This window comes from Nestor notabilis, unplaced genomic scaffold, assembly GCF_000696875.1.
Source record: "Nestor notabilis isolate BGI_N333 unplaced genomic scaffold, ASM69687v1 scaffold16768, whole genome shotgun sequence".
In the NCBI taxonomy this organism is placed as follows: domain Eukaryota; kingdom Metazoa; phylum Chordata; class Aves; order Psittaciformes; family Psittacidae; genus Nestor; species Nestor notabilis.
In genome coordinates, this window is record NW_009942047.1 from 1 (window position 1) to 62,643 (window position 62,643).

Here is a 62,643-nt window from a genome sequence, read left to right on the forward strand (position 1 = left end):
TTTTTTTTTTTTTTTTTTTTTTTTTTTTTTTTTTTTTTTTTTTTTTTTTTTTTTTTTTTTTTTTTTTTTTTTTTTTTTTTTTTTTTTTTTTTTTTTTTTTTTTTTTTTTTTTTTTTTTTTTTTTTTTTTTTTTTTTTTTTCTTTCAGCACTGTGACGAGGTGGAGAAGGTGGAGTAAAAGCTAAACTCGATGCCACTTAGAGGTTGGGAGGTATTCCTGAGTTTTGCTTTAAAGAAAACTTTTTTCTTTTTCTTTCTTTCTTTCTTTTATTTATTTATTTATTAAATAAAACCCTACAAATCGCAAATAAAAACTTGCAATTTTAGGATCAAAACAGGCCTGTTGTGTAAGATGTGGGCTGAGCTGGTTTCTGTCTGTCAGTGGCTGGGGGTTTTTTTTTCTTCCTGTTTTTCTCCCTTTTGATGATTGCTTTTTTAGTGGCTGTGGTTTTTCTTCACTTCCTGTTTCTCTCCATTTGCCTTTCTTGTTTAAGACTTAAGCAGTTGCAGGCAGGATGAGTCCTGGTGTGTTCTTTGGTTTTCAATTTGTGCTAAAGGCTTTTATTAATTCATAGGGAATCCGTGGGCATTAACAAAAATGTAAAAGCTGTTCTGAAGCTTCCTATGGCTATTACTGTGTCAAAAGACTTGTGCCTTCCTCAGTAAGAATAAGATACCTACTTAATTCTTGGGGATAATCCACAAATGAAATAGGATTCCTAATGAATTTCAGAGGTGTTGATTTTTATAGTGTGCCAAATTATCAAAAAGGCAGACATGTGTCACTCACATGCATAGGTACTTGCTGTTGGTTTGGTGGTGAGGTGATTTGGAGTGACAGATTATTTAGTCCTTTATGAAGCTTACTGTGTTCTTTATCGCATAATTATCTGAGCGATGCTTAGGATTTTCAGGAGAAGCTGAAATACTGTTCAGAAGAAGAAAATGTATTCTTGAGAAGGCATTTTAAAATTAGTAACACCGTAATTCCTCTGTTCCCTATCTCTGAACAAGCTGCATTCTGGATTTTTAAAAAGTTGTCTGAGTGTATCACTTTGTGCGGTATGGCGCTATTATGATGAAATGCTTCTCATTAATTGTGGTCAATCAGTGTGCGTTTATTCATTTTGTCTAAAAAGGTATTTTCTTATTTCTTGGGAAAGAACCTTAGGGCCTCTTCTTCCATAAGTACCATTATTTGTCAGATGTCTTAATCACCAGGAAGTGATACTACAGCAGTACTCAAAAATGTAACACAAAGATAGAATCACAGAATATCCAATTTATGCAAAAAAGTCTTTGTTCACAACCTCCCTCAAGCTCCCTCACTTGGTATTGTAAGAACTGATACTTCAGGTACTTTTTTTTTTTCCTTTGTTTTGGTAGAACTGTTTCAAAGGAGGGACCACAGTATCTAGGAGTTTCAAGTTGTGTTATTTTCCTCCAACTCCTTGAGCACAGATTTTTGTTTTCTGCTTGTCTTTATTTATTTTTTTGCAGGCAGACTTAGATGTCTTGCTATGACTGATGAACAGTATTAATGACGCATACATTTCAAGTCTTGCTGAGACTACCTATTCGCGTAGAGGAGCAGAGGTCTCCAGCATGCCTTCTCTGGGTTGAGCATGAAAACAGGTCCTGCTGAGATAAACAACTGTAAAAATGACAGTTTCCAGAGAATAAAACAGGAGGATAAGGAATAAACCAGTCTGACTTGCCACACAGCAGAAATACTTCCTTCAAAATAAATGTGATTTATATTAATTTCAGAGTTTATTGAGAATGGATGCCAACAAAAATTGATAAGTGGCTATTCATATTTATTCTAAGAGATCAAGTATCTCTAGAGTAACAGCCATTGCACTGGTAAAGATAACACCACTAATAGCACTGTTGATGCAGAATTGTCTGCATATCTCAAGTACACTGTATTCAGCTTCTTCCAATATGTTTTATTAGGGAGAAGCAGAAGAAATAGCCTTTGTGGTACTAAGAGGCTTTTGGAGAGTTTAGACAAATAGACTTCTGATATTCATACGTGTTAGTAGGAAAATCTTTGTTTTGAGCATATTGTAGCCACATAAAATTCTGCTGTTTACAATCATGCACCTTGAAAATTGTTCTTGTCGGATACCTTAGCTAAGTAGGGTCAGGTCTGTTTGATACTTGAGTGATATTACAGTACTTGACGTCTGTGGCACTCTGTTTCCAAGGACTTCAGCATGCTTGCAGGCACTAATAAATTAAGCTTCACAATACCTGTGGGTACAAAATATTTCCATTTGCTGATAGGGAGAGGTAATTGAGAAAAGTTAAAGGTGATTTATTTTTTTGTATGTATGTTTTCGTGAATTTTTAAAGGTGATTTTAGGGAGAAGTAGGTGGCTTTATTCCCGTTGTGCAATATACAGTAGGCAGCTCTACATCATGTTTGCTGGTTCCTAAGTTTCCTGGCAAACCGTGCATGTTTGCTGTATTGTGAGTTGAAAAGCACATAGAATGATAGAATTTGCACTAAAATGTCTTTTTCTTTTTTCTTTCGCCCCTCCCCCCAAGTGCTAGAATACTCACGTAGGAATTTTTGCAGTCTCAGGTAGTTTTGGTTTCAGTCAATAGAAGGACCTTGAATAGATTTGTCCGAATAAATGTGAAAGCATGTGTAGCCATTGCTTAAATATTTCCATGGATGACAGCTTTTTTGCAAGAGAGTGAGTGCTTAGTATTGTGCTTGCTGCCCATTGAAAGCGATCAGTGTTTGGCACCTATGGCCTACTGATAGTTTGACCAACTTGTGAGTAGGCACAGTGCCATTTTAACAGATGGATATGAATATAGACAGCCAAGAAACCATGTATGTGTATCTCGTGTATTTGTTAAGGGCATGGTTCCCAGCTGGGGACGTTCAAACTTATGTCCATTTAAAATTTTTGCTTTTATGGATAAAGGGAAGTTGTCATTAATTTTTGTTTTTTTTGTTTTTTTTTTTTTTTAAACTAAATGCCTTCAGGCATAGACCACGTTAAACAAAAAGGGGGGAAAAAAAGGGGAACACCAGCTTCTCCTTCAATAGTCTTGAGGAGCTATGTTAAGTAAACTTAATTCCCTTTTAAGCGAAGCTGCTATCAAGAGACTCACTGTGAATGTCAAGATGTGAAGCATATCACTAGTTTTATTTCACTGGCTTGCTGGCTTTATTGAAAAAGAGGCTACAAATTTTCCTTTTACTGGGCAGCAACCTGTCCAGCATTCAAGCAGCTGAGTGCGTCTGTCCAAGTCTCACTAGAATTATTTGTAGTAACTCAGAGGTCAAGTGATGCAGTCCTTCAGGCCTTCTTCATGTTTCTTGTATTGTTCATAGCTTGAAGACAGTATGCTTATTTTGTGTATGTATGTACAGATGACAGTGAGTGTGATCTTGTCTTATGTTTGAGTCATTAGGCAACACTGCTGAATTTTGTGCTTTCTTCTGAGTCAGTCTTGGGGATCCAGGCTTCTGGTCTATTTTCCCATTACTGCTTCAACTGTTTTCAGTCTGCCCTTTGTTTTAATCCTTTTCCTGAGCAGGATGTCCTGAGAAGCTGCTTAAAGGTCTGCTGTGATCTTTTTGGCCTGCTCTTGTAAGTGATACCAACACACGTAGCCATTCCTACCACTTGTTGTGTTCTTTCTGGTGCTTTCACACCATTATGTTCTCACTGGTATGGTCTTGGTTGAGCTATCTGGAATTACTCTTAGTGCTTGGAAGTCTTATTTTTTCTTCTGTAGAAAATCTGGAGGAAGAACCTTCCTCTAAGAGATTACAGTATGTATCATCTTGAAAAATTAAAACCCCAAATGAACAAACAAATAAACAAACAAAACCCAAACCAAACAAAAAAAAAAAAAAACCCAAAAAACCAAAAAAACCTCAATGAGCTGAAGAGGTGTAGAGAGAAATTTCTTGAAGCTGCAGGTAAAGTCAGTATTAAAATTTAAGTGTAAAATGTCAAAACTGTACCTTGGTTATAGGGAAGAATGTTACTGTGTAGAAGGGGAAATAGGGGAAAGTAATGCAGAATTAAAACATCCTGTTTTGTGATACTGAGGAAGCTTGTGCAATGTGCGTGTTGATACATAGCAATCTCTTCCTGTGATGTTGTTATTTATTGAACCACAGTAGGTATTTAGATGTGGTTCTATGACACAGAGGTAGTTTTTAGATTAATAAGGACTCTGAGATAGTAGAACTTTTCTTTGGCATGGAATGATATAACTTCTCTTCTGCATTTATTCCTATATTGAATGACTGGTGTCTGCAGACTGCTTGCTGCTGGAGCCTAGTACTCTCCGATCAGGTTCTTTTATATCTGCCACGTATGGAGAGCTGTCGTGGTTTAAGCCCAGCTGGTAACTCAGAACCACACAGCTGCTCGGTCACTCTCCACCCTTCTTCCCTGCTGCTCCGGTTGCGATGGGGAGGAGAATCGAAAGACTATAAATCCCATGGGTTAAAAACAGTGCAATAATTAAAATATAATATAAAACTACTACTGATGTTAAGGAAATTAACAAGGGGAGAGAATATAAAACTAAAAAGGGAAGGAAAAAAAACCTAACCAATAACCAGAAGTGATGCACAGTACAATTGCTTACCACCCACTGACACCCAGCCTCACCCAAGCAGTGATCTGCTGCTTCTGGGTGACTCCCCCCAGTTTATACACTGGGCGTGATGTACTGTGGTGTGGAATACCCCTTTGGCTAGTTTGGGTCAGGTGTCCTGTCTCTGCTTCCTCCCAGCTTCTTGTGCCCCTTCTCACTGGCACAGCAGGAGATTGAAAAGTCCTTGATCAGGGTAAGCGCTACTTAGCAACAACTAAAACATTGGTATGTTATCAGCATTGTTCTCAGACTAAAGCTGAAACACCGTGCTGCGCCAACTACTAGGAAGGAGAAAAATCACAGCTGCAGATGTGAATATTAGTGGAAGCAATATAATTTTCAGGAAACTTGACAGTTCTTCTTGCATTTAGTAAGTAGAGAAATAGATATGGACAGCTCTCTTCAGGTATTGGGTGACAGATATTATTTGGGGAAGAAAATTTCTCAAAAATACTACCCAGTCAGAAAAGAGGCTTGTAGAGGGGGGAGCACTTTTGGAACAGCTGTCATACTTACTTGGTTTTCTATTTGGGAAATTAAAGTCCTAGAGGAACATTAGAACTAAAAGAGGAAAACTGATGTTAAGTAACTGCATTTATCTTAGGGTTATTAAATTGAGTAGCTAAGACTACCATGAGAGATTTTGCTATTCAGAAACTTCCTGAATTGTATATTAATATTCTTTCCTGCTTCCCCAAGCAAAATCAAATAATAATATTAAAATATCACCATTCAGAATGGTATCTTTTAGAAAATAACCGTGGCACTGTTTTTATGACTTTTATCTTTGTAAGTTAGAGGGAAAGATCAGTTCTCTGTAAAACAGATCATGAAGACTTTTCAACATGAAGAGATCTAGTGCACTTTTTGCCATACCATGGCTGCATATTCTATAAGTTCTTTTACTGAATCAAAATCTTACTCTGCTAAAATATCAAAACATTTCTTTGTTCACAGTGAGGCCTGTTCTGCAGAAAGATGTACATGTTTGGGTCCAGCGGGCCATTAAGTTAGTCTGGAAATAACGCTTATCTGAGACCTGAGGTTTGCAGGTGACAATCTCAAAATAGGTAGTTAGGTACTAGTTTGATGATGATCTACTAAATGCTGCCTTGTGAACAATAAGCAGACTTTTGTTTTTGTTGCTTGTAGTTCTGTAGGAGAAAAAATAATTAACTGTTTGAATAGCTTAATGTTTTGGGTACTTTTTAGAGCAAAGAGGAATTCCTCATACTCTTACTGAAGGCTTGGACTATATGACACTTCTTCAATATGCAAGTTTCCCTCCAGGAAAACTGATGAGCTTTATTTCATTAGTTTACTTTTTTCCAAGTTCAGATCTATGATTGGTTGTGATTGATTAAGTATGTTATATTCTGAGATTTTTTTTTTCTAGGATGTATTATATAGGGTCTTCTAATAGGTTTCCCTTGTGAAGAGTTTTGATGACAAATTTTTTTGTAATGCCTCCTGGAAAAATTAGTTGGTTTTCACTTAGAATTCATGCCAATGAAACTACTTTCTATATTTCTTTTAAAGTATCTTTGTAGAAACAAATTCAAACTTAAACTACTCATGCTTTTTTTTCCTTCTAATGGATTTCTACGTAAAATAAGCCTGGTCAGCATGTAACCTATGCTTTCTTTCGTTTTGTATTTCATTCCCTTCCCACTTTTCCCTCCAGGGAAAATGCCATATAAGAAGACAACTGCTGGAAAAAGAGCCCCTGCAAAAAGGAAACTTGCTGAATTATTTGCTCTGGGAGAGGTTCTAACAGATACATCAAGAAAAGAATGGAAATTAGGTGTTCCTATAGGGCAAGGAGGCTTTGGACGCATATACCTTGGTAAGTGTAGTTATCTTTGATAATGCTTTAAAATGGAGAGCGAGATGTTTATCCTTACTCAAAGTGCTGGAAAGTTGACCCTAAGTTAGAAACACGGAGTGTCTCCAAGTGATCTTTTTTACTAGAACCTTAACTTGGTTCACAGAGTTGGAAAAAAAGGACAAGAGTGGACAAATTGTCATTGTAAGCACTGTGGTTGTATGAGATTCCAGTGACAGATCTTTTTTTTTCTTTTTCCTTTTTTAACCCAGCCTCTAATTCATTACTTTTTAGCAGTGAAAGGATAGTTTAGTATTTATTTAAATTTGGGTGTTTTTTTTTTTTTTTTTGTCTGACCAAAAGAAGGTATTTTTGGATAAGTGTCCTTCTATCACAAATTCTGAACCAAAACTGTCTCAGTATATTCTATGAAGGCTACTGATCAGCCAGTATGTTGGCTGGTTTTGACTTTGGTGCTGCTTTTGACTTTTTGATTGCTTTGTGAATTTCCGACATGTCATACGCTATTTTTTTTAATGTAATCAGTATTCAAAGCAAACTGAAATCTTGGACTTTACAGTTTAAAGCAGTAGTGCAGATCCTGTTTTGTAATGCTCTTTCTTTTTTTTTTTTTTTTTTTTTTTGTGAATTTAAGGAAAATTTCTTTTAGTGGATCGTGTTCCATATTTAGTATCTCTGTTATTTTCTTACTTGAATAGATAAGAGATGTCTTGAGGATACCTCAGGGAATTAAAAAAACTTAATTGCCCCTAGTCACTTTCCAAACAATTTTGAAGGGACTAAAGTTAATGTGATCATGATAATAAGGTTTTCTTTTGCTATGCATTTATGGTCTTCCTCCTCTTGGTGAAAAAGTTACACTGAATTCATACTGAATTGAAAAAAAAAAAAAAATTAATGATCTATCCTGCTTTCATAATGAACAGACCCCAGTATAGGTGGATTAAGAAGAAAAACAGGACCAGTGAGTGGCTTCTTGCCAAAGCTCTCTACTACTTACTTAGCCGTGCTCAATGAGCTACTAAATTTACTGATACTGGAGTTCTAGCTCACTCAAATTGTGTAGTTCTTTGTGTTAAGAATTCCTGCTTCGTTGAAGCCAAAGCTTGCTCTCTGTTTGCTTCTCCATCATTTGCACAAAGTTGTGCTCCTGACTGTTCCTGTGCTTTGTGCTTGCCTAAGTTGATGTCCTTCATACCCATATCTTCTGTCACAAATGTCAACAGCTTAGTAGCAACAGAAAGTCTCTTTTGGATATGTGACATTGTAAAATAGGAGAGAGAATGTGTTTTCTGTCTTTATGCCCACAACTATGTATGTTCATCAAAGTCTTAGAAAATGACAGAAATGCTATTGATTAGGAGAAAGTTATTGAATAATAAAAAGAGAACTTTATTTAGTAAACTGCCTGTTCTACTCAAACAGAAGGGAGAATGCAAGACCATATTGCTATAGAGCAGACTTGCTGAATAGAATAGTTATATTACCAAAGTCTAAGGTACTGATATATACTCATGTCAGTACTTAATTGCTTTGTGGGGTTTTTGGCCATGCTGCATAGCAAATAAGTTATGTTTTGTGACAGTTTTCTCTTGTACTACTAATAAATGCTTCCTTTTTAACAGCTGATGCTAATTCTTCAAAGTCGGTTGGCAGTGGTGCACCTTATATTGCAAAAGTGGTAAGACAGCATTTGAATCTTTACTTCACAACTTGGAAATGTTTGTTCTAGGGTAGCATGTATAATTTAAAGCATCTTCTGACTGAAAATAATACAATTGCTTAGTGCTGTAGAAGTAAATGTAGTGATACAGAGGAATGCTGCTGAGAATTGAGACTCCTGTGAATGAGGGGGGATAATGGAACATGAGCAGAGTTGAAAAAGGTTCATGAAATGGATCAGATTCTGTTTCATTTGGTGCTTACTGTAAACAGCCCAAACATCACAAAATTAATGGAATCTAGCTAGTTTTTAGAGAATTTCTGTGATTCAACAGTGAGTCTGTATGTACTGTTGCTCGCCACTGGAAGTTGGTAAGCTAACAGATGGCTTGGGAGTAGAAACAGCAAAACTTTGATTCCCGAGGTCCCCACGGATACTAAGTCCTTTAAATGTTTTATCATATTTTCTAATTTTGATTAAATTAAAATGGCATTGACACAAAATTTTTTTAACCTCATGATTAGAGAGAGGAAAAAGCATTGTTGATGGCCCATTGTAGAAAATCAGCAAAATCTTATTATTAGTTGAAATTTTCTTTTTTTTTTATTGTAAGATTCAAAACATGATTTATTTAACTTGATTTGACCATAATGTTCTCTTCCTAAGGTATAAAGTCTTCTTTGTTAAATTTTGCTAGATTATTTTGTATAGATCTTACTATTATGTATAATTCCCCAGTAAAGTCTTAGTGAAAAACTTAGGAATGTGTGAATACCCATAGTAGATCCAGGCCATTCATTATCTTGGTGGTACTTTTGGTCATGAGACAAAAGCAAATACCAGAAAACTGTACAAGAATTCCACAATGTTAAAAAAAAAAAAATAATCTTCAGCACAGTACAGAACTGCAATGTTTTAATATTTTAGTTATTAAACTATATGGTGATACTGTAAAACTTTACTGCAATAGTTGGCCCTTATGTAAATATGTTAGTACTTTTAACATTGTTCCTGAAACGAAAAGATGAGGTTTATTTAGAATAAAATACCTTTCACTTAGTATGTGCCTTTAATCTTGATACTTATATCTGCTGACTACAGGGAAATTCTAGGGTGTTGGTTTTGATACTGTTCAGACACCCCAAGGTACTGTTGGTGATGACCCTCTCACTTACTCTGGTCACTTAGTGAAAAACACACTGCTTACCATGCAAATGGTAAAAGTGCTGCACTTTCAATAGCAGTGTACTGCTGCCTTGAGGTGTTTGTGGGCAGGAACCACGTAGGCGAGGAGCCCCAGCCTGCAGCTGTGGCATGGTGGCAACCTGCTTTTTTATGTCCAACCTGTAGGGCAGGTGGCTATTACGTAGGACCTGTGGCCTGTTTTGGAATCATCAGCTCTGCTTTATTTTATGCTGTGCATAATTGCTATCCTCCTCTTTCCTGGAGTTTGAAGCCTGTCCATCTGCTTCTCTTCTCCTCCACTGTGGGCTCTGAATATAAGAAAAGTCACAATTACTTTTGGGTTGCATTTATGCTAGATTCACTTTACTGCAGCAATTTGTAAATACCTCCATTGCTGATCTCCTAGATGACTACTTGCTTTTAATTTGTCCTTAACAATTTTGCCTTTATGGTACTAAAAGGTAGCCCTGGTCTTTGTGCTGCCCTCACAAATGACCTATAACATATTATGCCTCTGCAGTCTAGTGTAACACAACTACGCATAAGAGGCTATTTTCTGATGCCTTTGTTATTGTTAGTTGATCCATCAGCTGAAGCGAAGTGGCTAACAGCTTTGAACAATTATTAATGTTTAACAAAATATGTGCTTCTGTAGTAATGTTCTTCAAATTAAGCTATTAAAGCGGGATGGAAATTGGCTTAGTTTTTGACATATCCTCATAGTATTGATATCTGAGCAGTAAAAAATGAATCACAGTTTTTATTAAAAAAAGAAATGCTTTTTAACGTGGACCTTTCAGATGACATTGTTCAGGAGTGGATGCAGAGTTTAATAACACTTCATTAAATTGCTGACTGAAAAGATCAGAATTCTTTAAATACTACATGAAGAAATTCATTGGGTTTCCAATGTGTACTCCATGATCTCTTTCAGTATGGTATCTTTTCTAATTAGACTTTAATTTCAGTTTTGCAAATCATGTGTTTAGAATGACCTTGGGCATAAAGTTGTAGAAATTCGTGTTTGAAAACTTTCTGGTTATAAGATGACTAGTATGGCAAATATTGGATATCATTATGTGAGCCTTTTTAAGATAATGTATGCATTTATTTATCTGTATGTAGAATTAATTAATGGTATTATGTGGAAACAGCTTCATAGTCAACATGAAGATCTGTTTTGTGGCTAAGTCATTTATCCATCCCTCATATGGAAAGATACCAGATTTTCAGCATTTGCAGACTAGAGAAAGAAGTATTTTATTTTTTTTCTGCACTGAAACATATTTTTTTGTGGAATAATTTATTTAAAGGTAAATATTTTAAGAATTCTTAATACCTACAGTTTTTTGCTCTATTTTAGTTAGAAAATAACATTCCTCAAAACTATGTAAATTGAATAAAAAATATATTCAAATTAAGTTAGAGTATTAATGGATTGTGCTACACAGAAACAAATGAATAGGTCAAAGTAAAATTTGTTCAAGGTAACCACAGTATAAGAATTGAGCTATTTAACCCTTCTCCTCTGTATATATAATACCTGTATGGCTAACTTGTTGTCTGTAGTGAGTAAATGAACTAATTGAAAATGAACATGCATAAACCAAAGTTCATGTGCATTTATCAGTTGGTTTAGTTGTTTTGGTTTTAGTCATATTTTTTTTTTTTTTTTCCTTTTTGCTGTACCACAAGGAGTGGCCAAAAACTGTTGTCTTTGCTTCACTGTTTATCAGGGCAGTAATGCTGGAGAAAGTGAGGTGGAGATAGGCGGTAGCTTTGTGATTGAGTATCGAGGCCGAGGAGTGGTGTCTAAGCTTGTATCTGTTCTCATTCGGACTCTGCCTCTGAGGCAATACATCAGGAGTACACTAAGGTCCATGTTCCTCAGTGCGTTTTTATCTCTTTACACAGCTTCATTAATGTCAGACAGCAGTAAACCTCTATGAGCTGAGTGGTACTCTCTGGCCTGTAGCAATTTCCTGGATCAGTAAATCTGCATTTAAAAGTTACAACTAAAACCATTTAAGATTGATATTTATATCTTGGAACTTTTGCTAGTATCATGTGATTGTATTCTTTGTGGATTCCCTTGCCAGGAATCTCATACGTAGTTGGTTTTGTTTTGATTTTTTTGTTAGTTTTTTAAAATGTAAGGTATTCCAGAACAGGTATTTTCACTGAGGTAGAATTAAGTTGGACATACATGAGTAATTAGACTAAAATAAATTGCTTAAGCTTATCTCAAAATCAATCACTTAGAAATTGCAAGAGTTTAAATTAATTAGTTGTGTGGGTTTGTGTTTTGTTTTCAAAGAAATTTCCCTTTCACTTTAGCTGCAATAGATGGTTACCATAGATTTGTCTCTAGAAAACGGAACTGAAATACCTTATGTTAGCTTCACGACAAGGTAGATTCTTAAGTCAAAATAGGTATGGTTATAATTTAGTTTAAGGTAATTGGAAGATCCTCTGTAAATTTTATCATGATAACTAATGTATGAAGGGAACAAAATACCATCTTTTTGGCAAGAATTTAACTTTTGTCAAGATTTTTTCCATCAGATCATTTCAGGTGTTATTTTAGGCTTGGTAATAGCTATTGCAACTGATGCAATCCAGTTTTAATTTGGAAAATCTGAGATAATGAATGTTGTTTGATGTTCTCTGCTAAACTTTTGCTGCCAATTATTGGTAATATTTCTATATATTTCAGTTAATTTGTATTCTTTAATCTTTTGTTATCGGAAAGGATTCTTTGATACCCTTAATTTTAAGCAATTTATAATAATTTTTTTTTTTTTTTGAGGCAACCTTCTTTTATAAAAAGAACATATTTATTGAATTTATCAGTACTGGGTAGAGCATTTGAGAAACAGTATTTCTTTATAGGGTGAATGTTACATTTTGTGAGCTTTTAATAATTGTTAGGCACTACTACAACAGGTTTTAACTAATTTTAAATTGTCTTAAAGGAACCCAGCCAGAATGGACCTCTTTTTACTGAGTTAAAGTTCTACATGCGAGCTGCTAAGCCAGATGAAAGTAAGCAGTCTATTAAAATGTTTTTAATGAACTACAAGCATTTAGGAAAATAGAGCCTACAGAAGTAAGGTCAAACTTTTAAGAGAATTTTTTTAGGTAATTTTAAAAATTATTTTTAAATTACTGAAATCTAGTTCAAACATATGGTAAAATTAGGGTTTTTTTGGTAAGATGTTCTTAATATTTGTGTTGCTGGTGTTGTCTAAATTGAAACTTTAGTTGTGTCCCTGTCCCTATGATGGATGTGTGATTATCTTTCCAGTACACTTTGCATACAAGTTCTCATGAAATAAGCAGCTCACATGTATGCAGAAACTGTAAACGCTGCAAGTACTCCCTTTTTACATAAGTCTCCATGCAATTTCATGAACTTATCTTTATTTGTATTTTCAGTTCGGGAGTGGACAAAGTCCCGTAAACTGCAGTATTTAGGTGTACCAAGATACTGGGGTTCTGGCTTGCATGAAAAAAATGGAAACAGGTGAATACATCTTTTGTTGGCATATACTTGAATTTATTTCATCCACACCTACTATACCTTTTAACCTAATTTACTTTATATGATATTATTTTCCATCTATCTTCATGTTCACTTCTGCTATGAAGTTTTGCATTTATAATGGGATGTTTAAAGAATAGATACGTTTTCTCTGTATTCTGTTCCTTGCTTGTATTTGTGTCTATTACATTCTTTGTTATTTAGTTTTCATTTGTCTTGAACACTGCTGTCATATATTGATACTGTATATATGTAGTTTAGAAGCTTTTCATTTTTGAATTAAAATAAAGTCAACTTCTGGTCTATAAGTCCTTTAATAATATGACTATCTTTAAACTTTTTCTTCTAATATGGTGTACATTTAAAGAGAATTTTCACTCACACATATAAAGGACTTAGTGTTCTCCCAGAATCTGTTGGGTTTTTTTTTGCCTAGTGATAGTCTTTCTGAGTTAATATGTGAGCTAGAATAATTGCTAGTCTCATGTTAAATTTGTTTAAAGTCTAGGTATAGTTTTTAGTACTGTTCTGTGTCATGAAAGGTTTTTGTGGCTAAATGTTGTATATTATGTCTATTTATGTAGCAGTCCTTGTTTCTTAGCAGGCTTTCTCTAAACAATTGTGCTACAAAGGAGTTTGAGCAGTTCTCTGGCAGCTTATAGTAAGCCAGGCTTCCTTGTGCAGACCACTACATAGGGCAGTTTGTATGTATGCCCTTGTATGTCAGAAGTATCGTTTCAGTTGGTTCTCAACTTTAATCTAATGTACAAACATTACTTTTGAGAGGCAAAAGTAAGCATGACAGTGATTTACACCTTCTCCCACCCCAATAAACTTTTCTTTGCAGTGTTAAGTGCAGAAAGTTTCTTTGATATAGCCACTCTGAGCTCTTACAGTAATAGAACCAGTTTGGCAATAGTAACAAGTATCAGAACACGTTTGGCAACTGAGAGATTTTTGGTTTTAATAATAGGTTCAAAACAGGTCGCAACAGATTTCAAGTCACGATGTTAAGTCATTTACTCATTTATAAAGTAAAAAAATGTATTTCTGTAAGTAATTAATGCTTGGATTTACCTATAATAAATTACAATACATATAGGTTCCTCTGCGAGTACTTGTTATTATATTGCATAATTAGTCAGAACGAAAGAACAGTTCTTTTGATAGATGAACTTTTGATGAGCACCTGTAAAAAAGTTGAGAATTGATGCACAACATTAAAAAAACCCAACTCAAACATTTCCCACATGTGTTTCCTGTTTACCTGCAGTTTATCTTTTGAGAGATATGTTTTCAATCAGTAGTTTGTGCAATTGACACATAAATAAAATACTTTGCTGAGTACAATTCAGTAACTTTGCTGGGGTTTTTTTCTTCCTCCTTGAATTTAGTTACCGGTTTATGATAATAGACCGATTTGGCAGAGATCTTCAGAAGATGTATGAGGAGAATGGAAAGCACTTTTCCCATAAAACTGTACTGCAATTGGGCTTGAGAATAGTAAGTTTAAGAAATGTATTTTTATTTTTACAACCCATCTTCCCTGTGTTAAGTCTTTCAGTTAAATCACACTTTTGTGCTGAGTACAGGTCCTCTGCTGGGTGGAGCTGGGTACTGCATTTATATGACTCTTGTTTTGTTAGCTTGATATCCTGGAATACATCCATGAGCATGAATATGTGCATGGAGACATCAAGGCCTCAAACCTTCTCCTGAGTTACAAGAACCCTAATCAGGTATTTCTGATGCATTTTATTCCTCATGTTTTAAACCTTCTATTTGACAACACATGGCAGTGCTTTGAACCTGTGAAATCTAGCAGAAGCTCATTTTTAAGAATGTATATGGTAATATTATTTCTGCTTGACATTTATATCTAGTTAATATTCTATGATTTTTTTATGCCTTTTGCTGGACAGTTATCAAATTGACTGTTTGGCCTAAATAATATTCTAGAGAAATTCTCAAGATAAAAAAAAAATTGACTCACAAATAAGTATTTGCAGGTGGAAGCTTAAAATTATATAGCACACTGGTAAATTATGTTTGCCTGTCTGCATTGTTACCTCATTTCTTTGTTCAAGAAAACCATCAGATAAGTGTTCTGTTACTTGGAAAAATTGGTGTTTAAAGTGTTGATTGTTCCACTTGATTTATGGGAGTCTCATTTTTCTGCATATTTAACTCTCGTTTCTATTCAAACAATGCATGTTAGACTTTCAGAATTATGTATGTTGTCTTGCTTATATGTTTGAGTTTATGAAATAAGTAAAATAATCTCAGTTCTCTTGAAGTAAATGTGGTGTTAGTGAGAAGTAATAGTATGAAGTAGTATTCAAATGGGACAGCTGACTTTAAAGAGAGCAGGGGACAGTGAGTATATTTATGACTCTGATTATTATTATTTTTTTTTTTTTTTTACATCTAATCTTACCAATTATAACTGCCAATTTTACTTTACTTGTCCTCTGCATCAGCATGAAATGACCTCCAGATCAGACTGCTACGTGGAAAACCACAAAACCTATCTGACACGTTTTAAAATCACACATAGTATTATCAGTAAAGCACTGAGGAAGGATCATTTAAAGTTGAAAACCTCACCACTTTTAATATTTTTTTTTAAGAATTTAGAGGAATGGTTGGGACTTACATTTGTTATATGCAATCTTTTTTGTATTTATAGTTTTTTAATCTTGGAGTTCTTTGTGGAAATTGCTAGGTGTACTTGGTGGATTATGGGCTTGCCTACCGATACTGTCCTGAAGGAGTTCACAAAGCCTATAAAGAAGATCCCAAAAGGTGTCATGATGGAACTATTGAATATACCAGTATTGATGCACACAAAGGTGTAGGTAAGGGCCTAAAAATGTTCTCGAAGATAGGCATTTGTGCATCCTTTTTATAAATACAGAAGACTCTATTTGCTTTGAGTTTTGTAAACAACGAGGTTTCTGAATCTATAAAAGTATTTTTTTCTTTTCTATGGGTGATGCTGGCATTTTCTCTTTTTCCATTTACTGGCTTTTACTTTGGTATTAATTTACTGTATTTTTAATGTAACTTTCTTAAATAGGGTTCCTCAATTTCTCAAGACTGTTAAGATGCTTAGTATATTGCTTGTTATTAACTAAGTAGGAGTGGAACAGTGCCTTTGAGATCCAGATAGAAAAACAGGCCTAGTTTTGGGGTTTTTTTGGTAAGGCTTAGGCATCTGATTGCTTATTGTCCTCTATTCAGTTTTCAAGCCACAGAGAATATTTCTGCATTGTGGAATACTTTTTTCAGGAGGTGGCGTTTCAGCACTATTACTTTTTTACAGAAGAAGGGAAGTAAAAACTGTTTTGAACAGAAAGTCAATCACTTCACTAACTTGCTCTATTTTTTCCACCATCTGAGTACTTAAAGAGCTTCCCAAATTGGGATAACTGCAGCATGTCATATCTTGAATAGAAGATAGAGATTGATAAAAGACTTGAAAATGAAGGTATCCTTCCAGATGTTGGAACAATAATTTTTTCCTTTCTTGTTTTCATGCTAAAATGAATAACTAAGTAATGGATGCAGTAGTGTTGCATTGTTAGCATTGGCTTTCTGTTGTCTTAACATATTTACAAATTTTAACTGCTGTTAAACTGTGTATACTTTATTAGGTGTTCTTATGGTTCCTTTTTTTGTGTGTGCATATATATTTAGCACCGTCAAGACGTGGTGATCTGGAGATCTTGGGTTACTGTATGATTCATTGGATTAGTGGCCATTTACCATGGGAGGATAATTTGAAAGATCCAGATTTTGTCAGAGACTCAAAAATTGGGTGAGAAACTACTTGTTTTCTTTCTCTTTTGGAATTAAAAATAGGAATGAAAATGTCTTAGTGTAGAAATGCTTTGTACTTTCAGTATATCCCCTTTTGGTGAGTGGGCTGTTGTTTTGTATACCCCCCCAGTTTCTCTTCATCGTATCTCATGTATCCTTGGCTCATAATTATACTTCATTTGCACTGTTCTACTATCTTCTTTTGCATGCTTATTTATCCACCACGGTATTGTTGCTTTAGAATACTGCTATGGTTAAGCCCAAAGGCATTCTTAGAAATATGCTGGTAACCATTAGTCCCAATTTACTTCTTTCTGGAGAAGCATGGGGTATGAATAGCCTTTGTAACACCATGCTCTGAAGTCAGTGGCAGAGATGAGAGCTAAAGGTGGCTCTTAAATGTCTTTGAGCATCATTTCACCTAAAGGGCTATTAATGTAGGAATTTTAAAAATTGGTTTTCTTTTTTTTTTGTACCTCTCCCTTGCTGTTACATTTCTTCATCTTTCTCCCAACCCCACTCAACCCTCTCTTGTCAGATATTTAATATGAAGAAAGCTGTCCCAGCATAGCAGTATGTGTCTCTAACAAGTATTTGTATCTGGCTTCCTTATCTCTACTTTTAACACTTTGACCTCCATCAATGTTAGTGAAGCTCTGCTCCCTCCCCCTCCCCTTAGTTATTATTTTGGCAGGGGATCTGGTCTGCATAATATAGGCTAGAGGAAGAGTCCTCTAGCAGGAAGAGGTGAGAGCATTGGTATACAAGGTTTTAAAACTGACCAGTTCTAGTCTTCTACTTGCACCCTTTTATAAGAATCAGAAGCTGTTGAGCAAAACTTGACCATATTTCAGATAGCCTGCCTGGCATTTTTAAGCTTCTCAATAATACTGCACTCCTAAAAATGGCTGTACTAAGTCATACCAAACATTTATCTGTTAGTGTTTCCTGTCTGACAGTGGCCCAAGCTAGGTACCTGAGAAGTTTATCAAAACATGGCAAGATCCAAACTTTGAAATAATCCCTAGTTTTGAATAATTTTGTTTTTCAGCTGTAGAGATATTTCAGTTTTGATGGACAAATGCTTTCCTGGCAAAAACAAACCAGGTAAGAAGAACCATTTTTAATTAAAATACTTGGGTTTGTACCATGTGGTAAGCATTCTCTAATAATTTGGTTTAGTGTCCTTTTTCTTTAAAATAATAAAATCCATCAATCGGTTTGGGTCCCATCACTAAATTGTAGGCAACTTTAGACAGTAGCTGGAAGCTCTGAAATTCATATTAAGGTGGGGCATGTTCAATGCATACAAGGGAAAGCTGTGCTACTCCGCATTCAAATAAAACCAGATAGATTCAGTTGCTACATAAGATTAAGAGTTGTCATACTGTCAGCAGTATGTCACCTTCTGAGAGGTGTGTCTTGGGCATTGTGCTCTAATCTGTTGTTTCATTAAGTCCTCCTTGTTTGCTTAAGTTTGTACCTACTTTTCTTCCTACTTTTATCAAAGCAACAATGTGACATGAATTAGATTGTTGATTAAGAGAAGTTTAGACTCTTCCTCTTGGCTGCAGTTATACAAACTGCAGACACTGTTGCTTCTGACAAACTGCAGACACTGTTGCTTCTGACTAAAGACAATATTAAGTATTTGCAAATACGAGATGTTTAAATTTATTTTTCACAATGGGATTTGAGATTTAAAATATGAAGTAAAGCAGATTTGAAAGATAGCATAGATTGTTTCTATTTGGCATTGGTGATTTGCTGAGTAGATTTATTTTTTTAAAAAAGCTTGACTATTAGAAATACACATTCTTGGAATCTTAAGTATTTAGTTACTTGCAGCTACCCCAGCTGATGAGAAGAGAGTTTTCACTGGTCCTTTTTTTTTTTCTTTTTTTTTTTTTTTTTTTTTTTTTTTTTTTTTTTTTTTTTTTTTTTTTTTTTTTTTTTTTTTTTTTTTTTTTTTTTTTTTTTTTTTTTTTTTTTTTTTTTTTTTTTTTTTTTTTTTTTTTTTTTTACTGTAGTCAAATGTTTAATGTATTTTTTTTTAATGTGTGTTTCAGTGTTGAACTGATAAAGTTCTAAGAGAATACTGAGCTTCCTTTTCAACATTTTAAAATACAGACATAAGAAATACCATGCAAAAAATCATTCACTGGTGAAGATTGGCCTATTACATTTTTTACAACTGACTTTTCTTCATTGCAATGAACATGTAAAAAACAGTGATGCTGTCATCACTGGGTAATGAACCTTGGTATAATTTTTTTCTGAAATATGTTGTAGTAAAGCCATAATTATGAGTTTATAAATAACCATTTCAAAAAATAGCATAAGTAGTGCATGCATAATTTCTGACTCTTTGGTGGTAAAAGTGAATGATTAAAATGTTTTCAAATAGAGATTAATTGGAGGTACCATTTCTTTAGATGAAATAGCCAAATACATGGAAAAGGTGAAACTACTCAGCTACGAAGAGAAACCGGTTTATCAGCATTTCCGAGAAATACTTCTGCAAGGTCTTAAGGCCATTGGGCAAAAAGATGATGGAGTACTTGACTTTGGCTTGTCAGAGAACGGAGACTTGCAAACAAATCCCACACAAAAGGTTTTTACTCTAAAAAATTATGTCTGCTTTTAATGCATTGTTGAGCTAAATATTACAGTGGTATTGGAAGTAAGTGCAGTAACTGTATCAGGTAGAAAATAGGCATATATTGAAATGTTTAAGTTCAACTCTTACATTATTTCTCTCTTTAAACTTCAGTAATTGTTATTAAAACTTAATAGAGAATGATATTTATAGGTGTACTTTCATAATATACAATACCTTGGATGGCAGAATGCATAGGTGTAATAACATTTGAACAGATGAACATTCCATTAATTTACTTATTTTCTTTAAACTGTTAAAACTCCAGGTGGATCAAAATACATGTAAGGTAAAATAAGTTCAGGTTTCGTTTCATATTTCCATGACTAGTTCACAGTTTAGTTCTAAGTATACCTCTTTATGCCAAGTGCTTGATTCTGGAATTCACATACTGAATTCACTATGGTCTAATATGTTATTCATGAGTCTTAACTATAGTGGTAGCCTGGGGGTATTTTATTCTTTGTATTTAAGAAGCCTTAAACTATAGATATGGACTCCCGTTTGAGTACAGTGTAAGAACTTTTTTAAGCCTTAAGGAAAGCATGTGTTAAAACAGTTTAATAGTAACGATTAAAAATGGTCAAATAAGGGAACAATAAATATTAGCCTGTACATCAAAGTGCATTTGTTACTTATTTGCATTTGTTAATAACAGGTGGGCAGTTTTGTTGATTCCTTTAGCGTGAACCAGGGAACTAAGAATTATAATATAGGATAATAGTACAAGAATTCTGCCTGCTTACTGACTTGATCAGCAGGGTGCTAAAGATGGGGAAAAAGCATAAGAGAAAAAAAACTGCAGGATTTTAAAGTCTTCTAAGGGTACATGTCCAGCTTTTCTTCTTTTTGCTTAGTAAATGGTACTTTGGCTAAAATTGTACAGCCATTGTCTCTATACTAATATTTTGCTGAACTGGATCTAAAGATCTGTCCAAAAGGAGAGTTCATTATCATAAATTCTTCTGTTCCCCCTGTGGATCGACATGGCTTGAGAACTGTATTCTGGGGAAAAAAAACCAAACCTGTTTTTAATGGTTGACTGGTTTCTTTGCTGAATAAGTTGGCCTGCTGCAGAGCCAACATCTGTGACCTTTAATGTCCTTGTCCAGCAGAGATTGCTGGCGCACATTTCCAATGGAATAAAACTTCAAAAATCTAATTTCTGTAGTCAATATTAGTCAAGACCATTCCCAAAAGGTGAGATAATACTTTTGCGTAGGTTCTAGCCTACTAGCATCAATTAGGACTTAGGTTTTTTTACATGGGGTTTCTTTCTTTTCTTTGAAAAAAACACCTAAAACCAACAATAGCTACAAACCACCAAAAACCCCCCTCACCCTCTGAGGAACCATGCTAAGTACTTCCTATCAGCTACTGCTAAAGCGTGTGGACAGAATAAGTTTTTTCCCTTGAAATCAGTTTGACATAACCTGCTTGCTTTTGACCAAATACCGGGACAGATGACTCTTCAACCCATGATGGATTTTCTAGGCCTTGTTACAGCTGTGGTATTTGCTAGGGTACAAGAATACATGGTGTCAGTCCTCCTTCCAAGGGTGTATGTTGCACTTCAAGAATAAATAGGAAGAGAGTCTTCAGCAGGCTGTCTCTCTTCCCAGAATACATGTTTGGGAAGGTTTTTCTTCCAGAGAGAAGATGATTTGGGCTAGTTGAGAATGGCTGGACACTTAGATATACAGAGGAAGAAAGGAAGAACACAGAATGCTGGTTAAAATTATATGTATTTTCAGCTGCGATGGGAAGCTCAATGTGATGGCCGTTTTAAAGATAAGCTCCAGATTCCAAACTCTGTTAGAAAGTGCTTTCCATAAAGATAATTTACCATTGATCAGTAGCATCTTGCCTCTGAAAGCCAGTATCTTCTAGCACATGCTGAATTTCTTTTTGGCATGCTTAATGTCTAATTTGGAAAAGAAAAATGAAGTCTGGCATCTGCCCTTGAGAAGACTCTGACCTCTTCCATAGAGTATTTATGGCATTTTGGCTGTACTGATCTTTTAATCTCAACATGTCTTAAGACACTTACTCTTCAATTCCTTTGGGGTGAGCCACCATAATGCTTTCTTAAAACAGTGTTATTTGGTGTCCTGGAGTTATACTATTTCATAATTAGGAGACAATATTTCTAGATTCTGCATGAATAAATTCTTAGAATGTAGGAGTCTCCTGTGCTTTCAGCTTGTATATAACTAACTGAATGATGTGCATTATATGTTGCACACAGGCGTGGTTGTTCTGGAATCTCAGTCATTCTTCAGTGTTGGTATCTGGCTAATAGCTATATTAAAAGTTAACATTTTGTTTTCTGTATCATGACTCAAGTTTCCCCAGACATAAGTAAATGAAACACAGTCCATAGTGCTGCTGGAGGTTGTGGGGTTTTTTCTTCCCCTTCTCTCCATCTCCTGTAAATTACATGAATGGTGTATGTGTGTGGTATTTTATAATAATTCTAGCAAAACAAGAAGCTAACAGAACCATGTGTTCAAGGAAGTACATGCAACTCTTGACAAATTATTTAGGACAAGGACCACATCTTACTTTCCTTTAGTGCTGACGAGTTGCTAGGAAATATTAGGAGCAAACTAAACTGGAAAAATATGGATCTTAGTGATTTGTGGCCCTTTCTAATGTTCAGCTTCAGATGTGCAGGTGTTGCTTTTGTCAGATGAATGCTGCCTGATTTCTGCTGCTATGTAATTCACGTGAATCAAGATTAAGAAACCACTTTTTATTACATAAGCTTGGAAACAAGATAAATGTATTTTGCTTTTGTGCAGCACGTATTGGGTATCTGTTTTTGACGAGCATTTAAAATGTTTTCTAGTACAATTGGGAGGAATGCATTATCTCTGATATAAAAGGAGTACAGTGCTAAAATAGTCCTCCTTAATTTTGGTCAGAATGAACAAAAGTGTCTGTGTTTATTCCTGCCTAATGCATCACAAATCTGCTGACATGCTAACCTTGGAGTCTTGGCTGGCGGTAATCAGGCCTGTGCACCGGCAGGAAAGATGTACCTAATGCACTCCATCAGTGCAGTTTGCATATGGAAGTTCTCACAGGGGAGCTGCCCTGTGCCAGCTGAGGGTTACCTGCCCACTGCAGTTATTGTATGTAATTATCGAACCAATCTGTTCAGCCCAGCAGGGTTTAGATGGTAATCATGAAGCAACACTTTGGAAAGGAAGGATGTAATGCACTCTCCCCTTCTCTCACGAGCTATGTGAAGTTGTAGCCACTTTTAAAGCTGTATTAGTAAAGCTCTAGTCTCACACAATTAAAAAAAAAAAAGAAAGAAAATAGTAAAGGTAAGCTTCCAGCGTTCATCTGTGTTGGATACAGATACAGGTCAGCTCATCCTTTGCAAAAATCATGTGGCTTTAAAAAATAATCTTTCCTTAACTACCTTAAGAATATTTTGCAATAGTGAGATTAATTGTAATACACAGATAATAACAATTCTATCCATTTAGAGGTTTGAAGATAATGTACCTTGAACAGAGTTCAGATTTCCCAAGTACCTCTCTTTGGAACAGAACCCATAGCTGCTATCAGAAAAAAATAATAATGTACTGTCAGTGGGTGTTTAGCTACTTTTAAGCTGCGCAAAGCCTTAAGAAGCAAGGATCCAGATAAACTTGAATTTAATGAGGTGTAACATCAACTTTGGGTAAAGTGTTTTTTGTGTTAAGATTTTTCAGACTGCTCCTTTTGTAACAGTTGTTCCGTGTTAATAAAAAAATAGGTTTTGATCATAAAAACTTGTGTTTTCATACATTCAAATTTCAACTCCTAATGTAATCTGCAGATGGGGGAACTGAACTTTTAAATATTCTGTTGCCTAGTACTAGTATTGCATTAATATATGAATACATTTTCTCTACAACTGGAGACATTTTATCATGTGTGGAGAAATAATGCTTAAAATTAGGGAATACCTTGTGAGACTGAGATATTTTCTACGTTGTGTGGTCTTTTCTGCTCCTGAGTTCAGTTGCATTTCTTCTTTTTTTTTTATTTTTTTTTTCTTTTTCTTTCAGAAAAAAAGAAAGGCAGCAGAAAAAAAGGCAGCAACTGCAGCCAATGAGGGCACTGAAACAGAAATGGAAGTTACAGGAAGCCCAGAAAAAAAGAAACGTACTACTTCTAGTAAGTCAAAAGATTGTTTCCAGAGTCACATGCACTGGTGTGACAGGTTAACCCTGGGTAAGGACCAGACTCCCACCCAGCTACTCACTCTCCTTCTCAGTGGGACAGAAGGAGAAAATAGGATGAGAAAATTCATGGTATGTTTTGGGGAAAGAGGGGATCTTATGGGGTTTGTTTACCACTTACTGTTGTGGGCAAAACGGATTCAAGTAATTACAAAGATGTTTTTCCTGAGGAATTTTTAATTTGGACTTTTAAGTAAAAGACCAAGTAAAAGTCTGTGGTCAAGCAGTCTAAAAATAATAAAGCGGTAGCACTGGAATCTACCCCAAAGTAAACCTGCTTGTTTAAAAGAGGTTTGATGGAGGATGGCAGGTTGGGAAAACGTAACATTTCAAAGACAGTAATATTACTGGTAAGTTATAGATTTACACTACTATGTTTACTCAAACAGGGTGGTATGAAGTCCAAGTAATTAAGCTAATGTTATTCCAGGAGGTAACACTGCTATGTTCATTTCCAGTTTTTCACATTATAGAATTCTGATCGTTAAAATCGGTGATTATTTGTCTTACTGGAATGCCTTTTGAATTGTTGACTTAAACTTATGAATTTTCTAGTCTGTAGTTGTCTGAAAAAGGGTTAATTAGACTATACTTTCTTTCAAGGAAATAAAATTTTTGATATGATGCTGATGCTTATTCATAGTTTTATCATTTTAGATTTCATGTAAGACCTTAAAATATTTAGTACAGCTGACTATTTTCTGGTTGTGATTTGATACACTTGAGCAGAATGTACTTTAGTTTTATATTTCATATTACAGTTCTTTTTTCCTGGGATTCTAGATTAAAATTCTCATAGATGGAGATGAAAAGGAATTTGAGGAATTGCAATCCAAGTGTTGGCATCAGTTTTTGTAAATGCTAAGGTTTTTCAGACTAAGTAAAGGTGCTTGGGAGGCTATATGTATATTCAACATCCAGTGGTTAAAATGAGCGAGAGACATAAATTTGAACCTCCTCTTGTAAATTCGATAGAGTTTCAGGCAAAATAGTTCTAATTTCATGTTTTTATACTATCCATTTTAATGAAGACCAAGTGAGGGGAATGCGTCAAGTGATTTCAGGTGAAAAGTGGTACATGTACTTACTAATTTGGTTCTCTCCAAATTTGGAATTAAAAACTTTACCACTTATTACATGATTCATGAATCTGTGTTGAAGGAAAAGGTGACTGTTTCATAATCTCATGATTTTTATGTTTTTGATAAACTGAGAAAAACTGGTTATTATAGAAATACTTAAAACTGCATTTCCAGTTCTGACTAGTTATATTTACCATAAACTTGTTTCTTCATACATGATTAGCCCTGAAGTTTACTGTCCAGTAAAATGGGTATTTTTCTTGATACCTGTTAGTTGTAGAAATCAGAATTTAGACATACAGGAACATTCTAAAAGTTCCTGAAATGCTATTGTATTGGTATCTAAAAGGGAGAAATATAGCCAGATGGGTTACTCCTCAGGTGTTTAAACAACATCTCATGAGTATTTGGACTTAAAGCAATGACATGAAGAATCATATTTAACTCTTGCTGTTCAGTTAAACACCATTAACTGCATCTCACTGTGCAGTTTGTCTAATCTAGTCCAAAAAATTAGTTGTCACAAAAAGATCCTGAGCTGCTGTGCAGCAGTTTGTACTATACCCAAATGAGGGTGCACAGTGACTACAGAAACTCTGCCAGTAATTAAATGTACTACTGCAAAGGCTTGGGAGCCCCCAGGCTTGGTGGAGGAGGAATAAAGAATGATGCTGAGAAAGGATGGGCACCTTGAAATTCTTGCTGCTCCCACTGGTTGTTCTTAGCGTAGAGCGGCCACTTCAAATGAGTTCATTATAGGCCATTTCTTTCAATTATGTCAGCCATCTGACGTGCTTCTGGAGCTGTCAAGCAAGAGCGTTAGACTCTTCTTTTTAGAAACAGAATTTCAGAAAGCCCTCAAGAAATGGGCTGTGTTATACTTTCAATATAAGATGCATAAAATTTTGTGCAATTCTTAAAATGTTTTTTATTTAAATTAGCTTGTTACCAGTTTTGTCTTCCCCCAGCCCCCTGTAATAACTGGAACCCATATGCTTTCCAGAAAGGTGGAATTTTAAGAGGTATCCTTTTTAAGGTAATATGGATGATGGTGAAGTATTGTATTGGTCAATGTCTCTCCACCAAGGAAAATGCTATCAGAAGTGATGATTTCTATTTTAAATGAAAAGTTGTGGTTTTTTGTTTTTTTGTTTTTTTTTTTTTTTTACACTCTATTACAGCTCCATTTTCAGTATTATGTGCCTTCATATGTGATAGTAAAATATACAGGCTTATAAGTGATGATGCTGTTAAAGCAGAATACCAAATTTTGGCATACACTGTACGTATCCACCAACGCTTCTGCAGGGGTGTATTGCATAATATTAATAGGACTAATATGCTTGTTTTTAATCAGTTTGCATGGAGTAGGCAGCCTGTATAGGGAACTTGAAAATGGCATAAATGGTGGAAAAGTAGGTTTTATAGAATTTGTAAATAATCCTATGTTCAAAGCTACCAGTAGAGATAAAACCCATACCACCAGCAATTTTTTTTAATCTTGGGGTTGATGAAGATTGGATTCTAGAAATACAGAATTTTTTTATAACAGGGTTTGTTTTTTTTTTTTTTTTAATTTTTTATTTTTTATTATCCATTGTGAATTTTTTCTGAACAATTTGAGGGATTATTAAGTGGGACAGTATAAAAAGAAGTACTGACGTAGACATGACAATGAAAGTACTATTTCTTTTAATGTCCTTTCTTAATAGACTCTTCTGCTAGGGGTAGGAATTGTGCATGTCTGTATTGCTGGATAGCATCTAGCATGGTAAGGCCTTAACTGGCATCTTCAGATACTCTTGCAGTATAAAAACCTGTGTGAACAGCTCTGATATTAAAACAGTTATACTGATGGATTGGTTAGAAGGCTTTCCAAAATGGAGGTTTAATAGTATTTCTCAATTAATAGGTACTTAGCTTTATGTTTATTTACATTGCATGGCTTTGCATAAATCAGTATCTGGGTTATTGTCTCGGAAATCTTTTTCTCTTTATTCAAGCAAGATTTATTATTTAATGTTGGATTAAATCTACACGTAGGCTCATTTTTATATTTAAAGAATTATTGGCCTTGTCATCAAGCTTTAGGAGAAAGCAAATCATACGTTTTTCTTGAGCTTGTTTATGGCACCACTTGTTACTTTTCTTGCTACTCCACACTGATGCCCATATTATAGGTAGATTTTTACCTGTTAATTTTACACCCCAATAAAAACATATATTTTCAGCAAAACCTGTACTTTACAATAGTTCCAACTGACCATTATTCATGTGGTCCTTCTTGTGAGGGATTTGATATCTACTAGTATCTGTAACAGACTCCAGGAGTAAGTGGGTATTTGCCTTAATACAGTGTATGTCTGACTCGGCACGAAAAGATGTGTCCCTTTCTTTGCCATTCCTAGCCTTCCTTTGCCTGCAAATTTAATGTTCTAGTATGAGTGTACATCACCTGCTTTTAGAAGTTAAAATCATGTGCTTGCATGTTGTATGTAGAAGTTAACACAAAGATTCAGGTTTTGGAGCAGAGAAGTACTCAGTTGTCAAAAATATTGACAAACTTGCTTCAGTGGTTTGCATTTTGTACACTCAAACACAATATAAAGTGATCTGTCTTTTTGTGGCCTTGTCCCAATATTGTTTGAGGACCTTCAAAAGCTATTTAAACTAGAAGAGGTGTGGTAGGAGGTGATTTTTAAGTATAAAGATCCTTAAATTATGGGTAAAAACATTGAAAATAAATTGGATATAAAACAAATACATCTTTGTGGTTCTTCCTAAATAATGGTTTTCCTTGTCAATTCACGAGTGTCAAATTCACTGAGAAGCACCTTGAACGTGTTTCACTTGTAATAATAAAAAGACAAAATTAATGTCCAAGATGTAAAGTATGGGGCTGTACGTGTTTACTCCTGTGTCTGCTTATATTTGTATTTTAAGCTTATTTCTGTACAGTCTCTTCAGACCGCTTCTGGCACTTACACACTTAAAATGTAAATACATTTAAGATCCTCGTTATACTTCTTTTTATTATTACTGCTACTTTTTATTAGCATATAAAAAGTATTAATTTAAAACAAAACAAAAATCCTTCTGAAGACAATTTTCCATGGCATAAGCTTTTGTATAATAACTTGACATGTAGAACTAAATCATTTAAGCATAAAAGTGATGTCTGCTTTTTTCTTGGTTTAGTTGGTTTTTTGTTAGTTTTAATTTTTCTTCCTGTGACCTGAAGATGTATTGCAGTGTGCTGAACAAGTGTTGCAATTCAAACTCATAAAATTTGCAAGTGAAATTTTTCTGCAGGAAATAAAGAAAAATTGTACTGCAGTTACTCAAACTTTTACAGGGAACTACCCTTTTTCAAGATTGCAAGTAATATATTTGAGTTAAACTTTTGTTGCTCCTGCAAATCACTGTGTGGTTGGCAGGGAGGCTATTTTTAAACACATGCTGCATGTGGCTGCTGATGTATATGTGTATGTGCAACTGTGTTTTGGAATGTCTTCAGTAAAGTAATTTTTACAAGTAGAAATAAATCCACTATAGTTTTATCTGGAACAATTTTATATTAAAATTTTTAAAAGCACACTCACAATTTGATGTTATCTTCGGGAAATACACAGGCATGAAATCATCAATTAGTACATTTTTGTGTCCTGATGTTTTTCCATATGATAATATGGAAATGTATCAGCTGTATTTGTTGCAGGAACCAGACAGCTTGGAAGAACAGAGTACCTAAAGCCAAACCCTATCCCATAACTCTACAAGCTAACTTTCTTCTCCCTCGTCCCCACCCCACAATCATATATTTCCTGGAAATCAAGTCCATATTTAATCACAGAATCATAGAATAGTTTGGGTTGGAAGGGACCTTCAAAGGTCATTATCCTGGGTTCAGCTGTACCAGTTACTTTTCTCCTTCCTAGTAGTTGGCGCAGCACGGTGTTCCAGCTTTTGTCTGAGAACAATGCTGATAGCACACCAATGTTTTAGTTGTTGCTAAGTAGCGCTTTCCCTGATCAAGGACTTTTCAGTCTCCTGCTCTGCCAGTGAGGGGGATGGGGCACAAGAAGCCGGGAGGAAGCAGACACAGGACACTTGACCCAAACTAGCCAAAGGGGCTTAAACCACGACAGTCATCTAGTCCAGCCCCCCTCCAATGAGCAGGGGCATCTTGAACTGGATGGGATTGACCAGAACCACATTCAGCCTGGCCTTGAATGTCTCGAAGGGTGGCTCATCCACCATCTCTCTGGGCAACTGTGCCAGTATTTTGCCACTCTTATTGTAGAATGTATTTTCCTTACGTCCAGCCTGAATCTCCCCTCTTTTAGTTTAAAACCATTACCCCTCGTCCTATTGCAACGGGCCCTGCTAAAAAGTCTTTCCCCAGTTTGCATTTTTTTCAAGAGTAAAGAGAACAAGCCAACTAACAAAACTACTATTTGTTGCCCTTGTAGTTTCTTAACAGCGTTCAAACTACTGGAAAATTGTTGTTTGAGAAGTGTTGCACTGCAAGATTTTATCAGCTGTACACTGTTCCCCGGCTGACTTGGGAAAGGGCTTGTCAGAGCACTGCGTGCTCTTCCTTATTTCATCATCTTAAAAGAAAAGTAGTTCTTCCTTTGCACCATATTCAAACTGCCCAAACTAATTTGAGAACTGTACAGAAGTATGATGCTAAAGTCTCATTAAATACTGCACAGCCTGGCTTCGGTTCCCGTTTTATGTTTGCAGCTGGGCACAGAGCGTAGTCTTTCAGCTTCCAATGCTTTTTTTTTTGGTAAACAGCAATTAAATGGGTTCTGTTCTCTTGCTTTCCTTTACCAGTTTGATTCTTGTAGAACCTTTTAAAGGTGCAGTTGAACAAATAGCATTTCCTGGGGAGGCATCCAGCAAATGACGTGGTTATTTGTTATGGTCAAAGACAGCTGAAATCTGATCGAAGCACATTTTGCAAGACAAAAATGATACTGTGGTCAATGGAAGAATTTTGAAGAGCTGACAGTCGTGAATTTGTCTCCTTTGGAAATGACAAGCCCAAAGTTAGTTATTTAAATTAGTAATAAAACATACTCTTGGGTTAATTTAATGCACTGAGGTCTGATATAGTGGCATGTGCAAGATCGTATCTGGTTGTCTAGGGAGAGTTGTGCTAGGTCAGTAGTCCTCTCATTCCTACTGCATCACTTCTTGGCTTAACTGTGGCAATACAGTGTATGTAGAATGAAGTTACCAGTAATAAAGAAATGTTAGTTCTGTCATAACCGGCTGTGGCACAGGTGTCTACACAGGAATGATGATTAAGTTCCGTCTATGTAGAGTCTAATCTAAGAGCATCTTTTTCAGAAACTACTTGAGAACTCTCCACCACGTGGTCCAACACTCCAGATTTATGGACCTTTGCTTCTTAACGAGACAAACATATAGCAAAGTGTGTGTGTGTGAGAGATTATGCACATATGTGTGCACACGGGTGTTGTTTTTTTTTTTTTTTTAAGAAAGAAAACCTTTCAGTATCTGATCAGCCTACTCAACTACATGTGCTGCATTTGAGGGTGAAGTATGTTAGCTGTGATTTTTAATGGTGATTACTAGAGGTCTAGTTTAAGAGCTTGCATAGGCTAGAATTGCTAATACTCTTCAGCCATTATACAGAGCTGGCATATACTCAGTCTTTGCCAGGTGGAAATACAGCATATGCAAGTGATGCAGTTGCTGACATCGCCAGCACGCCTGCTGCTAGATGTTTTTCACTTACCTGATGCTTGCCTACAGTCTGAAATGTGTATGTGGTTCTGTTTTCAAATATTCTAGCCTATCATATAATCTAGAAGTCACCATTAACACCTAAATCATACCTGTTTTCATCTGCTCAGTAGCTGTTTTCATGCTTAGAATCTCTCCCTGTCCTTTCCATCAGTGCAGGCAGTTAAGTGGGAAACCTGGGACTTGTGATGGTTATTCTCACCAAAGGAACCTCTGTCATTTTATAGGAACTTTCATTTTTTTGACTCAAGTAGAGTTTTATTTCTCTTACTTATAAGACTTTCGCATGTTTCTATAACAGTGTGCGTAGAATTGGAAAACAAGGTAAGAAGGGGTGTCGGGAGGTGGTCTGCTCTATACACCTGTCTAAGGACAGGCATATTTACATCAGTGTTCATCTTGATACATACCATAGTTTCTCTTAGAACTTCGATTATTAAGCTTCTAAAACACCCCTGGTCAACACCACTTATAATATTTAACTGTCATTACTACTAAAAAGTGCTAGATAAAGGAGTATTTCTAGTAGCTAATACAAATTTCCCTTAAGCTTATTAGTTGTCCTGCCCACTACAGACAAGAATATTGCTTTCCTTTTATGCAGCAACTTTTTGCACATTAGATGTATTTTTGCACATCACATCTCTCATCGTTTTTTCCTTTCTTCAGTTAAGCTAAAATTAAATCATCATGATTACCACTCCTGATTTCCCCCCTAGCCCATTTTTCTCAAAACTTTCTTGAAGGATAGAGCCCAAAACTATACACAGTGCTGCTGGGTTCCTTTTTTAAAGTTGCTTTTTAATACCGTTTACATGGAGAGGATCAGATATCACAGTCAACTTGTCTAATAGTTTCTCTAGAGCCTGTAGAACTCTGCCTCTGCTGAACTTTGTTCCAGTCTCAAAACAAGCTGTGCAGTGACACCATCTGGTTTATTTTTGCCTATATAATTCTTCCTCATTTAAATTGCTGTTGCAGCCTAATTCAGTTTAATCTGCTTTATAAAAACCCTCTCCTTTGCTTGTAATAGCTTTGTTTGTGTCCTCATTTGGTGCTGCCCACAGAGGGTTTCCATTTTCAGAAACGGAATTGGCATTTCTCCCACAAGAAAAGTTTGTGGGGAGAGGGCAATATACGTTATCAGGTTAACTAATTTTGAAAGTGCAGAAAGACTTTCAGCTCTGAAATAGCTGCAAACTTTGAAGCTAAACATGGGTTGAGAGCAGTCATTCTGAGTTTAACGTAATTAGCTTAATCATATAGTTTAAGAGAATATTTCTGCTGGTTAAGTTTGCAATGATGAATAAAAGAACCATGACAAGTATGTTTTTTTTCCTTTTTTTGTTATGATTCACTTAGAGATTCTTCATGATGATGGTTTGTTTAGAAAAGCCTTAAAAAAGAACTCATTAATGCAATAAAAATAAAGGCAAAATCAGAGGCAGTGTAGCTCTCTTCTCATTTTTGGTTTTCCAGCATAGGCAACGAGAAATGGGTAAACTCTTACTGAATTAGGAATTAGTAAGCTTTAATTGCTTGTATTGTCTGTGATGACCATGAAATACTAGATTCCTGAAATACAAGCATGAAAATCTGATGACTCATTTGTTTTTTCTTTCTAACCAAACACCTGTAATAGTTTCCTACCGAAGGTGATAATTTTCATATTGACAGTCTTTCTGATAATAGCACATGAATTTGACCTGTCATTGCAGCATTTGATTATACAGGCTATGATTGGAGGAGAAGAAAAAAATCAGTTACCTCAGTCAAAACCAGTGAAGATTAATGAAAGGGAAAAAGATCAAGCTATTGCTTTTTCTTGAAGAGGAAACTTTGGTAATTCTCTGCTTCCTGTTGCAATTCAAGGATTCCAGGAAAAAAATCTCAGAAGGGATTGAAATGAGTAAACTGGTACGGTTCATGCAGTTGATAGAATAACTTGGCTTACATACCACTGTGACTACCTAATTTGAAAATTCAGAAGACTTGTCTGTTGCTAGAATTCACAATTACCGTAGCTGAAATACTTTGTGACTTTGAAAATTAGAAACTAATTCTTAAACATAAACCAGAATTTAGCTGCAAGAAGGAATGATTTACCTAGTAAATTTACTACTTTATTTTATGATAACTGCTTGTGTAGCTTTTAGTGACCAGTACTTGTAAGGGTACCAGAATGGATTTGATTTTTGCAAAGCAGTTGCGGGGAGAGGATAGGGGGAAGTCTTGGGATGTGTGTGTTTTGCCAGAACAGATCTTCCTTTGATAAAGCTGCTGTGCTCAATGAGATACTGACACCAAAGCTGTCCATTTCTTTAAAGTGATTTATTAAAGATATATTGTCTGAAAAACCCATTTATAGTTTTATGTTGAAAGCAGCAAGTGCTTTTGGATAAAAAAAAAAGAACAAGAGTATTTTTTCACTCTCCATTTCGTTTTCAAGAATGGAAAAATTCTTCAAGGTTAATTTTGATGGTTTTAATTTCAAATCAACGTTTTATGAGCAAATTAACTTATGTAAAATTAAACAAACATGAAAGCAAAACTGTTTGCAATGGTTCATTGATTTTCTTGGTGTGATTTTGGTGTTGGGTAGACTCGAGACTATTTGGCTTGTTTTGCAGTGTTCTCTGCCTCCTTGTTTTCCCCAAAATTCACTTCCTGAGCTTGAACAATCAGTAACTCACACCATTCAAAGACTGTCATCTTGTGGAAGCACCTTTTTTCTTATGGACTTCCATGAAACTCAGTTTTACCTCTTTTTCTTTGTCAGTAATGCACATTAAGAAGTTGACCAGGAACTGTAGAGTTATATACAGTTTTGCAAGCAAGAACTTAAATAGTTAGGCATACTGACTCTGAGGAGGAAGTCAGGATTAAATAATAATAAAAAAAATACTGTGACTAGGAAATGAAAAGCATTTCATTGTTACTGCATTTACAAAAATGGTAGAAATTTTATGTGATATGTTTTTCTTAAAGTTACTGCAGTTGAATGTGAGTTACAGAAATGAGCTGTGGTGGATTGGGTTTGGTTTTTTTTTCCTCTTCCCTGCTAATGGGCAGGGAAGCATCAAAGTGCAGGGAGGTTCTTATAATTGCATATATAAGTATGGTCTCTTTGAATAACCTGTCTGCCAGCCTTGTTAGGAATCTTATTTAGATGGCACTGTTCATTACCTTTGTTAATAAACTAGTCAAATAATGACTTGAAATCTGTAGATAAAGTTGCACTTGTAGCTGAGCTGATTTAACAGCTTGACATCTTCTACCTGTATTCCTTCCACCTCCCCTTCTACCAGCTCCATTCAGAACGCTCTAAGATGCTGCAACCCACTAACGCTGTGAGAATACTAGACCAAAAAAAGTTCTTTGCCAGCTTATGGAGCTGGATCAGTTTAGGAAAAGGTCCAAAGAATACCAAGCATGGCTTCATACTGGGACGGGTCATAGAACTAAAAGTTGGTGCATGGGGAGGAAGGAGGAGCTTAGGTTTTGAAGAGGATCAGATTCTTCATCTCTTGGTGGAGGTGGGCTATTAAATTGACTCAACTGTATGTAATGCTAGTGTTTGAGAAGTGGAATTGTACAATGTGTTTTTCATGGAAAATCAGTGTTCAGAAATGACAGTAAATTCTTTTGAGTCTGTGTGATGTGTGCCCCCATTGCTCCCAGTCAAAACTAAATGAATGATTTGAGATGATCTGTCCTCTTAAAGACTACAAGTATTTTCTTGTGATCCATTTCTGTTACTTTTATAGAAAGGTTTGTCTTTTTTTTGTTTGAATTGCAGACGCAGTAGCTACCAGAACCCGGAATATGACCTCACCAAAATCCAAGAAAGGCACAGCAACCAGAAAGAGAGTCCAGAAATAAATAGATGGAACAATAAATTAAGTTGCTTTTTGGCTCACCTCTGGGCTTTTGTCAGTTGCTAAACACGAGAGACTTTTTCTTTCCTTTTTAAACAATGAATCCTGTAAAAACACGACTGCTGTTTGTACCTGGTTTTGAAGAATAAATGTTTTATTAACATATTTGCATAATTTATGTATAGTTAAATACTAATGCAAAATTTTCCAACTTTGAAGTGAGGATGCATTTTTATTTTTTATATGCAAGAATTCATATCTTAAAGGCAAACTAAAAATGCTTTTTTCTGCTTTATAATGTAGAAATAAAGCCTTACTTAGTTTCCTTATAGGTATTTTAGAAGGAACAGGTAGTTGTTGCATCTGATTTCTTCTGATTTTGAGTAAAGTCATATTGGAGGTCACTTAGATGTACACTGAGATGAAGTCTGAAATGGTAGAGACATCTTTTAAGTGTATCTCATGTATGAATAAAGAAAGAGGATATAAGACAAGAATCTCATCATTCCATTCTAGTTTGTTATAAAGTGCATTTCAGCAATTCTTTGGAGGACAGGTAGTGAATTTTTTTACATAGTATTTTTGTTTATATAACTTTTCCGATTACTCAGAGTTTCTCCAGGAAGAAAGAGACCAGATTTTTAGACAAGGCCCAGGGCAAAGAAAAGAGCCAAAAAAAGCCCAATGCCCATTCTCAATGCCTCCCTCAGATTTTCTATGTTAGTGAAAAGGCTAGAAAAGTTATAATTAATAATAACTTTGTAAAGTATCTTGTTCCAGTAAAAGTTTGGCTTGCATGTGCTTCTCATAACAAAATGGTGATTTACCCTTTTTTAATAGTTGAGAAGCAAGTAATCTTCGAAAACCTTTCTTAAAAGTACTTCCTTCCTCAGTTTTGATTCTTCTCTTCAGAGTTGTGAGACAAAAAATGCAGTGTTTAATACCAGTGAGATACCACTTCTTTTCATTTAAATACTGCAAAAATACTTAGGGTATAATTAGGGCATGAACATCATTCTTGTCAGGGAGAGTGCTTTATGTATTTTAGCAAACCAAAACGAATCCATATGAGCCAATGGGTGGTGTATTTGTGTGGATGTCAAGTGCTCTGCTTGCCTGATTGTATAAGGTCTGAGTAGCTACTGACTGAAATAAATATGTTGTAGCATAAAATGTTGAATGAATGATGAGGCCATGTTTTGAAAACAAGGGAATCAGTTGTTTTGAAATAAAACTGGAATAACATATTTAAAAGGTGTCATGCCTCCTCCTTTCTGTTCTGACTGCTGTACAGGCTCATTTTCCTGGGTATTAGCAAAGTGTGGCTGACGACTGTAAGCTTGGCATTCTCTTTGTTTCAGATGTAAAAATAGGACTGCTAAAGCCTCTCTTATATTTAAAACTCCTCAAATCAAACTATCATTTTAATGATTTCATTTAATCATTCTGTTCAAACAGTATGTTAGACTATTCTGAATAACTATTGTCAGGAAAGCATATTGTATTCTCTTGCTTGTCTTGCATACTCAAAGTTAATGTTGTTCTTTTGTAATTCAGTTGTTGGACATTTTAATTTTTTTAGTGACTTATTTACCTTCTTTACTTTCCAAGTTTCAAGGACTGTGCTTTCTTTTGACACTACCAAAGCCGAATACAACAAACAGACATTTCCATTTATTTATAAAGAATGTTTTGAGGTGCAGATTTCATAAGCCACTTCTACCTCTTCCCACCCCAAAAATATCCTTTGTACTGGCAAGTGTTCTGTGAAGAAAAAGGGTGCTTTCCATTCTAGGTCAATGTTGTTTTGGGTCTTGTCACTGCATACAGGAGACTCTGCAAAGCTACAGTCTTCATGGGCAAGAATGCCTCTGGCTCACTGCAAACTGCAGTGATGCTTGAAGTGTGGGCCAGTCAGGATGAGCCAAGTGGAAGGCTGTGATAATACCTGCAGTACTTCCGTATGTATTACACACAGTCTGTGCTTGCACACATGTATGTTTGGTATTTTGCAAAACAGTGATGGGGAAATACAGCACTTTCTAAGAGGCGGAGGGTGTAGTAGAATTTTGTTGACATCCCTGTTTGAAAGTAAAGCCCCTAACACAAAAGAAGCAAGCTGCCTTTAGACTGCATTTACTGCTCTTGATGACTCCAGTTGTGTGTAAATATTAGAAAACAGCAGGGTCCTGCATTCCAAGAATCACTTGAGCAGTGCCATGAAGACAAGTGTCCTTACTGGTATTGTAGTCATACTCCCAAGCTCTCCTGCTGTTTCTAATCTGTGCGCACAGCCGTGAAAAAACTGGACTGACATTTACAGGCACAGCGGGGAAACACTTGAGTAGGGAATGTTAAAGACTCCGCTACCTATGTTTCAAAGTGGCCACCATACATGATAAATCTTCACAGGAGAACTAGTCGGCACTTCAGCTGATGGTGTAATGAGGATATTGATAATGAAGCACAGAATGTTTCTTTAGTGCTTGAACATTTTGCAGACAGATTGTTTATAATTTTTTCCCCTAATCTAAAATATCTGGAGAGAGAATCAAATTCGGGATGGGTATAAGATATTTTTTAGATGGTGCCGATTTGATATTTTTAGCAGGAATATTTCCCAGTCAGTTAATGTAAAATAATAACATAATTCCTGCTATCTGTTGCAGCTAGCATTAAGAAGAGGGTCAGTTGCTTTCTTGAGTAGTTTGACAGACTTTTCTCACTGTTTTGTCCCAGTGAGCTGCCAGATTTGGGATGCCATAATACCAGTAATGCAATTAGGTTTTCTGCACGTTGTCTGGTTGACTTCTCAGTTAAGAGTTTCTTTCCCTTTGGGAATAAGACTAGACAGACTGTCATTTGCTATTACTAATTCTGCTTAGCATTATCACTGGAGCTTTTTTGTAATTAGCTATCTTAGTTGGCTCTTAAATTTTAATAGCCAATTGAAGCTACATTTTAGCCAAGTTCCATATCTAAATTGCATTCAGTCCATTAACAAAGTTGGTTAAAAGGCTATTAAAACAAAAGCCAATATATGGTGGTTAGCACTTAGATGTTTGCAGCAGTAGTAGTACCAGCCTCCAATGAATATTCTCGAGAAATGGCACTTCCTTCTAGCAAAGGAAATGCACAAAGAATGACCAAAGTTTGTTTGGGGAACAAAGGCAGATTATGCAGAAAACTTGCAAAAAAAAAAAAAAAACAAACCAACAAAACCAAAAACTGAAGTGTGTTTTCTGGAAGGTGGGAGAGATACGGGGTGCAGAAGGGGGCAGTTAATACTTCTCAGATTTGACAGGTTCTGGAAAAGCCAAATAAATGAAGTGATGTTTTTCTCCATTTCAGCTGATCAAAATTATTAGCAAAACCATCTGAAGCACCTTCTGGTAGAATTGTCATCTTGCTGAGTTTAGTTTGTAAAACATCCTGCCAGACATTAAAAAAACTGTAAGCATGCCAGCACATAGGCTCAGAGCACGGCTTCTCTAATTGATAGACCCTATAATTTTCTTTTTTACTGAAGACCATGGCTGGATACCTCAGCCTCCCGAGTAATTTAACATAGCATCAGCCTGACTTTTTTATCCCTAGTAGCATTTGTCTGAATTAGATTTTTCTTCTGTTTTCTTTCTTAAGGTGTAGACAGGAGATTAACAGCCTTTGGATCATCCTGTGACAAATAATGGCTTTCTCAGACTCAGAGAAAAGAAACCTTTACTGTTGTAAAGACACCAGATACTAATACTGCTACAGTTTTAATAGAAAGCCTACCAGTTGCTGATGGTTTGCAGTGCCCTTTATCGGTGGTGATAGCTTAGTATCAGTAGCTTCATTATAGGAAGTGTGAGGCAAACCCCAGATTATGTCTGAATAACCAGTGTATGTATGTTTTTAACATCATATATACTGGGACATCTAAATTAGAGTTTTCACAGTGGACCAGTTCCATTGTTAAACAAGATGCAGAGCTGGTGCTCACTGAACATGATTCAGATCCTGCTGCTTTTAGCTGCACTGCAACATCAAACTGATTGGAAAACTGTGGTGGTAAGTGCCAATCCCTTCACCTCCTGTGCTGTTGTGGGGGTGCTGGGCTCTTTGCAATGGTGCAGTACTCGGAGAAGGAATCTCTTTTCTCTCTTTGAGGACTTATTTTCATGATGTCCTTTCTCATAGGCAGGGAGAAAGCAGGTGTGGTAAGATCGTCGTCTTTGGAAATTCCTACAGTTCTAGTTGGGATCTCATGGATAGCCTTATGCAGCTGCATGCTAACTCACATGCAATTCGGTATTCTTCACTTGTATTTTCAAGATTGAAAGGCTGAAGATTTAGAAGGGTGATTCCATGAATTCTTTGCTGCTTCATTTTAGGCTTTTTTCTCTGTGGATGATACCTCTATAGCAACAGTTCTGGGTTGTGTGGTGGGTTTTTTTTTTGGGTGCTTTTTATTTATTTGTTTGTTTATTGTTTTTCCTTTTCTCCTGAAGGAATATATAGAAGAGGAAATATACTGTGTCTGTGATATGAGTTTTGCCTGGATGCAGAGTGAGACAGACAACTTAGAAAAATGAGAAAAATGCAACAGGCCTAACTGGGTGCTACAGACTAGTTTTCTCCACACTGACATGCCATGTTTTTAAACATGTAATCATCAGCAGTACTGCACTTGTACTTCTTTCTCATTGTCTGTGTTTCATCTTATCCCAGCCAAAACCTGCCTTCTTTCAGGCTGGAGCATATCCTGCCCATGTAGGCTTCTATGCCAGATTTTAATGCCTTTGCATTTAGTTCTACCACTTACAAATACCTGATGTATTTTTAAATGGACCTCAAGTTCTATAACTACCTAAGCTGCTGACAAGTGAATCCTGACAGCTTTTTCTTCACCACTGTGAGTGCTGCAACAAGCCAAAATTTAGGTTTCGCATTTTCTAAGGGATACCCGAAAGGGTAAAACTGTTGTGGAGGAACTGTCATTTGATGAGAGAAAGATTGCCTCCCATATTTCTACCCCTTGTCTTGGAAGGTCAGCTTTCTAACCCTGCAGACCTTAGCTGCTGTGATGGGTTTTCATAAGTATACTCGAAAGAAAGGTGATGAGAACGCAGTGAGACAGCTGTGAAGTACAGTAGAAGTGAAAACAAAACATACATTTTCATGAACTTTCCTGAACTAATTCCTTTTGCCAGACGGCTCCAAACAGGAGGAAGCTGGCACAGTGGTAACCTGCATCTGCAGCTTCTGGGAGAAGAAAAATGCTTCCTTGGCAAATGGAGCAAGAAACCTAGAAAATTAAGGATTAATATGTTCATTTGTACAGAAGCAGTGAGAACACAGTAACATGAAATACTACCAAGGAGGGTGCATTTAGAAGACAAAAGAGCCCTGGAAGGGAAGGTACTTAGCTTTGTTCAGAATGCAAACTATAACATGCAGTTCTGGGAATTGGTGAATTGCACAGCTGAATGTTAAAAGAAATTACTTCATACCACAAGAAATACACGATCTGTGCCTTGAAAACCTGAAGGTATTTTCCTTTTCTTTTCTGCCAGGAGAAGAATAGAACACTGAATCTACTTGAAAGTAAGTAACCCTCCAGCTAATTTTGTCTATCTGCTGCTAAACCTGAACAAACCCAGTTTTACCAATAAACTGAATTCCTTTCTGAAAACAGATACATCTATAAAAAAAAAAAAAAAAAAAAAAAAAAGGCCTTTATTCTTAAATTCTTGCTAATCTCTCATTATGGAGCTGTTTCCTCTGGAATGGTGAGGGTGGATTTGTGCTAGCAAATGTGTAATCCCTGACTCACTTCTAATAATGCTTGGTGATGGCCATAGTGGAAGGTGTTCGGTAAAAGCATCATGTTTAGAAGACCGTATGGTTCTGAAAATATCTGGATGTGGTCTAACAATTATTTCCTTCTGTCACTGACAGCTCATCGTCAGTAATTTATAGACTTTGACTTTTCTAAGATGGTAGTGCTCAAAATATTATTTGCAGCCAGTAAGAGCTGCAGGTATCCAGTATCTGAAAATCAAGTTTATGTTCCTCTAAATATATAGCCCTTGTCCACCAGAAAGACAATGTTTCTGGCTATTTAGCACACTGCTGAATTATCCTTTAAGAGTAGTGATAGAAGCAAAATCACAGGAGAGGAATGAGTAATTCTTAACTGAAATTACACACTGCAACACAGTAACTGTTAAGCTAGCCCACAGAACTTATGCCTGAACTTGGCATTCCTTGATTACCTAAGAGTACAGTGACAGAGGTAATGAGGAGCTGCAGGAGTAAGAAACAAATGTATTGAAATATGTTGTGGTTTTGCTGTGTTCTTCACAGTTTTTGCATGTTGGCTTTGTTTTAAGCTTTTTCAGGAGGTGGTTGTCTTCTTACCCGTCTGCATAGTACCCAGTACTTTAGGTTTATTAGACTAATTGTTTAGCCTTATTAGGCTAACTATTAGCCGTATGGAAATTTACATTGCCCTGAAGAGCACTGAAAATGAGGGGAATAATAGCAGACCTGAAACACTGGCAAGCATTGGAGCAGGCCAGGGCACAACAGATCATTGTGCTTATACCTAAGGAAATGCATTGTTGTTCTGGACAGGCTCTCTGCTTCTTGCCTGGGGTGGAAGATTCAAGGTGTGTTCCTTTCTTACACCAGTGGTTGGCTTGCTGCTTCCTCTTCATCATATCTGCCTGACAAAAGCAAAACAGAGCCATCCACCTCAGGTATCTCCTTCATCTGTCTCTTTCAGTCCTATTTAATCTGATTTCTTCCCTCTTTAAGTGCAGGCAATGATAATTGCTATTTGGTGCACTGTTCTGATCAGAGCTGTGCTTGCAAGGTTCAAAACCCTGGGACCAGAAGTATGAGTCCTACATGGGTACTGGGGGACCTACTAATTCACAGTGGGTCAGCTGGGTTTCACAGCTTGGCAGGGACTGTAATATCACAGGGAGCTTTCAAGGGTACACAAATAGTGGAGAAGGCTTTGCTCTCTGCTCTCCTCTAAATTCTCTCCTTTTATTCCTCTTTTCTACCATAGCAACTCCTCAGATCTTTGCAAGATGTACAGACATTGTTCTTCCCCTTCCCTCCATTTTCCCTCTACTTCTCCCCTACAGACACATCTGCATGTGACTTGCTAGAGAAGCCTATGGTTCACTGTGTTTCCACAGTATCGTGTTGCCTTCAACAATCTTACTAGCTTTTCTGAAAGAAGGGAATGAAAAAATTGTACCAAAGAAGTGACTTTTCTGGAAAACGGTTTCATCCAGGTGTATGATGTTCAACCGCCAGAGTATTCCTTTACTTTGTATGCATGATAATTTTCGTGTATACATATCGTCTTGGTATGGTTTCTCAGGAGTGTTTGAGTTTCTTAATGTATTAATGATCCCCAAGGGAGAGACAGCATAGATTATAAGCCCCTAATTATCTCATGAGTTCTCAAGTATCTAGATTAGAAGACAGACAAAGATTTTTGTATATCATGTTGCATTCCACTGGGAGCTTGTTTACTGTGGAAACCTGCCTGAATGTATGGATAGCCCATGTAGGTCAGCAGCAAGCAATGGAAAGTGTCCAACTTCTTAAAACTGAAAGTTTTATTTCTAACTGCAAAGACTTCTTTAGAGAAGTGCCAGGGGCAATTCTACTAGACTGGTCTGCCCAACAGTTGATCAGTCTAATAGAATACCAGCCAAACAGGGATCTGAATCTCTGGTGGCAAAGGGACTTGCATCATTTTCTCTCTTAAGAATGTCTCCTGTTCATAAAGTGGAGCTTTAACTGTGAAACAACATTCATTAAATAGATTGTTCATAAAGAAAATAATGAATGTCTACTCAGATATTTCCGTTCTTTTGTTGCCTTTGTAACAACCTAAAGAACATATATTTGTCTGAACTGGTAAATTTCAGTCTCTGCCTTACTGAGTGCATTCCAGTTATGGGCAAGAACACATTTGCCATTGTATCACAAGCAGTGACATGTTTCTAGTATATGATCTGCTGGCAAGTTATTTAAGCCGTCAGACCACAAAAAACTATCAGACTTGCACTTCTACATGCCTGATAGAATTTATAGGCATTGCCAATTAGTTATGCTTGTACCAGCTACGGTGCAGATGTGATCTGTTCTTCCCCAGTTCCTGGTGACATCCCAATGTCTGAAGAAGACATTCATCAAGATAAAGGGTAGGGAACATCTGATGGGTGGATGGTAAAGAGGGATTTCAGGATATCTGCTCCACAGACACTTGTCTCTAGGAAGTCACAACTCCCAGCAATTCCATATACACTTGCTAATCATCCCCTCTGCCTTTGATACTACTTTACTACCCAATTTATTACCAGCACTGTTGTAGGATGCAATAGAAAGTTTTTCAATCCTGTCATGAGTTCTTTCAGGTCCTATTACAGAATCTGGATCTCATGCTTTTTGTTTCTCTGGAGGAATCAATGAAACATACATGATCACTGCAAAGTTTTTTACATTAGATTTTAGTGGTAGATTAATCCCGACAATGAAGCACCATCAAGGGAGAATTTTCTAATCTTTTGAACAGAAAGGTTGGAAAGAATTAGTGGATTTCTGAATGGATCACTTCCTTCCTCTCCAGAAGCCTGGACTGGGTTTTTGTCTTTGGTGTTTTGGGTGGCTTTTTTTTTTTGTTTGTTTGTTTGTTTTTTGGTTTTGTTTGGCTTTTTTTTGGTTGCTTGGTTTGTTCTTTTTTGTTTGGGGTTTTTTTGGGTTTTTTTTTCCCCGTTTTTGTGTCATATCAGCCCCGTCAAAAAACTGTAAAAAAAAAAGATGGGGGGATAAAACTTTGTTATATCTTTGATCATTCAGACTCAGCAGAAACTCAGGGCAAATCATTGCTGCTTCTTTCTGTTTTCAGAACAAGGCTTTTGAGAGCAGTCAAGTTCAGCAATTACTATTTTGGAAATTTAAACGGATCACTAAAACACATTCATCTTTTTGCTTCCTCCTCATCAAAGTATTTGATTACCATTTGATGGCTGGAAGACATCACAGTGAGAAACCCTTTGCCTCTCACTACGTATCCTTTGCAAAGAAGAAGCTGAGTTCAAGACCCGCCCCAGAATTCATGCCTACTTTCTACCTCCTTTTGAGAGGCCGAGGGGTGTTAAGAGTTGTACATAGCTTACAGAGGGCATACACATAAGTGATACCAAATGGAACCGAACTATTTCTGAACTGTCTGAGAGTACCCCTGATGTGGAGCACAGTTCTTTTAAGAATTAGGGCATGCTATTCCTCTACAGTGCTTTGCTGTGGCAAAAATGGACAAATCAGTAGGTTAATTATGTAAAACTTGTATTTAGTTTTGCTTCACATTAACGATGAGGATAGCATGTGTAGAAACGTATTTTTACATTCAGGATTTCTTACAGTTGGCCTATTTTACCAACGTTAAGATTCAGTCCATTCTCCATCTGACACTTGTGTCCTTATCAACAATCCTGACATTTTATTGATGAGATATAAATATGAAAGGGAAGAATCTACAAGCTCAAACTCAGAAAAAGAGCTTTTTATTAAGGCTTTCTCCCCCCGCCCCCCTTAAGCTGTTCTGTTGTCCCTACCCCTACAAAACGTAAGCAAGCACTAGAAGAGAAGAATTAATCAACAGCAAACCAAATGATATAAAGAGAGACATTATTTTTCATCTGTCCTTTTTAGAAGGGTAATTGAAAGAGACAGGAGTCAACTAAATTTAGTACACTAAAACAATGTACAGTACTGTGAGTTCCTCAACCTAATGGATCAAATATAGTTCTTTAAAGCCTTCCCATTGCAAATCAAGGAGAGAGAATAAAAAGAGGCTTTATTTTCAGAGTTGTTATTCAGTTAACTGTAAAATAATTTCCAAAGATAAAAAGATGTCCTTAATGCTTTACACAGTGTGGATTCAGGTTGGAATTTTTTTGTTCTGCAGAAAGTTTTAATCACCAGAATCTCTTTCCTTCCTTGTTCAGGCATCTAAAACCCACATTCAAACCTGTCAAGTCTTACACTTGGAGAATGAGACTCATTCGGTTGATTCCTGTCTCACACGTTTCTATAGATAGGCTAGATATCAGTCAGAGAGTAGATTCACATTACAACTAAGCCAATCTAATGGGTACATGGGGTCAGTAGCACAGTCCCGTTTCCTTTTGCTGCTCCCTAGTTATGTGTTCCTGCCCCCGTTGCTGTGCCAATATTTTTGCTCGTTCAAGCCTGCTGTGAGCTAGCTAAACCTGCTGAGTGTACAACCCTTTTGTTAAAACAAGGGTTGGGGTTTTTCTTTGTTTTCAGAAGGAGATTTTGTATCTCCTTTTTCTCTAAGAAATAATTCCTTTTTCATGGCCCATAATACTTTAATGTCATCTGTTACTGGGCTGGATCTAAATAATTCAGGTACTAGACAAAAGTACTACTTGGACAGCTCTTATTACCTGTCCTGTCCTAAGATCAGAGCCCTGTGCTCCTTGCTCAGAAATTCCCTTCTGTCTTCAAACAGTAGAGAATTAGCCAAGTGTCTGATCAAGCTGCATAGTTGTGCCTCATCACTGATATTTTCCTGTTGATAGATACACATAACAAGTTGCATGTGTAGGTCAATTATGGAAAACAATCTTTTGCAGACCAAAAGAAGAAATTAGAAACCTATAGTTACTTCCATTTTCCAGCATTGCTTCTAGTATTGGAGCCTCAAGCAATGCCAGGCATTGTCACTCAGCCTGGCGCTTGCATTTTGCTACTCTTCTTGTGACCAGTTAAGCAGTTCACAGTGTTAACTCTAGAATGTCCATTTCAAGCTAATCAGAAGAAGTGCTGGGTTGGAATACGATGAATTGATTTAGAATAATTTCCAGGGCTATCAAGATGCGCTGGCCCTATGACTCCAAGAGACATGCAGTGCAAGATGAATGATTGGAAGGGACAAGAGGGAACAAATTTGCTGCTAGGCTACCCAGTATGGGTTCTTATAATAAAGCTATGCTTATACAACAGGTGGATTGGATTTTTCATGAAATGGATTACAAACAAGTCTATGAGGTGGTCATGACATTATCTTTAATATTAAATAAAATTAATATTAAATAATATATTATAATCTTGAAAGGAAACAAAATATACTTCCCTTCAAGCAAAAGCAGAAAAGTCCCCAGGGAAGAGTTTTTATATTGAAAGGATAATGAAAGCGTCCAAAATTTTAGGCCTTCACCTGAAATATGAAGACTTGCATGTCTGAAGCTTTGTTTGTTATAATTATGAAGGGAAGACCTTCCCACAAGAATACTACCTGTTTGAGAGAAAGAGAAATTACAAGGAATGTGAAGTGTAAAATCAGTCTTGGTATCTTAAATAGTATTGACTAGGGACTCTAAAGATTTCCATGGGCTGCTTGCTAAAGTTGAAAGAGGGAATAGAGAATTTTCTACATGTTGGCTTTGCATGTTCTATGTTTGATTGTTTTATTGAGTGTAGCAACAGAGTATACAAAACATTTGGGATCAATAATGATTCTGTACATCTTTCTTCCAGTGATCCCAAGCTATTCTAAAAACATTGAGTCTTACAGCCTCAGTAGGAGGAACTAAGTACCCTCCTCATTTTAAAGACAAGGAAACAGGGGACCAGAAATATGGTTCAGCTTGCTCAGCATCACATGCTAAGTCAGGTGCTAAACTGCATATTAAATCCCTAGCCAGCACATGGCATTTCACCTCCTGGTCCTTCGTACAAGTCCTGTAAAGCATTTATTCTTGATTCATTGTCCAACTAAATTATTTAGGTACAATGTTAAAGTCCTGTGGGGGCCTTGAGGAGTGAAACAGCCTCAGTTCGTTCAGTCTGATCTAAGGAGCTATCTGTAGTGGAAGTTACGCAGGTTCTTCTCTAAACCCTTTATCTGCACAAACGAGGAGTAGTGTGGGTATGCCCTGGATTATTTCTCTTGGTCAGTTGCTTTTAAATACCAGAGATTGCACTGAACACATCATCTGGCCTCTGCTGGGCTGGGAATTACATTAATCACCTTAAGATGGGAAATATATGTGCTGCACCAACCAAGCATTCACGTGGCTGCCGATTGATTACCCAAGCTGCTGCAACAGTTAAAATATAATTAGCTGGGCAGACATGAAATGGTTGACTGACTAGGTTGTGTCGTCACCTTAATTGTAATGCTAGGATTCCGCTGGTGTTATGGAGGGCAGAAGTTAGCACATTTCTGCCTCTTTATCTGAGGGAAACTTCCTAATGCTTACAGCAGCCTGCTGGGACTCAGTGTGCTGCTGGGTTCAGTGTCTGTCTCTGTTGCTGAGACAGGATTTGCTTTGGAGCCTTTCTTACCTTTCTTTAAGAAACAGGGAAACAGGGAAAACTCATCGCCTGCTTCTGAAAAGTTCTTTGCACTTTATAGGCAAAGAAGGGTTCTTTGCAAAAGCAAATTCTGATTGCTTGATTAATTGCAACAATCTCTCCCATTACATTCCTGAAACCTTCCACTTTGTACAGTAGGGACATTGAACTGGTATGTATTTTCTTTTTGTTTGAGGATCAGGTATTTTCAAAATGTTAGCTATTATTTTATAGGAAGCTGCTAGTACATCATGAGTAGAAGACCAGGTATACTTACCTATTGAAATAATTATTTATAATTTGTCAGTTTTCTGGTAATTCTATGATTGTAATCAGTTCATCAATTTATGGGAAGAATTCTAAATATGTATTCATAGAGGGTGTTTTCTTAAAAAGGGAAATAACAATGCTTAGCATAATGTATAAAAGCTGTAAAAGTATTCCATTATTTATATAAGTTTGGTTTAAATGGAAGGTGTTTTGTAATGCTAGTAAAAATAGCTGTGCTTCACTTCTGAGGGTAGTGAGGGGGGACAAAACTGGTTGCCTACATCTTTTGAAATTTCAAGAAGGAAATTAGATTGTCAGGAAATGGCTTGAAACAGATGCTCAGGTATTGTAAAGAATGCAAACTACAGTGTCCAGCTTTCCTAGATCCATCAGTGTTGAATACAGCCTCTGAGTAGATATCCCATGCTCTTTTGTATTAAGTGTAATTAGCTCATTACAGAAATGTGTTCTGTCCATATCTTCTCACTGCTTGCTGTAGCAGTGTGGAAAGAAGTTGACCCTTCATGTTACCTTGTGTTTTAATAGCTTTATATGCAAAATCTCCACTGCTTGGTGGATTGCCTGCTTGAAGCCAGCTATGGCCTACCATCAAAACCTATTTATCAGGCTTCAAGAGCATGTCATAGTGGAGTGGTAAAACCAGCAGAGCTCAAGGAGAGAGCAAAGGTCAGAGCAGGAGGACGCACTGAGGAGGAGCCTAGGGAAAATCTGGGGTTGGGATGTGGAACCAAAGCCTGAGACTAAAGATAAATGAGGCATACTGGAGGCTGGAGAGTGGGCCAGACCTGCAGTTCAGGCTTGTTGTCATGTGCAAAGCAGTGTGGACAGCAGTGGGTCAGGGGGGACTGTGAGAGCTGGGGTGGCACTGGGAGATGAGAGCCTGTGTGTCCATGCAGACAGCTGTGGGGCTCTGCAGGTCCCTGGGAGGAGTGCACTGCCTGGGATCTGCTGATTTAAGTGATTACAGTGAGGCTCAGGCAGGAATTGTTGTAGGAAAAACCTTGGGTTTTTACACACAGAAGTTGTCCTCTTCACTTGGGTTACAGCTTCTATTTAGCTCCACCTGCAAGTCCATAAAGGCACTTGAAACTTCCCAGCATTTTGATACTCAGCTCAGGACCCATAAACACACATTAGACCTACCTCACAGCTCTGGCTGAGAGACTGCCAAAGCTTTAAAAAGTTTATAAAGCTATAAACATATATAAACTATATATGTACACTGGAAACAATCCAGATGTGAAAGCATCTGAGAAGGCACATGGTAAACACAGTTACTTTTTCATTATGTAAAAGCTACAGGTTTGCCTCAAAACTGCAGAGCTCTGACCACAGTGAATCTGGAAAGCTGGCCGGCATGGCTTAAGGCAGACCTATTTCTTATTGGAGAAATGATTTGACAGGTAATTGGGGGATTTGAGGGAGAGGCAGAAGAATACTCCCTGTTAGCTAAAAGTGGTTCCGTGTATCTGAGTGCTTTATGCAACCAACTTCAGTTAGTGCTCAAAATACGCAGTTATCATCCAGGGCACCAGGTAGATCTGAGTCCATGGATTGCCATTTTCTCTTCCTGTGATAATTCTCGTCAATTTATGGTATCTTTTCCCTTATACATTTGTATTCTGCAGCTGCCTGTAAACCCGTGAGGCGTACCCAGTTCAAGTCTCCTTCTCTACAAAGAGAAAAAATACATTCACAAAAACGTAGCTGTGGGCCTTTGTCCACTTAAAGTCATTTCGGATGTGGGGCCTCTGTCGTTGCTGAACTACTCACTGACCTTCCAGTCTTCTGTTCCACATTTCAGACAAATGGAGTGTTTGTTGAATAAATCTTCACACGTATTCAGGACTTACAGCCAGGTCCCATCAATAAACAAGCCTCAACTGACTCGACTAGTGGTGTAGTGGAAGGACATTTTAGTAAGCTGTGAAAACCCCAAATGGGACCATCAGTGCTGAGTGGTGGTATTGAAGGGAGTCCACATAAAGCGGCAGAGATCTGCTGTGAGCTGGGTCTGCAAAGGCAACTCCACAGCCATTTGCAGCCACTTTGTGGCAGTAAATAAGAGGAGCTTTGCTAGTAGGTAGGTAAGAATGCAGCTAGAAACTGTTTTCAAAAGAAGAATAATCTTTTAAGGAAGAAGGGTCAGAGGGAAGAAGACTCAGTACTGGGTCAGCCTAAGGACTCCAGCTGCAGTCCCCCCGGACAGCGCAGAAGGGGAGCACACGACTGTAAGTCAGGAGCTTCTTACGGCCGGCACTTGTCACGGTGCAAAGGTTTGTTTTTAAAAGAATATTTGCGCTCTAGGTTAAACTTAGCTTCTTGCTTCCCTGTTGCATTACCTCTGAAAGGGTTAACAGGGGAATGAGCTGTACAGCCAAGCGACTTCAGAAGGAAACAGGACCTGAAGGCTGGGAAAGGCTGTGGCCAAGCACGAGCACCTGGACAGAGTCTGAGGCTCTGCCAGCTGGATCAGTCATCTGGGAATATGTTTCAGAGGCCCTGAGCCAGGAAGAGCAACCGATTGATTGTCACGTACCCCCTCCTTTTTCCGTTTTGTTGGGATTAGGGGCCTGTTGTAGCATTCGAGACCGAGGGGTGTCAGCGCAGAAGGGAGTGGGCTGAGTGGCATGCCATAGGAGGGCAGCATTGCTCAGACACAAAGCGGACGCCTCTCAGCCGGGTCCTGCACACACCCGTCGCAGGGCTTCTCTGAGAGTCCTGCACAGTCCCTGTCTCCTGGGGCCCATTGCCCCTGCCATCGGCCTGGGACATTGTGCAGGAGAGCCAGGCTCTTGGGGCTGGGCGCACAGCCCGTGGTAGCTGCTCACCGGTCCCTCGGCAAACTTGGCTGTGCTTAAGCTGGTTTGTTGGTTTGTTTTTTGGTTTTTGGTTGGGTTTTTTTTTCCCCCCCTCTTTTGTGGCCGAGTATCTTCAAAAGATAATTACAAGGAGCTGGGGCCATTTGCTCAAGTTACTTTTAATCCCCATGGTGGTTGTAATGAAGTGTGTACTGCACATCCATTTTACTAAAGTAGTTTATAAGGACACACTTGACTTGCTTTCCCTCTGCAGATGAGAAAGGACAGAGTGCCAAGAAAACAGGTTCACTACCTTATTGGAGCCTTCAAAGGCTGACTCCTTTGGAAGAGCTGCAGACTGGGGCTCTGAGACCTACCAAGATCTTTGTTTAAGGGCTTTAAAATGCTTCCTTCTGCCCCAGCTTGGTGCTGATCCCAGCATCATTGCAGATTTTGTCTCAAAGCAGACAGGCTGCTTTGGTTACCTCCACAAGAATACCAGTAGAAGTGTGCTCATGAATGGGAGAAATATCCATTAGAAGAAACAAGGTTGAAACACTTCTTAACAATAAACAAACAAATTTCTGAAGATTTCCACTTTGTAACACTGACAGGTGCCATTCCCTCATGGGCATCGGGGATTTGGGTGTTTAGGTGCTGGCTGGCCTGCCTCGTGCTGAGTGCCCGAGGTACTGGTAGAGGACAGACGTTTTCATGTTCAAATCCTTCTTTCTCAGTTCTCGACTGCACAGAAGTTGCAGCACATATACAGATGCATGTTCGTTTATTATTTCCTGAAAAATTGGCTCCTTGGAGCCGCTCTCCATGGAAGTGCTGTCCTGTGGTCTCTCAGAGAGGAACTGATGACAGGGATTTAAATCAAGCCCTTCCTGTGTGCCAGAAGAGTGCATAACTCCCCAGCCAGAGTGCATTTTGAAGCTGAGATTACACTGGAGCTTTCAAGCGAGATATATTTTATATAAAGTAATTATGCAGTCATGTGTTTAAGATATCCACTCAAGTTTCAGTCTTTGATCTAGGAAATGCTTATTTTCCAAAGTGGAACAGTGTCAATAGGAGAGATTAATACGTCAAATAGCTTCATTGCTTCAGGGCTGGGGCGCTGTCCTGGGAGACTGAAAACAGGGCTGTTCTGTTCTAAGTGATGTACCTAAGCATTTCAGTTTGTGAATAAAAGTCAGAGGTGAAAACAGGGGAAGTTGGCATCAGCAGTTTTGTAACAATTTAGACTTGCATTTTCTCTGCCATTAAAAAAAAAAAGAAAAAAACAAACCAAAAATTATTCATTTCAATCCCCCCCCCCAAAAAAAAGTGGGGGTCTTATCTTTGTCACAGAAAACACAAAAATATATTTGGTCTGGATCAACCTAATTTTTTCTCCTTTCTTCTTTTATTTTGATTCGCCTGGTAAATAATATTCTCAAATATGAGAAGGAACTATGCAGAGATTTGCTGAGCAGAAACTTGTTCGTACTTATACAAAGCTTTGGTCACTGGATTTGGCATTGTCTGTCAAAGCTTTGATTGACATGACAACATTATGATGCATTTTTTTCCATGGTGACTGATCTAAATTCCTTTGCTAGGAGAAAAGGGAATTACATTGCTTTTTCATATCTATAGAGCGATACAGACACCAGGAAGGGATAGGGATAAATTCTTAATAGTTGCTGGTCACTTGTGTTTGTGTTATCCTGCCATCCTTTATTTCTTCCACCAAGTTTCTTAATGCCAAAAGCAAAAGTATTAGGTTAAAGATAACTGGGGACTGAAGCTCTTGTTTATAGGATCGTGGTATCATCTGAACATGAAAACACGCCACCATTATTAAGGTTTTTCTTCACTGTTCTGTAATTCAAGGGAATTTTGAAGTCCACATATGTAAATGACCAGAGTAAACTCTGAATGACCACTAAAAATAAACCCATTTGCTATTTATTATTTTATAGCACTGCTGAATATTGTAGATACTTCAGAGATATGACAAGAGAAGACCTCATCCTTAGTCTCTGCAGAGCGTTTACAGGCAAACGAATTAGCATGCCCTGTTATGATATTTATTATAACTATACTTTACTATATTTTCATAGTAAGGAAAATACGTTCTCCTTTAGGAATTACTGGGTTCAATCATTTACCCTATGGTAAAAGAGATAATAGCTCAGACTAAACGAATTTGGTGGTCTTTCATCCGTTAATATGTTAACTGAATCCACTACTCAGAGTTAAAAAAAAAAAATGAACTTTTGGTTATAATGAAGAGCTCATTCAGAAAAGAGCAAAACAGTTAATTTTGCAGTGACAGTAAAACACATTCTCTGAATTCCCCAAAGAATGTTTTCCTGTGGTAAACTCAGCCAGGTGAGATCTCAGGAGGAACAGTAAGCAGAAAGTGATTCCTGTGATGTTTAGACTTGCGGTTTGCTGCTTTGCAACGTGCCACATAAACTGACTGACAAAAATGTTATGTTTGTTTTCAATTAGATGTCACTGATGAAGCATCTGTACTTCTTTAAGAGCTTGCAGTGCACTACAATGCTGCATTGTTATGCTCTGCCATCCTTAGTTCAGAAGCAAGTACTGATTTCTTCTCCACATTCCCCTATGGCAGCCTTAAATGCCTTTAATTTGCCGTGAAGCAAGATAGGTATCAGTCTATTTTTTTTCATTCTCACTGTATCTCAGCTTGAACTAAGCTTTTGGTGGGCTCACCCCATGATTCCCTTAGTATCACATTTAAGGCGTCCAGATGGGGTGACAGAATGGAATAAGACACCAGCCCTCCATCTGTTAAAAAAAAAAAAAAAAAAAGAAAAAGAAAAAGAAATGTAATACAAGGTTTTATTGTTCTTTAAGTAAGAACAGATACAGTCTGTATGTCAAAGCCAAACTATATGCTATTAAATCTATCCTTTGAAGTCTTCCATTGGGCTGACCAAGGACAGATGGTAAACTGTTATCATTTGATATGGGATTAGGTCAAGTCGAAGTTCAAGTTTGAAGGTAACAGTGAGAGTCTCAGTTCAGCTGTCAAATATATTAGTTTATATAATGAATAGCACATAGTCAGCATCTTTGCTACTGTTCTGCTAGTTTAAAAATGGGGAGATTTATTTAGCCACAGATCTCCACACTCTTCAGAAGTCTAAAATGGCAACACATATCTGTTCTAACTTAGTAGCTGAATATCAATACAATCTTTATTCTTTTGGAGAAGAAAAGAATTTAAGTCTGGGATGTACTTGCCTAAAATATAATGCGATTTTTTTTTTTTTTTTAGATCTGGCTCGTACATTTTCATCATTCTTCTTTGTGTTTCTATTTTCTTAGTGTATGTACCAAGCACATAATATTCTCATTGGAGGAACCGATTACTAGTATCAGATGTAGGGAAGGCTGCAGCAGCATTTAATTTCTTACACTTTATTTTCACACCCAAATAATGAATGAAGACTATTGACCATGAAGCTGAAATGCTGCATACATGTCAGGCTGTCTATTCTTTAAATTTGGCAGAGGAAATGAACTTGCTTTAAAAAAAGTCTAACCAAACATGTTTAGAAACAGCTTTTGCAGAACTGGCTGATGTTTGCCATATGACACATGCAATGGACATTAGACATAATTTGGAAGCAAGCAAAGCAGTTAAGCGTATGCCAGTTGAAAAGCCAAGACAAAATGAACTTTCAAGATCTGGTCATAATCTTACACAATAATCCTGTGGCAGCCTCATGGTTTAGTAATGCGCTGTGCTTGTATGAATTAAGGACTGATGGGATAAGATAGCAGAGTTAGAGATAAAGATGCTTGAAATATCTTCCTAGAGAACAGCTCTTCTTTATAGCTTTACCTATTCTTTTTTTTTTCTTTTTCCATAAACTTCTCTAGAAGAAATTAATTGAATGAACTTCTCTGTTAGGTGCGTTGAGGCAAAAAAAAGGAGCAATAGTTGTGAACCTTGACAGCCACAAAAGAAAAAAGCTTTATTGCAGCATAGAGGTTGTGGTTTAGGTACATGAGTCAAGAAATTAAAACTATCTAAGGTTTTTCTGATACTGTTCAATATATTATGGGTACACATTGGCTTCTCTTCTCCATATGACATTTGTTCTTTTATGTACTTATTACATATGTTAATGTGTCATGTGAATAAGTAAATATTGCCAGAAAAACAGGACTTTTGAAGTTGTGACACTTAGTGCTTCATCACTTGACATTCAACAGCTCTTTTTAATTTTTACAGTTGGGATGATGTGTAGCTGACTGTAGCGTTATACTGTGTTAGCAACACATCCAAACTAAAAAAAGAGACAGCCCTAGAACTGTTTCTGGTTTACTCTCAGCTCAAAGAGGTTTCTGTCTAAAGGCTTAGGATTAATTCCCATTTGAACAGATTTTTAAGCTTGGCTGGAGCTGGTGGGAAAGTCACTTCATGCCATTTTTCCTGTTCCCGGACTTGGTCTGACTGAAAGCACTGTTGTAAAAAGCCTGCAGGCTTCCTCCTGTCACAAGAAGTGCCATAGCTCCCTGAGTATTGCTGAACTTCGAAGCTCAAATGCAGCACCATCTAGTCTGCTGTGTCCTTTGCTGTGCTTCTTTCTCCCCTTGCTGCCTGCTTCACAGCGCTGAGCTAGCAAACACTAGGCAGAGTGACTGGTGAGATGTGGCAGGCAGATAGGTACTGCACAGATGATGGACAAGGTATAGCATGGCCCTGCATGCCTGATTTTTCTTTAGAGCTCCACAATCCACTCATTCTACTTGATCAATCTCCTCCTTTGTACAAAAATTTTTTAACTTTAACCTTCAGTTTCATCTTCCCAGGTGGCTGTATCCATATCTGGGAATGAGGATGGAGTGAATGCAGCAGTATCACCTAGAGAAATATTCCTTGGAGAAGGGGCTTTAGGAACTTGTTGAACATTCCTTTGAGCCTTTTCCCACCTCAGTAAAAGCTTTATATGATTACCATAGACTTTAAAAATGGATAATTATGACATCAGGTGGAAAGTGGCTAGGATCTACTTTCCAGCTATGTTTTAAAGTCACTCAGCAAAAGCAAAACATTTTAATTTCAGAATGTTGGTCTTTTCCACATTCTTTTTGTTTAATGCTTACCTTAACTAAGACTTGTCTCTGTATTCCCTACGTGAACAGGAAGAAATGGAAGAAATCTTCCATTATACTTGGCAACATAAAGGAATGTTCAATAATCAAAACCGAACAGCATTTGTTCAGTATATTTTGGTATCCGAATGTATTCAAAATACACTAATCTATACACACTTTGGGGTCGTTCGTGCATATTCCTGTGGTCCTTCCAGTTTGCTTTTTCCTCACACTTTTCTCTTTGCTCATTCCTTTGAGAAGGGATCATTCCTTTGGGAAGAAACTGAGCCTCCTCAGTTTCAAAATTCTTTGGCTACTACAGCTTCATTTGTTTGAGTCCAAAGACCTCCCTGACTGTTCATGTGACTTCCCAAGAGGCCTGGACAATTTATAAAGGCTGATGTGCTCCTTGTAACCCACAGGTAGACATTGTCTCCTTGGGGTGCAAGATGCTCAGGTCAGGAGGGTGGGACACCCTGCAAAACTTGGGAGTTTCCATGTGTCTTGGGGCATGTCCCCATACTCTGCCCCTTCTATGTTTGCATTGGCTCAGGCAAATGACGACAATATACTAAAGCTGGTTAGAGTTCATGGGTGCAAGTCGACAATTAGACTAGTTTTCATCGTTTTTCTCCATCAATAGCAGCAGAAAATGCATTGCTTTGTAGAAGGCTATGATATAATAAGTAGAAATGGCACTATCTAAAAAACCCCCCACAATCCTGTTCTGCAATATCCAGGGGCCATGGCTGTCAAGGGCCAACACAGCCATCAAGAAAGTCTAAAATTAAATCAGACAAGTTGCCAATGCATAAAACTGCCATCATTGTGTTCACTTCCCAGTTTGTTTAAATGACCATCCCATCTGTGAAACATATTTCTGTGGGACAGTTAAGGGTTGCAAGCATAAACCAGCCCATTCAAGTGAATGCCACAACCCAGGTGTCGCTCTTGTTTGAAAAATGCCTGGGTGGCCCCACTGCCAAGGATATAACTGCTGATAATACAATCCAGAAATCCCTTTCCAAAGCAGTGAGTAATTGAAATTTATGTACTTGAATAACTCATTTATTGCCGGGAGAGTGATGAATCCAAGGTTGTCAGCTCCAGCCATAGGGGTTGTTCCCTGATCCAAGAGGCCTGTGACTTTATTGTTTGAATGGGAGAGCTGAGGCTGGTGATTGGCACCGCTGTTTACAGTCTGGGATGTATGGCTGGGGACATGCTGGATGAGAGGTAAGGGCACAAACTGCTCTCCCTGGCAGGAAGAAAAATACCTCAGCGGGAGTAATTTACATAAGGGTTTGAATCTGAGGCCTCAGGCCAATATGATAGGCTCTATTTTCTATAATGGGAAGTGTCTCTGATTTGCCCCATTCCTAGCAATGTGGTAGCACCCACCAATTCTTTTTTATTTCAAATCCAAGCAGGAAGGCTTTCAATATCAGTTCTGGTTTTATACATCATTGAGATTTGGAAATAAGTTCAGGATATCCAGAATATCGTGCTGGAAAAATTCCTTACATCTGGGAGATCTGTTTTCCCTGTTTCTGCTCTGTTACAGATTGAGCTGAGCCTATAATTTCCCTGTAGCTTATGAAGACACATATCTGGTAGCAAAACGGAAAGAAGGGTTTGTTTTTTATCTGTGAAGGGTCTGTGAAACTCTTTAATGAGAGATACTATAGAAATACTAAGTATTACTGTGACTAATAAAATGATCTGCCACTAAGATTTGTTTTAACAAGCAAGTGCTTTCATGTCAGGCATCAAAGCAGGAACACAGTCCCAGCTTCTGGACTTTGGGACAGTCTTGTTTTCCTCCCTCTTCCAAAGCACCTATCCTTTCTCGCATTTTACTGTGTGTTATGATAGTTTTTTTCTCCCTCTTTCAGAGAGATGAGGAAATTCTGTTTAACAGAAAGTGCTCCTAGTGCTCTGTAGATTGGACAAAAAATAGAACACACTATCACCAACTAGCTTTCTTCAATGGTAAAATCTGGGAATATCACTGCAATTTCTGGGTGCACCTGATAAACAACACGATAAAATGCTGGTATCTCTTAATTTTTTAAAACAATATGAGATAGTATATGTTCTGTAGGGGAGAATGGGATGAGACTTTCACTTTTAGACAAAAATTACAAACTTTTTTTCACTTGAATGGGAGAAAGTCACTGATTGGTCTTGCTTTTGGTGGCAAACTTCTTATTCATTGAAATTAATACCAAGAAGCTTTGCATTCTGAATTGTACTATTCTCGCCCTCAAAAGCTCTGTGTTCTACAGGTGGTGAAGAAATTAGATTTCATTGCAGCCTTTCTTAATCAAGGAACCTGGAGCATGGAAAGGTCAGTCAACCTGCTCTTGCTGGTGGTGGACCGTAAGCTCTACCCATTTCTCTTGACCTGACTTCAAGCTTTTTCTGCACAAACAACTGTCCTATATCTTGCTTTGAATCCTGCTGTCCTCAGGACTCAATAAACTCCATAAGAACATCTTCTCATCTTCCTTCTCTGATGGTGAGAGATACTGGCTGAGCTGAATATATGACTTCCTATGTCCCTTTAACCACAGGGCTGACCTTCTTCATAAAAGTGCCTATGTTATGATAGTCTTGTCAGGATTTAGCGGTTGTGCTTATAATTAATTAAAAGGTACTAAGTTTAAAAAGTCATTAGAAATCAAATCACAAGGGATAAGTTAAAAACCTTTCTGTGAACTTTGACATGCCCCTGTATTACCTCTAAACCCACATCAACAAAAAGAGACATTAATAAAATCATTATATGTTTGAACAGTATCACCTTGTCCATGTAAAGTTTATGGCTACAAATGAATACGTGTCATGGAACACCATATAGTCCATTAGGCCAAAGATTTCACTGATGCTATTCATAAGGACAGAACATGTACATTGCCGTGATGGACAGTAGAATAGAAAATTTCAGAGAGGGATAAAAGACCCTTTTTCCTTTTTTGCCCCAGCTTTCTAACCCATACAAACTTCTCGGTAACTATGAATAAAAATAAAACTCACTGCCATGGTTTACTCATTCATAATTTTTTTTTTTTTCTTTTTTCTTTTTAATCACTAGACATCTATTCCAGTGCATGTAAAGTCTTAATGAGACCTAGCAACGTTATGAGTGCTGGGAGCAATCGCCCTTCAGCCTCATGCCTGCAAACGCTCTCGAGGCATGCATATATCTCATTATGGCCAAACGCCCTGTCATGTGTTATTCCTTACTTAGTGACAATTTGTCACTGTCACCCTTGACATGTCACTCTGCTGTGGAAGGTTTTGACTTCAGCACAAAATGTGACAATCAGATGAGAGAATTTTGTAATCTGAACTGAAATATGAGGCTGAGAGAGACTAATTTCACTCGAACACAATCCTAATATAACATAAATGAGAAGAAATGTTTGCTTTTAAAGATTTTTGTTAAGGTTCCCTTCCTTTGCCTTTTCCCAGCTCTCACTCTCTTCCCCGCCCTGCCCCCCCCCTCCCCTTCAATTATTCCTTAGGATAATGCTTTTATTTTTGAAGGATGGAGTCCTACATTTTAATACCATTCATTTTCAATTAAGTGCACTAAGATCCGTGGATATAACTATTACTTAAACTATAAGTAATGGTTACATGTAAAAATTAGGGAAACATATTGTGCCTTAGATAAATTACATTCAGATTACTTCTTATTATAAATGGGGTAGAAAATGGATTTTTAGCTCTGGCTGGCCAAAGAGCCAACATTTGTATCTACTTCATTTGTTTAAATATATTTCAAGCCAGATTGAAATCCATATTGCCTGACATTAATTGAGTACTGAAGCATCAGTGTACTCAAGTTTCATAAACCACTGATGAGTGAGTTTCTACAGGCTTGATTTAAAAATATACCATCCCTTTTATATGAAAATTATATTCTGTTTATAGTAAAATTCTTAAAGCCCAACATTAAATGGTATAAATCTTAATGAAATGAATGTAAATATGACATTTGTACTGTTGAGTTGACATTTTGTTTGTTAAGAAAATTATATTTCTTTACTTGGTATTTATTAAAATATTATTCTGTGTGATATTCTAGGCGAACATGTGTTTTTTTTGTTGCAAAACAGATTGGGGATAAGTGTCGGGTGGGCTGTGAGATGGACTGTTCCTGAAGGTCACTTGTAGGGTTCTGCTTAGACACCTCATCCTGGGCAGGATATTCCACTCCTGGGCATCTTTTGACAATCAATCCTATCAGGTTTCCCGTAATTTATTGGGTTTGTGGCACTGAAAAATGGTCAATCATTTCACTGGTAACCTATAGGAAGTCAGGTTTGAGCTCATGTTTCCAGAGGTGAAAGTCTAGGGCATTTTAACCCATTCTTCACATTTGTAACTCTCAGAGAGGCAGACATTATTTGGATGAGATTGTGGATTGCACAAAAAAGGTGCAAAGCTATGATTTTTTCCTTCAAGTTTCATCAGATTTTCCGGCATAAAATGAATGAATGAATAAGTTACTAACTAACTAAATAAAGACGCCCTCATCGAGCAGCTTTCACTGGCTGAACCAAGTGTCCTATGGCCTTCATCAAGCTGCGCTCTGCCTGAGGTAGAGAATGACTGTTTTTAAGTGAACGCATTATGAAGTACCATCTGCAATGTGCCGTCCTCCTGGATATTTTTAACAGGACTAACATAGCTGTCAGGATGTCATGCAATGAATGTCGTATAATTTGTACACTTCATTTATTTTTTTTATAAGGCTCTTCCATGTTATTATTATAATGATAAAGGCAGCTTTCTGGTTTAGGGCATTTGCTGCTTTATCAGTGTACTTACTGAAGTTTCTTTATTTAAAACCTTTAACAATACAAATTTTGTTTAATAATACAAATATATGAAGGAAGACAGTGCATACTGAATAATCAGCACTTGTGTGAGGAGTGTAGTAAGGGTGGATTTTTGATATATGTTCTGTCATCTGTCTCCTTCATTCACTGCCTTCCTTGGGGTTTTCAGAACCAGGAGCAACTTATCCTCCTTTGTTAAAACCAGAGAACTTGTTAAATCTTGGCTTCAGCTTCCAGGCAGACCCCTGTTTTCCCTGGGACTTAATGTGAATTATTTGAGTACTCTTTGTTTCAACTCCTCATCTGCGAGGCATGGGTAACATTAGCTACCTCACAGAGAAGTTAACGGAAATGCACTGAAATGGCTCCAGGTATTCAGATAAGAGGCTGGTGAACCTTCAAAGCACGAGGTGTTGCAAACTATGGCCAACAATTTTTGTCTTTTCTGTCCCCTGTTCTTTTCATGCTGAGCTGTGCACTCTGGTCCTCTTCCACGGACTAATTTGGCAATTATTGACTACTTTGTTGGGCTAAGTCATCTCTTTAAGCCAGTTAAAAACATATATTTTTCCCCATGTTTTGATTCCTGTTGATTTATCAAGTTAGCTGGCTTAGTGGCACCTCCTTCTTTTGGTAATGGTGAGCTATAGCTTCATCAAAATTTTCTCTGGAATTACCTATGAGTCATTTCACTTTTCTGTGTCCCAAGGCATTTTTCCAGAACCATTTAAGCCAATGTACCAGATCATCACTGTCAAGGAGTGGAGCTTAACTCTCCTACACCCTAACTCCTAGTCAGCCCCAGCTCTGCATATCTGTTGTTTACTTTTTGATGGGTCTGGCTCCCTTTGGGTGCTTCAGTTAGTCGATTTAACTTACTTGTCTACAGAAATTAGACCGGGAAAGAACAACAACAAGAAGAAAGTATTTCTCTGCTGAGTTATAATTGACTCTCATTGGCGCCAGAGCCACTGACCCAACAGAGGCAGCAAGCCCACCTCTTTTCAATAGGAGTGAGCTGTTAGGCGTAGTTTTGTGCATCACTGTGGGCTAGACTGACAGTTTACCATAGGTGATACCTGGAGTTCCCTTTTCCTTCTCCTGGCTATATGCCTCTGCTGTTCACCCGATTTGATTATATGGGAAAGAGATCCAATAAGTAAAATATCAGAAAACCCAAAATCTTTTCAGCAAAAAGAGGTAGATACCACCTTGCCAGGTCGATGAATTTACAATCAGCAAGCTGTAAACAGATAAAAAAATGTTAGATAAGTTGTAGTAAAAGGATGGGGGGAAAAGGAAAAGAAAGAGGGCAGTGCAGGGAAATTAGGTGAGAGAAGAGCAGAAATACACTCCTCCGATTCCGTGATGTCCCCTGGGGAGACCACAGCAGTGATTCCATATGCCTTTCCCTCTTTCTCAACTTCTGAATATTAGTGATATGACACCCCCCCATTTTTTTTAATAGGAGGCGGACTCAAAGAACAGTTCAGGAGCCAGATCAAAGCATTCTTGAGATCCCAGAGATATTCTAGGAAATTTCTCCGATAAGCTTTACCTGGACTCCCCTTCTCATTAAAGGTCACTTTCTAGCCATCAGCAATGAGTAACTTCCCATTCTCTGTGGCCAGCCTAGGTCTTTCCTCCTGTGGAACAAATTACACTTCTTTGTGCTCAGCTGGACCTTATTTATGGGAAAAGACCTCACATTAGCCTTATCATTTGTTAAAGCTTTGGGATGATGAATCAATGCTCCTAAGCCATGGGCTGGAAGGAATTATTTAGAGGAGTGAATTTCAGAATTAATCTATTCATAGAAATGTACCAGATCACAGCTCAGAACTAATGTCATTTCTGCTCCCTCTCACCCCCCTAATATCTGTTTCTCTTAGCATACATCTTTGCTAACAAGAGCTAAATTTATATTTTCAAGGAAATCAAAGATTCTCATCCTCATGTTCTTTTAGCAGCTGGTGTTTCTGGCATTGGGCTCACACAAAAAATCTCTGGCTCTGAACTGGGATCTCCAGAGACTTACTACAGTTCCCTGGCCACCAGGCCTGTCTCTCCCTTGACGGAGTACTTGGTAGTTGTTGTTTTCCTAAACTAAAAACTTTCTCTCTGAAAACAAATTGTGTTTCTACAGGATAATTTTCAGGGGGGTTTTGTTTGTTTTGTTTTTACTGAAACTTTCACAGTTTTAAAAATTTTGCCTTGATCTTTGAAAGCTCAGAGAAAGTTTTTCAGCAGTAGGTAGAAAGAGAAATCTCAGGTGCTGCTTAATGATGGGGTTGTGGGTGAAGTATGGGCACCCTGTTTGCTTTCATGTCTTTGTTTTTCCTTTGTGGGTTTTTTTTTCCTTCCCCTCCCATAACTTTGCAAACATTTCTCTGTACTGCTTTTTTGCTGGGAACCAGATTTTTCTTCCCACTGATACTTTTCTCCAATTGAAATGGGAGAGCCTGGATAATCAACCAGTAAGGAAGGCATTCTAGGAGCATGCTAGGAGCCTAAAACTCAGAAATTCAGGTAAGAAATAAGTGAAAGCTTTTAATTTCCTCTACTAGACACATGCAAATGTATGTCTGGTGCTGAGCCATTTTCTTTGGTCTTATATAGACCTTACGTATTTTCTCCCTACTCACTTGAATAAATTCAGAGGATCAGCAGCTAAACACACTTCTTTGTATCTATGTCACCATCCCTTTTGGAAACTGCGGTTGCAGCAAATGTGTTAGGAAGGTCAGGGAATGTCTTTTGTGAGCATGTATAAGCTTGCATAAGTTTCCTTTCTTGAAACCTGATTCATAGAATCATAGAATCATAGAATA

General features: G+C 37.3%; 1 protein-coding gene across 2 annotated transcripts; it reads left to right on the forward strand.

Moving 5' to 3' along the window:
- The first annotated feature begins 6,328 nt into the window (after nt 1–6,328).
- Nucleotides 6,329–34,345, forward strand: VRK1 (vaccinia related kinase 1). 2 transcript variants are annotated; one of them, XM_010021200.1, is made up of 13 exons: nt 6,329–6,486; nt 8,112–8,167; nt 12,310–12,379; nt 12,773–12,860; nt 14,273–14,381; nt 14,525–14,617; nt 15,604–15,736; nt 16,578–16,698; nt 17,752–17,807; nt 19,136–19,314; nt 20,304; nt 23,446–23,535; nt 34,263–34,345. In XM_010021200.1, the coding sequence occupies exons 1-13, from the start codon at nt 6,330–6,332 to the stop codon at nt 34,343–34,345; spliced, it is 1,236 nt and encodes a 411-aa protein (XP_010019502.1). In that variant the 5' UTR covers nt 6,329. The 2 variants fall into 2 exon arrangements, with proteins under 2 accessions (XP_010019502.1, XP_010019501.1); XM_010021199.1 differs by lacking the exon at nt 20,304 and having other exon boundaries at nt 23,427–23,535.
- Nucleotides 34,346–62,643: the final 28,298 nt, after the last annotated feature.

Excerpts from the sequence above, each read along its gene's own strand:
- VRK1 (XM_010021199.1), top strand. The coding sequence starts at position 6,330 with ATGCCATATAAGAAGACAACTGCTGGAAAAAGAGCCCCTGCAAAAAGG. Across the intron at positions 8,168-12,309 it reads CACCTTATATTGCAAAAGTG|GAACCCAGCCAGAATGGACC; the intron begins GTAAGACAGCAT and ends ATTGTCTTAAAG. Across the intron at positions 23,536-34,262 it reads AAAGAAACGTACTACTTCTA|ACGCAGTAGCTACCAGAACC; the intron begins GTAAGTCAAAAG and ends TTTGAATTGCAG.